Below are 72,089 nucleotides of genomic sequence, written 5' to 3' on the forward strand. Positions count from 1 at the left end.
AACGCTTTAAGGAAGAAAAGAAAAAAAGCTCACTTTTTTTACTTGAGTTTTCAGTCAGCAAGGAACAGCTTTCTGCCCATGCTTATTTCACCAGTTCTGAATTAGTACACTACTGAAATTCCTGCCATATTACAACTGTCCCTACTGAAAAAATTCCCCCTTGTTTACCCCTAAATTTCTCCCATTCAACAGTCCAGGCAGAGATGCTTAAAAAAAAAACAAACATCTAATAAAGAAGAAATTACAGAGCATACTATTTTATTCTAACTTATACAATTTTAACACATGGTATTTTATTCTTTTCCAAGGGGGCTACTTAATACAGAAATAAAACAGCAACTATCTTCCTCAAGTGTATTCAAGTATTTTTGTAGGTAAACTTTTGCACTGCATATTAAGATACGACTGCAGAAAAAGAGGGGAAACGCTTTTTAAATACTATTTTCTGTGAAATCCAAGTTGCACTGCTCATTCATGATCTACTGAAATAAAGATAACCATTCTTTAATACTGTTTAATACTGTGACAAAACAGTGTTGCCAAGAGGTCCAAATGCTTTTTAAGTGAACCTTCCACTTTAATTAGTTTGGTAGCCCACAGGGCACAATTATGTATTGTGATGAAACTACAATGAATATGGCTTTCCTATGCTGATAACATCATTAAAGATTCACACGGGCAATCTGACAACTAAATGGGTGACAGTCCTGCAGATATATCGAGTAATACAACTTTGCACACACAAATTACATATAAAATTATTGCCATAGTAAGATCTTGTTCCATTATGTATCTTATATAGGACAATTAGGAAATACCTGTGCTGCATTATGAAACAGCTACCCAAACCAAGTAAACATTTCACTTAATAGCACTAAACTTGTAGGCAGCCTCTCTCAAACACACCTAATAATATCTAACTCAGATTTGAGTTTATACTGACTAGGAATGCATTACGGTATTCATGTAATAAACAGGACAGAGCTAAATACTGATCAATACAAAGATTTTCTGTACCTTTTCACAGAAGCTGAACTGCAGTGCTGGAATGATAATTTGCTGTTGTCACAGATCATTCAGTCATCAGCAAAATTACATCAAAAGACTTACATAAAATTCACAGTCAAGATGATAGAGGAAGTTTTTCCAAAAGTACTAATTTTGGTTTTAAGTTTAAAGTAAAAGGAGGTAGTGCAGTAAAGTTCAACCCAATTTTACTGATGCCAGGTATATTTGCCAGTGGCCTGTGGGTCGTCTTGTAATGTGATATCTGAAGAGGGTTTGTTTCCATCAGTATATGTGTATAAGAAAACATCAGTTGGTCTCCTGGTTTAACATCTTCTCTTTTGTCATACCTGTAGAGAACACAGAAGGTTTAGTTACATTCCTCTTTATGCATCACAAGGCACATTCCAAGATAAAACAAATGCAAAACATTCTCATTTATACGACTGTTTTAAAATTATTTGGAGAACAAAACACTACTTTTGAAGAGGATAGAGAGGTAGTCGTTCCATGCAAGTCTTTCTTCTTTTACTATCATCTAACTCAGGACTTGTAGAAAATTGCTCATCTAGCCCTCTCAGTTCAGTGGAAAAAGCAGCAAAGCTGATGACTATAGAAAATGACAGTCATTCTAAGTACTACCTACAAAAACTGATGTTTGGATGACAGCCTTGCCTTTTTCTTTTGAAATTAAGGAAATCTGTTAGGAAACACTTCATCAGAAACCTTTCTTTTCTGGTAGTGAAATGTTAAAAGTATGAGCCTCAGGAAGCAGCAGGGAAAATGCTGCTCTAAACACCACAGGAAAGAAATAACAGCCTGGAAATTGAAGTGTTACCTGGCATTTGTTCAATTTCCTGATCTACTGCATGTTTGGCCAAGTCACTTTAGGTCAGCTTTTATAAACTTGTTATAGAATACCTACATACACGTTATTATCTCTATGTAATTAATATATAAAAGGCAACTAGTTAGTTTCAAAATTATTAACATGTCTACTTACAGTTATTTGTTAAGAAGGCTTATGTTCAATCTAGCTGCAGATGGCATTTAAGAGATGAGAAACCAAATGGCTGAAGTATTTGACAGGGATACTAAAGATTTAGGTACAAGTTCTCTGTCTGATCTGAGCCCAGAACTGAACACTTGAGTTCAGTTCATCCCTCACACAGCACAGAGATGCACAAACCTAATTTTCTAGACACTGAGGTATCTCTGTTAGTGTCTCATGAAGATGCTGTACTATTTTTGCAATAGTTATTCTTCAATTAAAAGAGGAAGGTGGAATTTGTAGCCCAAGGGTTAGGATGCTCATACTGGACATGGCAGCCTAATTGAGTCCTCAACCCAACCACTTCAGAAGGGGAAGGATAAGTTAAGTCCAGCCCTCAATATTCCATAAAACACTGTTTCCCATATTTCTGAAATTGGCTTCAGTTCTTTCCTCTGTATTCCAGAAAAAATAACCCACACTTACTAATGATTGAAAACAGTACAGAAGACAAAGGTTAAAAGCAAAGTTACTTACCTTTAGTTTGTTGAGGACAGAACAATCGTAAGTATCTAACTAACATTAAGAGCATTAAATATATATATATATATATATATATATATATATATATATATATCCATAAGCCAACTGAAGAGTGAAACAGCTCTCCACTTTCTGATGCCCACTTCTGCAAGCTACAAAAACTGGTGGATTATAACTTAGGCCCCTGATTCCTTCCACACATTTCACAATTAACTTACTCAAGTCTGTGGCTGTTGTTATAGAAGTGGACGCTGGTACTGAAGTTGTGCAATCCCAACCCTGTAACTACTCTTGCATGTACCTATGAGCATTTTTTACTATGTGTAGCTTCGCAGACCTGGCTTCTCATCTCCCTGAATTCTCTGTGAAAAACTGGAAGCAATAATCTCATTTACAGCCAAGTCACTAACATTTAAGGTATCTGAAGCAATAGGAACTCTACAGCAAACTCAAGGATTTGTGCTCATGGTTAACCAAATGCAGAACTGGACTTTTCATAACAAGTGCTTTCTAAAAAGAAAACAAACAAACAAACAAAAAAAAACAACCCAGACTTTAACTTCATCTGCTACTTCCTGAAAGATCATTTGCGATGCCACATAGATGTGTTAAAACTGGCAGAAAGAATGATGTATACTTTGTAGTAGCTTTACCAACTACTATTTTTGCATTTTCCTCATCAGCAAATAAAAGGCCTTTCATCTGGCTGCAAGCGTTTCTGAATTACATTACTTTTAAATACCTGAAGCTTACACAGCATATTTATTCCTGGTTCAAAGAGACTACACTAATTGAAGACAAGACTGTTACACCTGTTTTGTGTAAGAATCTGCATCAAGCTTCTTTCAGTCAACCTTTGAAGAAAAATAATGGATCACCTGCATTTTTCTTGAGGCACATAGATCTAATCTAAGCACACCACTGAAAGCTGTTAACTTCTAAGAGACTTTTATTTGTGGATTGTAGTTATCCTGAAGAATCATCAGTCCTCATAGCTGCTCCATCCATAAATCTGTCTATGAAGATGGTAGGTTAGTGTTCACCCATCTGAAACTGTCACGTTCTTGAATAAACAGAAAATGGACAGCTGATGTCACTAAACTTTGCACTACTCTGCTGTCAGACAACATGGTAGCCCTTTGTATGTGAAACTTGATGAATCAGTCCTCCCCCTAGAGGTCTTTTTATGAAGAGGAAAGATAAAAGTGATAGACACAAACTACCCTATAGCTCCAACACTATGAACTATCCACCAGTGACATGGATATCATTATTCATTCACTTTCCAATCCCACTGCACCACATCGTTGCAAACAAAAGCCTCAATCAAACAACAAGAAATAACCAAACTCTACCATTTAAAAAAGCCCAATGAACTTAAGCACTGTACTTGGAGAGTATATTTAAGAGTAGTTTAAACGTGTACTTATATGCCTTCAAAAAACAAAGACTGGAGCATTTTAGCTATCATGTGTGTTCTATCACTCATGCTCTACTGGAGTAATGTCTCCCCCTAACTATTCATGTAAGAATTCTGAACAAACACTGGATTGGTAAGCATGACAGGAATTCTGCCTTTAACTGTCAGTACCATCATGATACCACAGAAGAACGCAGAAGAAAAAAATAAGGCATAGCAATCTCAATGATTCCTATAGCCCCCCCAGAAGCATACTGTTCCCTTCATTCTCTTTACTCCAGAATACTATTTCTCCTCAAACAATGCCAATAAATCAATTATGTTTCTTCATCTTATCCTGAACACCTTAAGTTGGGAAAAACAACTCGACATTCAGACTAAAACCACAATCTGTTTGTGCAAGTAAGGAATTATAATTTAAACCAGAAATCCCGACTCTGGTTGACAAGGTAGGCCTATGAATCATAAAGATGCCTTTTTTTTTTTTACATACATTCTGAAAAGCAAGCAATGGAATCCCACAAATATCCTCTACTATTTGCCTAAATATTATGATTCTTAATATACTGCGTATCGTTTCCACTCATGGTAACAAAGCTCTCAACTGTTATCTACCACTGAGAATGAATATGACCAATAGCCTATGTGACAGCAGCTTTAATATCATCTACCTGAAGAATGTTCCACATAAAAACAGACTTTGAATATTAATATGTAGATAAGCTTCACTTCACAACAAACCATTTAAAAACAGATAAAATGAGATTCCCCCCTAATTATTATATTACTATTAATTTACTTTATTAATAATTGTATTATGTTCTACCAAGAACAGAAAAACATTCATCCACAACTGTATTTTACAAAACCTAGTGAAATAGCAAACAGCTATTTTGCCTTCGCAAAATAACACTGTTCTTTTTTCCTCTCATGTATTTAAAGATTATATGGTACTATTGGCAGCACTGCATGTACCCAAATTCCCTGCAGATTCATATATAAAAAAATTAAATCAAGCGCTTATTTTATTAATAGTTACATATATATTGCTTTTAAAATCTGAACATACCTCCAATCTGAATTGATTTCCAGAAACCGAGAGACTCCTGTTTGTGCTGCAGCGACATCAATGTGAACAGAGACCTCTGCAGAAACAAAAAGTTCCAAAATTCCAAAAATAAGATCACTGATACTAACTGAAAAGATTCACATAAGCAATATGAAGTAGCAAAATTCAATACACGTAAAAATGTACTAACAGCAAACAAACTACAACCGAGTTAGATGAACATACCTCAAAGCCAGCTTGACATACCTGCTGTTGAAGGTACCAACTCATGCAACTTCTGAATTGCTACTCCTCCAGGATAATTGAAATGCGACACGTACAGAGAAGTTCCGGAATAAACAGCATTAACTAGAAGATGCATTACAACAAATAAAGATCCAAGTTTGTACAGCCAGGATTTCCGGTAGCTATTCAGACTATTGAGAAGGGAGAAAAAAGTAAGACTTATTTTTGTTTCCTAATAGTTATTGATTATTGTGATCTCTCACCAAAAATAAATAAATAAATAAAATCCCAGCTAGATAATAAAAAAACAGTGCAAACTTTATTACAATCATGTAAGGATTCTGTGATGATTCTATAGTGTGACCAGCAGGAAATCATCCCCCTGTATTCAGCCCTGGTGAGGCTGCATCTCAAGTATTGTGTTTGGGCTCCTCACTACAAGAAAGACACTGAGGTCCTGGACCATGCCCAGAGAAGGGCAATGAAACTGGTGAGGGGTCTGGAGCACAAGTCTTATGAGGAACAGCTCAGGGGGCTAGGATTGTTTAGTCTGAAGGAGAAGAGGCTCAGGGGAGACCTCACTGCACTCTACAACTTCCTGAAGGGAGGTTGTGATGAGGAGGGGCTTGGCCTCTTCTGCCAGGCAACAAACAGGACCTGAGGAAATGGCCGCAATTTGTACCAGAAGAGATTTAGATTAGACATAAGAAAAAATTTTTTCTCACAGAGAGTGGTCAGGCACTGGGATGGCTGCCCAGGGAGGTGGTGGAGTAGCCATTCCTAGCAGTGTTTAAGAGGTGTCTGGATGAGGAGCTATGAGATATGGTTTAGTGGCTTGTGGTAGCAACGGTAACGGGAGGACAATTGGACTAGATGATCTTGTAAGTCCTCTCCAACCTTGTGATTCTATGATGATTCTATGAATACATTTATTATTACTAGGAGACTAGATTCTTACAAGAAATGTTTAAGTTTGAATAACCTTATTAAGAAAAATGGCCAAGGTCTATCATTACAGTTAAGTACTTCTGCGTTCATAACTCTGAGCTATGGATATACCCTTCTTCAGATAAGTTCAGAATTTGTTTTCCCAAGATACTCAAGTGTAGTCATTTAATACAAACTCCAAGTTTCATGTGCTCCACCTGTATATTAACCAATTTCATGAGGAAAACTTATGTTAACAACATACTAGTAACTTTTTCTCTTGTGGACAGACTGAATTGCAATAGCATGATGCTACTGCAATTCAGAACTCTAAATCAGAACTCTATTTTTTGTCTCTAACACAGATCTACCAGATCACTACTTCAAATCCTATCACTTTTGTCTTCATTTCTCTCACTAGTAGAATAGGCAGAATGATACATTCTTTCTAGAGCTTCTCTTCATCTTAATATAACCATGACTCCAAGAGAGAAGTGTATAAGAACAATAAGTTTTCCTTTTTACATTTCAAAAAAAGAAAAAAAAAAGAAAAAAGCATTTTCAAACTTACATTCGTGAGCACACTTTAGCAGCTACTATGTTGAAGACGGGGAAAGTGTATATGATAAAGCGCAACTCTTTATGTGGAAGAAACGAATACAAGAAAATAAAACCCAGTGCTGGCAAAAGTAATATCCGAGTTCTCTTCTCTGCTGCACCTAAAGGTACAAATATAATGCTGCATCCCAAAGCACGAGGCAGAGCTGAATAGAAATACCAAAAAAAGGGGGATGTCTTCAAGGTGAAAAGGAGAGTTAAGGACGGTTTTACTGCTAATGAGTACCTATTGTTAACAGTAGCATACAAAAATTGCAAATACACAGTAGAATTTTTGTATATCACGTTATTCCAGGGATTTGGTTTTCTGCCTTACTCTTGAAAAACAAGAGCAGTTGCCTAATCATCCAATAGAAGTACATCAAATGGTGTTAATGATGAGGAAAATCACAGGGGAAGAACCTGGATTTACACTGGGACACCATGAAGAAGGAAAATAAATAAATAAAAATCAGCAGAAGAAAGTTAAAATCTTAAGAAAAGATCTAAGGTACAGACACAGCCTTCACATACTTAACACACATTCTTGCTTTTCATTAAGTGTTTCAGCAACACCAAAACTGAGTCTCAGGAACAGGTCTTCACTTTAGCTGACAATGTTACAGCTCTTTTTTCCTGGATGTTTCAAAGGATACTCCCCAGTTGGAACTTTTGTTTAAAATTGTATTATACCAGAGTACTTTCCCTTCAGGCCATACAAGTTGCCTCCAAAACAGAGAGTCCACAGCCACTGTTAGCCCTGAAAGAATTAAATACACATCTGGATGAATTAAAACGAAGGTAAACCAAACAAGCATATCCATGCTGCACATTTACTGATGACAGCAACACAAACTTGAATATACACTAAGTTTGACCTAAAGCCACAGAAAAGACCGAATTTGTCTATAATGCAAGGGAAATGCAGGAGGAGGAGCCACTTCCTAATGTAAAGTGACATGCTTCTTAATTGAAGCATGCCACCTAGCAATCTATTTTGAGACTTGCTTAACTCCAACCCCAGGTGTGAAATACAATGACTTAATTAAACTTGGTTTTAAAAAGAATAGTGGAGGATAATGAATGCATAATTCTTTCAAGCATAATGAATGGTACATTTTCAACTTTGAGCAACACTGAATTTTTATTGTAAAGCTGCTAAGAAGTTTCTTACTATTTACTAGGCAGGAGCAAAAAAGAATGATAAAGGATCAAAGACAAACAGAAAGAGCAGCAAATCCATTAGTCCCATCTCTTCCACTCAGCTCTCCAAGAACTCCTCTGGTATTTATGAAGTTTGCCAGGGAGGGAATGGAAGTATCAGTGAAATTCCTGTTGCAACCCTGGACTCTTTCAGTATGAGGTGCTTCCAAATGCACATGCAATGATCCTTCGTTGTTTCTGCAGTCCATACTGCAGAAAATTAAGCACACTACCAGAGCTCATCACTGGTCATCTGACAATAGCATTTGTATCAGTCAGGCTGGCAGAAAAACATAGTGTTTACATGCATGTGCGTGAGCTGTCCGTGAATAAATAGAAACACAATTGTTCAGCCTCTCTAACATGGAAAATCATATCTGTTCAAATTAGTGTAATAAAGAGACAAAAGGGAGAATTTTCTTAAACCCCAAGCATCTAAAACACCGAACTGTTACCCTCCACAATCCTCTTGTTTAGTATCCCTGTCTGTCGCACTTTTGTTTCATCCTCTGTTTCAGCTTGTCACTATGGCAATAGATAATACAGCTGACAATGTACCAGGAACTACAGCCTGGTACTAGTTAACTTTAATATAATTTGTACATCTAAGATTTTTTCAAGACCAGGACACCATACAGGACATCTGAAAGTAGAGGTCACAGTACCTTCCTGTGGCTCTGTGCATACTTCCTTGCACACAAACATTCAGATGAATAAATATTCTGTTTACCAGTAATACCACAAGCACGAAACAAAACAAAACCCTAAGGGCCTGGACAACAGAAACAAATAAACAAACAAACAAACAGGAAAATCTCCACATTTCCATTGAATTTAATACATTGCTTTCCTCCCCACCACCCCAGCAAATACTTACCCAACCAAAAAAATCCAGCAGGAACAGCATGGGAGAGTATCTTTAAAATGGAGATCCTTTTGGTTAAAAACGTCACTAGAAGCATGAGGCCTAAGAATATGGCAAGCTCTGATCTGAAGACTATAATTGCCAAAGCTGAGAACCAAATGAACGGCCTCTGCTTTTGCTGTATCCAAAATGTCAATGCCAACAGCACTGTAAAGATAAAATACACTGTCTCACCTATTTGTTTCTACAGGACAATGCTTTTATTAAGACAAGTACCCTGTTACTCAAACTTCCCAACCCATCCCATCTCAGTCTTCCTAGCAGTTTTGGTCCAGAAATTCTCCTTCTGTCACAAAAACACAATTTGTAAAATCATGCAGCATACCATAACTGATGCTTAAGCAATGAGGAAAAGCATATTGCAGGAGGAACATGTGGCAGCTCTTCCAGACAGTGCATTTGATAGCTTTTGAACCCCACCCCCTTCAAACTTCAGTACTAATTGCCTTTCAAACTAAGACTCTGTTTCCCACCATCTACTGAAACGGTTTCTTTTCACTTGGATGAGTATGTCTTGTATTAATGACAACAGCACTCCATTCCAAATATGAAAAAGAGACTACAGACTATAGGTGAGGTAAAAGCAACAATGAATCCATCTGTAATGTCAGCTGGAGATAAACTGTATCTCCACAAAGTTACCTCTACTATTACAGAGTCCAAATCACATCATAACACTGACTACATTGTAAAGTAGTCTTGACCCTAAACAAAATGCAAAAAAAACAAACAAACAAAAAAAACAACAATAACAATTGACTGCACGTAAAATACTAAAAGTATAAGCACTTAAAACAACTGGTATTTTTAATATCCAGAGAAACGTCCTGGAAAGTTTACTACTACACAGTGTTTGATGACTCAGTTCTCTTTGTTTTGTTTTTCAGTTCCGATCTATGCAGCCAACCTCATGACTTTATTAACTGAACAAATTCCACTGAAGCATTAAGTGACTATGCTAATATCTACCCTATGCGGTTAACTTTTCCTCTCACCATCTCTGGGGAAAAACTGTGTATGTAGCATATGATTTTGACATTGATTATTTTTTTCCAGTTCTTTAAGTCTACAATCTGCTGCATTTATGGATGATTCTAGAAAACTAAGATGGAGAGGTTGCTGTGGGAGTTAGTTCCACAGCCTCATAAGAAAACTGTTTCCTGTGTAGAGTAAGCCCTATAGATTTGTGGGTTGTTTTTTGAACAGAAAGTATGCCTACTGCCTTTTCAACACCTCTATGTTTTATACATTAGATAAGTGTACTCAAATCTCTGACAAACTCCAACTCATTGTATATTCAGATGTTGTATTAGATTTAACAGCCACTGTAAGCTTCTGAGAAAAAATGCCTCAAAATTGCTTAAGTTTTCTCATCTCGTTATCACACAACATAACCAAGTTTAAATATTAATTTGAGCCGACTATATTTTTTCTATAGTTTAATTATCCACACACTTGAGAATGATTTTTACATTTGTGAATTATCCATATGCAAATACTTACCAAAAGGAAGTGCAAATACATTGGGAAGCGTTCGCGTACAGTAAAACATCAAGTGAAACTGAGTAACAGTTATCAGACAGAAGACTGTTGATGTAGTTGCTCCAAACTGCTTCCTAACTTCTTTTTGCAACTTCCATAGTGTGTAAATGACACTGAGCCCCAAGCTTCCTCGGACTATTAGAAGAATAAAAGCAAGAAATAAGAACAGTATCAGACTGATCACTGATAAACGTGTAATTATGCAAAGGGAAGAAGTTACTAAGAGCAATACAGAAGAGCTTATAAAACAAGCCCCTTTAAAGAAATGAGCCAAATCCTTTCCGTATTAGTTTCTTTTAACTCTCCTTTAACTTGCAAGATACTTTTGCACAGAGGTCAGCGATTCTGCACCCAAGTCAAACAACATTCTCCAAGGTGTAAGTGAAAGTATATACTGGAATGTTTTCTCTGAATATGCTTTCTGTAGATTTTTGCTAAGAAATACTTTCTCTGTGTTGTTAATTGCTACACTGGCTCCAAGTAACTACAGTTTGTAAAATCCTTTATTAGCAAAAAGAATATCACATCTTAACCTCTGAGTCAAACACTGAATATTACAGCATTACATTAAGTCAAGTTTGAATTCAAAGTTCACATACCAATCAGCTGGGAGTAAAACTTGGACATTTTTAACAGGGAAAGTATGTATATAGCTGGGCTGGAAAGAGCAGCAATAAAGATCGGTCCGAGAAACGTTCTTGGGACAACTCCGGGAAATTCATGGTGGTCATACTGCAAAAAGGAAAGTTTAAGATAGGCAAATCAGAAACAAAAGAAAACCAGGATAAATTATATTCACATTGTATTTACCCTACTCATATAGAAAGGAACAGCATGCTTGAACAGTATGCAAAAACAGAACACCTATTTTCAATTTACCTTATCCAAGTCCAGCCGGTGATACACAACATCATGGATAGCCTGTAGGTTAAAGCTTTCTTCCACTTTTGTAAATGGGCAGACAGTTAAATGAATGAAAGCCACAACAATAATCAACAATAACAACGGGAATGACCGCCCACTTGAGCTCCTCTTCTGAGCCATCTTGTGTCCAAAATTTGTGTATATTTAACCTATCAAGACCAGGAGTTAAAAGAACATACATTAGTAACATGGCATGAGGTGTAGAAACAAAAAGAGAGAAATTGGACAGGCTGATTCACACAGAAAGAAAAGGTTCTATAATACAAAACAAAGAAAAATAAACTGAATAATCTACAGCTATGGATTAGATGGACAAAATCATATTCAGACTACATTTCAAGATTTGTGCCATCCCGTGCAAGTGCAAAGGCTTTCATTTTCAATCTATAAAATCTCAGTTAACACAGACCATACTTCAGATGTTTCACTCTGTGCCACATACCATCACCACTGCTGAGAGCACCATCTCAATTATGCCTGTGTTTTATGGAAGAGCTCTGTAATTTATTCTCACTTTAATCTCACACTGGATTTACACATGATCTTCAGAACATACTATCTCTTTTGTCTGGGACTCTGAAGCTCATGGGAGAGGAAGCTAGAAGATGATTAATTGCTCGGAACAGAGTACTTTGAACTTCTGAGTTTACTAGCTTGCCAGTGGCTAGGTATGATCTTGGCAAGCAACAAAGGAATCCCGCTTGGCAGCCACACCACACATCATTACTGGGTAAGCATTGTCAAAACCCAAACCTTCACACTCCTGCATAGAAGGAAAGGCCATCTGTCCATAGTGCTTTGTTTCACAATACTGTGCTGACCCATGGCATAACCTGCCAAGTACTTCAGCTGATGTCGAGGGCATAAAAAACAAAGTTATTCTAATGCTATTCTTAAGTAATTTAAAATTATAAATTAGTTTAAAAAAAAAGTTAACTTCCATTATCACTTCCAGCAGAAAACATGGCGGTCTCATTCTATTAATCAAATTTAAGCTTCCCACTTTTCTAAGTTAAATTTCATAAAAGTCAAAAGTATTTTGCTTATTGTTATTCTTGCCATTCTCACAGATGCGAAACTTTAAAAATGGCACTTCTTAGGTACAATTGGGTTTTTCGGGTTGGAAAAGTTTTCTCCCATGTTTTGGTCTAAATCTGTCCATCAAATATATCAGACAACTGGCAGATTTATTAGCATCACTCAACAACTGCCTCCTACAGTCACCTTTTCCTCAGTTGATTTGTCCTTCTTAACAGTAAGGATAAACAGATAATATAATATAAACAATGACAAAGATCCTTTATTCCAAAACTAACAACAATTAATCCAGAAAATTACACAATTCCTGTAAATAGTATGTATCTATATACTGCACAATATACACAGACTGCTCTGAAACAAATACTTCTTATTTCCATGAAAACTACAACAGGCACAAGGAACACAATAACACTAATTGACAGAGGAAATTCTAAGCTCCAAAACTATCTTTTTGAGCATTAACTATGTATTTTTGACAGCAATGAACCGTAGCCTGCATGCTACGGTTGTGAAAATCTGCACTAGCAGAGGTGATCCACCACCACTGTCACCACTGCTGAAACTCACCAACCATCGCCTCAATGTGCTCATATCCACTGCTTGGTCCCCATAACCATTCAGCAAGTCTCAATGAATGTCAATGGGCGCCATTTCTTCCACATGGAGGAATTCAATGACACACTTTTGTTTCACATGCACTTCCGTGTCATATGTCATTTTGTCAGACTGCCCCTCTGCTGCCATCTATTTCATAGCAACAGGATGTAATAATGTTGGTGCAAAGGTTCAGCTTCTACTGTAATACCACCTACATCCAACCTAATCACAGTATCACAGTATCATGCGAGTTGGAAGGGACCTTAGAGATCATCGAGTCCAACTCCCGGGATTCGAGCCCTCTGTGTAGCGAAGCAGCACTTCTACCCCCTGCGCCACAGGGGGGATTCAAACCGCGGGCCTCCAGTGTTGCAATCAGCAATTCTACCACTGAGCCACTGGGGCACACAATGGGCCAATATAATAAATAGGAGGCAGTATGCTCAAGAGCAGCCCTCATATATACACTCACAAATCCATATGTACATGTACATATATATTCCTACACATAACAGTAGAAATTACTAGAAAACAGTACTAGAAATCTTCTATTTTGTGTAATTCCTACTACTACAGACTCCAACACAAGCTCTGACCTGGGGCTTAGAGGAAGAGTTCTGCAGTAGGTCTTCACCATTTTTTTTGACTTGTTTTGCAATGTAAAGAGCCCAGGTAAACACATCCCATGAAGTGGAGAATGTTCTTAACCCATGCCTAGTACTATTTTTCTACACAGGTGGAGAAAAACAAACTCTGTCACAGCATAATCCTTTTTCCACAGCAGCAGTAAATGAGGTATTGGACTACCACTTCGAGGTGTGCGGGATAGGAATTAAGTATCTGTATGGTGCAGTCTATCTCATACAAACCCTTGCCTTCAGAAAGACCCCTGGCTGAATTCTTCCATTAAATACAGAGATATCTCACATTTCTGACAAATTTACCCAAAGAAAAATGGACACTGAAGGATCAAGCCACATAACAGCAAAGATATTTGAACAACTTATACTTGACATAGAGCAACACGTACTACAGCAGCAAGCTGAGTTTCCCTCATTCACAAACTTCAGCTATTTCAGGACTCAATGAATCCTTGTAAAAGTGCCAAGCAGCTTTATCAACCTCCAACTTCATAATCTGAGTAACACTGAAGCTACACATCCCATACACTGTCTATGACAAAGCTTTCTTTCTTCATTCTATTCTAAGATCTTGAAGACTCCAATCCTAGCGCATGCCTGAAGGAAGAAAGTTTTTGCCAGGGCACTCAGAGCTTGAAGATAATTGTATGCATTGTAAATCCTTAAATTCCCTGAAGGGAAACAAGCTAAGAGATTAAAAAGTAAGCAGGAAGACAACCCCTAGTCTTCTGAGATCAAGTTTAATAAATTTAGTGATCTTGTCAAGCTTCAAGATAACCTCTCTATCGAAAACTGATGTTGACAAGTCTCAACATTCAAGTGCCATTTATCATGACAGGTAGGCAGGTAGACACTGAATTTGATGTTTAAAATGAATTTGCTATAAAAAAAGCAATAATAATGAGGGTTAGAGGAATATAGTAACCAAATACAGTCTTATTCATCACCAGCATTCTAGCAACTTTTAAAGAATCTTTATCAGAGCCATGTGACATAACAGTGCTTAGTCCCTCACAGAAACTAAGCCACAAAGAGATTTTCATCAACAGGAGTTCATCCCTTCCTAGAATTTAACAGGGTGAAAATAATAATTATTATTTTTTTTTTTTAAACATTAAAGAATCAGTTCTTTTATAAATAGTTTATTCTTTTCTTAATGCTTCTTCCATGGAAGCATCAGAAGTTTCAAGAATTAACTTTTTAGTCTTCCCCAGTTGGCTCAGATGTGTTCTACAGACACACGTCAGGATAAATACCTGAAGAATTTTGTAGTCAATCTGCATGTTGAATCACAGAATCATTAAGGTTAGAAAAGATCACTAAGATCAACTAGTCCAACTACCAGCCCATTATCACCATGCCCTCTAAACTGTATCCCCGAGTACCACATCTACATGTTTCGTGAACACTTCCAGAGATGGTGACCCCATCACTTCCCTGGGCAGCCAGCTCCAATGCTTCACCACTCTAAGATTTTTTTTCCAAATATCCAACCTCCCCTGGTACAACTTAAGGCCACTGACTCTTATCACTACGCAGAAGAGGCCGACCTCCCACCTTGCTAGGATCTCCTTTCAAGCAGGACAGAAGAGCAATAAGGTCTCTCCTAAGCCTCCTCTGGGCCAGCCTGAACAACCCCAGTTCTCTCTGCTGCTCCCTTTAAGACTTGCATTCCAGACCCTTCGCAGCTTCGTCACCCTTCTTAGGGCACATTCCAAGGCCTCAGCACCTTTCTCAGCAAGGGGCCCAAACTGAACACAGCACTCAAGGTGCAACCTCACCAGCACTGAGTACAGAAGGACAACCACCTCCCTGCTGCTGCTGACCACGCTATTTCTGAAGCAAGACAGGATGCCACTAGCCCTTCTTGGCCATCTGGCAGATGTTCAGACAGCTGTCAACAACAGCCCTAGATCCATTTCTTCCCCAAAGCTTGCCAGCCACTCTGCCCCAAGCATGCAGCAATGCATGGGTTGTGCCTGAATCTTTCCAGAGATGGCACTTCACCCCCCCCCACATGCTGTCTGGAAGCATCCAAGGAAAGCCATCAAAAGCATGCCAAAATATCATCCTCCCTCGTTGGCTTGATCTAGCTTATATAAAACTTCTCTTGTATTATCTTCCATTTTTGTGTTATTGCTGTGCTTTAATAGCTTGTCCAACTCTGTTCTAGAGATAACCTCTGAGATCAGATTTAATCACTGTAGGTGTCAAGATTTTTTTTTTCGCCCATCTTCATTCATAAGATGGAACACGATAGTTGCAATTTTAAGATATGTTTCCTCATTAGTTTGGGAACTTAAAGTAGAAAAAAGCAAAGGGGAATAGAAACTTGAGCCAGTAAACAAAGCTTAAGACAGTACCGGCTACAAAGGGACTGCATAGCTACGTAGAACATGCCTACTGGGGAGTGAAAAAGCACTTTCTCCCCTTCATACAACACACTTAGAGAGGAGACACACAGGACGCTCCCGACTAACCAACCCGCCCCACTCACACACACCGCCACCCTGGGCTGCTCAACCAGCCCTTAAGGATCATCGGACTCCGCTCCGCGCGGGCACAGCTCCCTCTGGCGGTCAATTTATGCGGGGCCGCCACCTACCTGGGCAGCGCCGCCAGCCGGGCACGGGGTTGGGGGACCCGCAGCCGCTCCGTTCCTCCGGGCACTCTTCCGTGCTCCCGACGTCAGCTATCGGTGCAACAGTGCCGAAGCGACTGAGTTCAACACCTGAAATACACCGTTATGGTCAATGCCAAATGAATCAAGTACGCGAGGCATCTTACATGCTGTATCCCGCACCGGGTATCGTAGGAGCTAAGGTGACACTGCAGCTTCATAGGTGAGGAACTGAGGAATTACAACGGCTTAACACCAGGTTATAGGGCCAGCTTTTAGGATGCAGCGACCTGCGTACTGACCGATACGCACTTCCCTGATTACTACAAAGGTATTTCGGGATAAAGAGCCACCGTCGCAGAGGCGAGCGGCTTCCCGACGTGGTGCCGAGCCTGACGGGGCGGGCGGAGCGGGGTGACCCCGACCCGCGGGGTGGCCGTGACCTCAGGGCGCACAGCCCTCAGGCCGTTCCCCGCTCCCACACCCCGCCAGGCCACGGCAGCACTCCGCGACGGGAACCAGAAAGCGCCGGGGGGAAACAGAACTCGGGCATCGCGGCTGCGCGGGATACAACGCTCAGACGGAGCAGCCATCCCTTCCAGCCACACAGCGCCAGCCCAGCCGCCGCTCCCCACCGACGGGCCGATGGCCGCAGGGATGGGCTCTCTCGAGGATGCCGGGCGGCAGCAGCTCCCCGCCCGCAGTTTCTCTGCCCCCGTTACCTCCCGCCTCATCCCTCAAGGAGCCGCCATCGCGCCCCTCTGTCTCACCTCTACCCGCGGCGCCGCGCCCCGTCCCGCTTTGTCCCGTCCAGCCCCGCGCTCACCCCCCGGGTCTCCACGTGGCCGCCCCGCAGAGGGCGCAGAGAGGAGTCGGGGGGGGGGCGAAGAAGCACCGAGATCACGTGACCACCTCCCCGCCGGCCATGTTAAGTGAGGGCAGAGCGCGCCGCCAGCCACCCTGAGCTGTGAGGCAGCCATCAAATAAAGATGGCGGCCACAGCTGCCCGCACTCACGATGGCGGCGGAGCCCGGCGTTACACTCGCCGCAACCCTCCATCCCGCCCCGCCCGGCTCTCTGTGCACGCGGGGGGCTCCGATTGGCTCGGAGCGTGGCGGCCGCTGATTGGACCACGTTCCTCCTCTCCCCCCGCCTCCACCAATGGCCGCCGGCAGTCGGAGCGTGCGTGGGGCTGACGCGGAAATCTGAATGGGGCTCGCGGGCCGGTGTCGCTCTGGTTGCTACGGGGCCCGGGGCGGGGCGAGGCGGTGCTGCGGGGCCGCGCTGCGGCGGGCTGGGAGCGCGGCCGGGCCGCCTCGCGCCTTGTCCTTTCGCGCCGCGCTCGCCATGGGGCCCGGCCTCGCGCCTCGCTCGCCGTTGCCCGCACTGTACGCCGCGCTGCTCCTCCTGCTGTTGCTGCCGCCTCCCCCCGCTATGGGTGCCGGTGAGCGGCGGCGCCTGGCGTGCTCCACCTGCCGGGGCATCGTGGACAGGTTTAACCAGGTGGGCGGCGGGGACGCGGGGTGTCGGGTGTAGCGTGCGGGGTGTCGGGTGTGGGCGAGACTGCCCGCGGAGCCCCGCGGCCTTTGTGAGCTGCGTGCCTACGGCTGCGCGACCCTCGTCAGCCCTCGCGAGGCAGCGGCTCTTTCCGCGCTCGGGAGCCGCTGGAAGCACCAGCTCAGGGCCTGGGCGGGCTCGGGCCGCGCTGCCGGGGCTCCGCTGGTGCTGTAATGCCGGTGCGTGTCCGCAGGTTCTGACAGGTGAGTGGGAAGCACCGCCCCCCGCCGCTCCGTGCTGTCACCTGCGGCCTCGAGTGGTGCCGTCACCTCTGCGCCTTCACTTGTTGTTGCTTGTCGGTTTTGTGCTTATCGATTTGATCAGCAGCTTCAGAGCTTTGCTGAAGTGTCTGTGACATCACGTAAGCAGATATTGCTGCCCCAAACTCCTGCTGGGAACACGAACTGCTGCTTAGATTGTGTTGGTGCTGTTAATTTGCCAGGGGTTAGCAGATACGGCGAAGAAGAATTTTGGTGGTGGAAACACTGCTTGGGAGGAGAAGACTCTGTCGAAGTACGAGTCCAGGTGAGCTCCTCGGCACTGCTTCGGTTGGGTTTTGTATCCCTGTGCATGACTTTACAGAACCAGTGCTAATCTGGCAGAGCTAAAGCCTCATAAAGACTGACATCCCTTATTTGTGACTGATGATGCTTTATTGATTGTCCTAAGCAGCGTGGACTTCATCTTGGTGTAGTGCCAGTCTTGTTTTGCAATTAAAGCAGTAACCGCTCCCTGGAATTCACTGTTTGCCTTTTCAGTACCAAGTGGCAAACTGGAAGAGTGGCAGGTTGCTGCACTGTTTTGTGTATGTGTTTGATTATGGAGCAAAACGATCTGGCATCTTTCTTCCAAATTTCAAACTGGGTTTTTAATTTTAATTGGAACACTGATGAGCAAGGGTAGATTTTCTGATCTTTGTGAGCTTGTGTCAGGTATTGGCAATATCTGAGAATTACTGTTGAATGTGGTAGGAAAATCTGGTAAGCTTTAAGTCTGGATACATAGTAAATGCAGTCTTCATAGTTACAGTGATGTGAACTAGGTCTTTATTCTAATATTTACTCTGTCTTCGAGCTGGTTCAGAACACACTTTCAACTGATAAAATATTCCAGGCTGCAGTCTTGCTTCTGCATTTTGTGTGGTGCCAAACTAAACTGAAATTAAACAGCAAATTAAACTCATGACTTTCCTTCTCGTAGTGAAATTCGTCTTGTAGAGATCACGGAGAATCTCTGCGACAGCAGTAACTTTGAATGTAACAACATGGTAGAAGAGCATGAGGAACATATAGAGAAATGGTGGTTCAAACTGTAAGTATCTTTTTTGAGTGTAGATCTTTGTGCTGATAAATATCTAAGAGGGCAAAATACTAATGCTGTGCCTGATCAGTAGGAGTATGTCAGTTGTAGCACAGAGATGAAAAGTGTGTAAGTCCCTTTAATTCTCCTGACAGTAGGGAAATGTAGTTAGCTATGAAGATTCCAAGAGGTATCATGAGGTGACCCTGTACTATATGTTCCAAATTAAGTTTATTCAGGGCTGCTAATTGCAGCCACCTCTGAATGGAAGTAGGGTTTTGCTGTACAACAGCAAGAAGTAGACAAAGCGTCTAAATACAATTTGGATGAAAAGAAAACCTCATAGGATTTTATTTTATTTTTTTTACTCAACAATTAATAATAATTTCTCTATTCAGTGATTTTAAATTCATTAAGTCAGTGTTGTTTGTTTTGTGTTAGTTTTGTAGCTTAAGTTTGCAAGATGTTAGACCAGGATTTTTCCAGTCCCCAGCTAGTTTTCATCCTTCTGTTTAGTATAGGAATGCATGTTTGTCAGGAAGTGGTACTGAAAGACTTGTGCTGGGGATCACCCTGTGTGGATTAAGAAGCTGGGCATTTGTGTTAGAGAGTAGCTCATCTACTACTTCTGTGTCCCATGTGCAGGCAAACTGGGTCAGATCAAGTGAAATTCAGTAGGGTGAACTACTGTTACAACACTTTATCACTGAAAAAGAATTTTTGATTGTCCATTTTGTTCTTAATGATTCTTTTATTGTTTCATACTTCCACTGTGCAGGGCTGAGTAGACTTCAAACTGGAGGAAAATCTTCAGGGTCTGAGCCTTGGAGTAGATGTGATCAGGTGTAATAGTTTATAAGAAGCTGTATGTGCCTCAGGAGTTGCTGAAGGCATATTTCACTGCAGACTACAGAATTTCTAGGCATTTTATAGGGCTTTCCTCTATTAAAATTTTTGAAACTTCAGTGTATACATGATACTGAGATCTTTGAATTGTCATTTGAGGTGGATTGAGAACCAGCTGATTAGCAGAGCTCAGATGGTTGTGATCAGCATCATAGAGTCTTGGAGGACTGTAAGTAGTGGTGTTACCCAGGGGTTGGTACTGTGTCCAGTCTCTTTCAGCATCTTCTTCAGTGACCTGGATGAAGGGATGGAGTGCACCCTCAGTAAATCCACTGATGATCCAAAGCTGGGAGGAGTGACTGACACAGTGAAACCTGGACAGGCTAGAGAGTTGGGTGGAGAGGAGCCTGATGAATTTCAGCAAGGACAATTGTAGAGTCTGCCACATAGGAGGAATAACTATGTGTGTCTGTACAGGTTAGGGGCTGATCTGCTGGAAAGGAGCTCTAAACGGAAGGACCCAGGTATTCTGGTAGACATCAGGTTGACCATAAGCCTGCACTGTGCCCTTGTGGCCAAGAAGGCCAATGATATCCTGGGGTGCATTAGAAAGAGTGTGGTCAGCAGGTCAATGGAAATGATCCTCCCCCTCTACTCTGCCCTGGTGAGGCCACATCTGGAGTTCTGTGTCCCATTCTGGGATCTACATTTCAGGAAAGATGGGGAACTACTGGAGAGAGAAGGGCCACAAAGATGATGAGGGGCCTGGAGAAGAGAAGACTGAGAGGGGATCTTATTGTATCGATGTATATAATTATCTAAGGCCAGGTGTTAGTGTGTGCAGCCAAGTTCTTTTTGGTGATGCTCAGTGACAGGACAAAGGACAATGGGCAGAGGAAACTGAAGACTCTTTACTGTGAGCATGACAGAACTACCCAGAGAGGTTGTGGAGTTGTCTTCTGCAGGCATATTCAAGACCAGTCTAGATACTTTTCCTTTGCAACCTACTGCAGGGATCCTACTTAAGCAGAGGAGTTGGTCTAGGTGGTTTTTAGGGGTCATGTTTAACCTCTACAGTGTTGTAAGTCGGAAGTGTAAATGTAGCAGATACTGTGCCTGCTTGTAGAGTAATACTTAGTGCTTATATTGTTTATTGAGGATATATTCTAGTGCTGAAGTAATGCATAACTATTACTTCTTAATACATTAAAAAAAAAAATCCTTCCTAAATATTCATTTATTTGTGGCAAAAAAGAACAGGAATTTTTATTTGCATCTTACCAAGAAGTCAGGTTCACAGTAATTTGAGCAAATGTTAATATCTGCTTGGGGTTCTCTTCTTTCTAAGGTAAATAGAATAGTTGTCTTTAAGACAGCTATTGTATTTAAGAGAAATACGTAAATGCATGTCTGAATTTTATATAAACATACCCGAAGGAAAATAAGAAAAAAGTGGAAGGAGATATCAAGACTGCACTGAAGTCATTTTGTTGATTACTCTTATTCCACTTTTCTTGTAAATAAAAACTTGTGGAATCATGTAATAGTATTGCAGTTTAGAAGGTTATTTTTTTAACAGTCCCTCAAGTTGGAAGACTTCAAGGAATTGGTTCCTGAAATAAGGTCACTTCAGAGGAGAAGCTCCTAATCTTGTATAACATGTAATAGATTTTGGTTGTCAGTGTGGATGTTCAGTTGTATAAGTTAACTGTTAAAAATCTTTATTCTTTTTACTGATAAATAACTGTCTTTCATATACAGAAAGAAGAAATATCCCGATTTGTTTAAGTGGTTTTGCATAGAAACATTAGAAGTTTGTTGCCCACCTGGAACTTATGGACCTGATTGCCTTGGTAATTCTTCTTTTGAAGCACTTTTTCACTTGCTTAATAGTATGGACATATGAAGTATGATATTTGGCTTTAGACAGCAGCTGCTGAGTAGTAAGTCTGTTGTTTAGATACCGTTTCAGAAGGTACCAGTTCTCAGCTGAGTTCAAGAAAGACAAATTATACAGAACATTTTTGGGGCTTAAACAAAAATAGTCATAAATAAAGATGAGTTAAAAAAGGGAGTGGCAGAAATAGGTGGGAACATGATTGGTTAAAAGTGAGGTCTGTGATAGAAGAGAAAGAAAGGGTTTTGGCTACTGAAATTTGTTTGGATTATAAATCTGTAGAACTTTTCGTGTTGTTTAGCTTTGGTGTCTTATTTGGCAATTGATAAAAATGTAGTGTTATTTCTTGATGTTGATCTATGAGATCACTGGTAGGTTCTTCCAGCTGCAGTATAAGCATTCTTAGGTAAGTGGAATAAATAAAGACACCAACTTTATCCCACAAGCTAGAAAAATAGATAACATTCTAAGTCATGAAATTTATAGCTATATTTCCCTAGAGACTGTTCTGAGTTTTTTCTATATACTTAGATATCTTAGTTTTTTGGTTGCTCTCAAGGGAAAAAGATTTGGAAATTGCATGCTGTTATAGGTATATATTTTTATGTTGTACTCTCTATGTAGAGGGGGGCGCGTTGTGGCTAGGAATAAGAAGTTATTTCCTTTTACACCTGATTTCAAAAATATTTTGATCCTTTTGAGCTTGTCGTGGCGGATCAGAAAGACCTTGTCATGGAAATGGCCGCTGTGATGGTGATGGTACCCGAGGTGGAGATGGCACATGTAGCTGCAACAGGGAATACACAGGAGAATTTTGTATGGACTGTTCTAATGGTTACTACAGTAGTTTGAGAAATGACACGCATTCAGTTTGTACAGGTAACAAAATCTTTGGCAACTGCTAAGATCTTTGTCTTCCATCTTCTCTTTATTTTTTGGCAAACAAGGTAGAAACAGTTTAAGCAGGTAAGTGTAATAACCTAAAGTAGTTATGGGAAAATAGTCTTTGATTACTCAGCTTTAATCATGGAGGACTTGTCAGTCATGTTTATGGAATTCTGAGAATTCTGTAAGTCACTTACCTAGACTAATTTTGATTTTTCCCCGTGTGCTATTCCTTCCTCTCTTTCCTTTTTTTTTTTTTCTCCTTAAGAAGCAGAATTCATTTCTGTTGTGAGAAAAGAGAGAGCCAAGGACCAATTTGGTGCTTTTTCTTTAATCCCTAAAGGTATTGGACAAAAATCTTGGACAGAAGTGGCTGTTATCTCACTCCAATTTATAGGAGGGAGAAGAGGTTGTTTGGTATATGTATACCCGGTGTGACATTAGGAAACAACAAGTGTTGATCCTACCCATTTATTACAAAGCTTAATCAGGGAGATGGGGAAGGGAAGGACGGATGATTTAGGGTGATGGGAAAGGGAAGGCAGGAGATAGAAAAGATAGAAAAAGGCAAGAATTGCGTAAAGCAGGGATAGTCACCACCAGGATCCAGCAGTGGTCCCATTGCAAGGTGTTTAAATGGTCCGAGGCAAAAGTGCAGGGAGGGAGAGCAGCAGCAGCGTGGCCAGCCTTGGGCAAGTGGGTAGCAGGAAGGAGCTGCAGGGTAAGTCCAGGAGCAGGTAGCAGGTCCAGGAGAGTCCATTAGTGAGCTGGACTTCCATAGTAAGGGATCTAATGGCAGACACCTTCTTCACAATGCAGACATCTTCAGTGTGCAGGTCTCAGTTCGTGAGGAATCTGATGTCCGAAAACCTCCCCTGTCCTTCTCTATCTGTGTCCCTCAGACAAAGGATTTCTCAACCCTTGACCAGGACTTGCTTGGACTTGTTCATCTGTGTCCTTCAGCAAGCTTTGAGTCAATGGTATAAAAGAATAATCTCTTACAGCTGTGTTGTGAACTATTTTAATGGCTGGTTTCACCTCATGTCTCAAATACACATAGCTGGAGTAAACAGGCATGGAAACAGCACATCAGTATTATAGATTATGTTGATTTCAATTAAATACATTTTAGCTCAATTATGAAACAGTCCATCAGGCTGTACATATCATATGTTACCTATTTTCAGCTATTTTTATGTTTTCAATAAGATTCTGTAGCAACTAAATCCTGATGGTGAGATTTATTTTTTTATATTATTTCTTCATCTAGTAATTCTTCCATTTACATTGTTTTATATTATGACATAACATGCAGTCAGTCAGCCAGATTTATGGTGTGTTTCATTGTTTTCTGAAGAGTAGTATTGCTTCACGCATTGGCTTAATAGGCAGCTGCAAATGAAATTATTTGAGGACTCAGTATGAATGGGTGCTGGCTTGTTCTTGATCTTCCCAGATATTTCAGAAACTGAACGTACTTTTTGTCAGTATAACTGCTTGACACTCCATTTTAAATGATGAAGGAATCTGTAGTAGCCAGGTTTGGCTTCCTGTACTTTTGGTAGGACAGAGCTGTCCTTTTGTGAATTATAACTCTACAAAGTCAAGTTTTAATCTTGTGAATCCAAGGCTCAGACTACTAAAACAGGATGGTTTCTAGTAAATCCTAAATAAGATTTTCTTTGAGAATGCGTAAGCATTAACTCATATTGGAATCTCTCAACATAGCTCACATTGTGGTTTTCTGTCACCTCAGCCTGTCACACTGCTTGTAAAACTTGTACTGGTTCAAGTAACAAGGATTGCCAAGACTGTAAAGAAGGCTGGATCAAAAATGAAGAAGCAGCTTGTGTGGGTGAGTAATGCTTACTACACTTAGAGTAGGTTTTGCAGCAACACTGACTGATAAAATTAGATTGCATGAAGTTTTATAGTATTTTTATGAGCGTGTTATATAAAATCAATGGGTTTAGATTTCTACAGTTGTAGTTTCTCGTTTCCAAACTTGTTTCACGTGGGAGCAATGTGGTATTTCTTCCCCACTGATCATCAGTTTCTAGCTCAGTATTTCTATCTTGGGAGATATATACGGAACATTTAAGGAAAATTGCAGGACTGCAGTAATGTGAGAGTAACACATTCACTCAAGTAAAAGTCATGAGTATATGAAATATGCCATAGCAAACTGATCAAATCAGACTTGCAGAATACATTTACAATAGTGTCTGGAAGCATTATCTTAGAAGTTATGTAAATATAGCTTCTTTTGAAATGTGTTAATGTGAATTAAGATTTGAATTGCTGCTAATGCAACACCTCCCTAGACAATGGTAGAACACAGTAAGAAGTTCATAAGGTACTCTATTGCTGTCTTCTGTACAGCTGTTTTTTTTCCACATTGCAGCTGATAAAGTACAAGCTAGTTAATGAGTTAGTAGGAATGATGTTGGCAGCAACTAAGACTGCAGTAGCCTTTTTTAATCAAAATCTTTTTCAGTAATGAATACCATTGTGCTCTTTCTTTGAATTTACAAGACCAAAATATTTTAACTTGCTGGGTAAAACTGTTTTGGCTTGGCTGGTTTGGACCATAACTTTGTTTTATTTTTCAGTTTGCTCTTTGTGGAAAACGATGAGCTTTAGTTGTGTGAATTTCTTGTTGTCTTTTTTTTGTTTTTTTTCTTAGTAAATACTTCTGAAAGTTCCATAGTTTGGTAAGACAGGATAGAGTAATCAAAGTATTTCAGAAGAGTACTCAGTCTATTTTGCCTGCATTTATGCTTTTTATGCAAATAGCATAACACTGACTTGAAAATGACAAGGATGGCAGGTATCCTGGATGCTTTGTTTAACTCCATCTCTTGAATTTCTAATACATCTGTTGTTGTCATCACAGAACAGCTTCTGCAGATCACAGCTTTCATTTGTTAATGCAACTTTATACTGAAGAAAACAGTAACTAAATTATCATGTTACTTTATTTGCAACTTGCATTACCTAAAGATAAGCTCATTGTAATGACTGTTCTCAATTCTGTTCAAGTTTATAGCTTTTGTGGGCCAGTTATTACATGATCTCTTAAGTATAGCATTTGAATATTACTCTGTCTATTTAATCGCGACTACTATTTCAGGTAACTTTTCGCTCTTTATATTACAGATTTAGATGAATGTGCCTCTTCTCCTTGCAAAGATGAGCAGTATTGTTTGAACACAGATGGATCTTTCTCATGCAAAGGTTTCATTTTGATCTGCTTGTATAGTAAACTGTCCAGAATCTTAATGGTATGCTAGAGAAGGCATTTAGTACCATGTGGTCTGATTCTGTCTGGGCTTAGGGAGGATGAGACTTTAGACCTTTCATGTGAGTAAGGTGAGATGTTTCTGGCTCTTTCTTGTCTGGGTAATCTGACTGATTTTGAGAGTGTTATTTTAAGACTGAGATAGTTGAATTTTTATATTTAATGATTTTATCTTAAGTGTGGGTAAACTGGCTGACTTTAAGGAGGGGTTATTTTAAAACTGAAGTATAATAACATAATTTTTATGCTTGAAATATTTTCTTTAGCATGTGATGCTAGCTGTGTAGGTTGCACAGGAGAAGGTTCTGACAAGTGTAAGACCTGCGCATCTGGATACATGAAGGAAGATGAGAAGTGTGCAGGTTGGTGGATTTAACAGGATATGGCTAGATGCCAGTCAGCTCACTATTAAGTCACACTGAGGAGCTGTTAAAGCACTTTCACTTCAGTCTGATTCAGGTTTCAGACCTATCAGAATAATTCTAGTTGTTGTGATATTAGCAGAAAAGATTCTATAATGTTTATTTTTTATTTTGTTAAGCTAATATGCACAATAAAGTTTAAAGCTGAAACTTTCCAACAAAAAGATAAAATTCTTTTGTAGCCGATTCCAGAAACAAATGCACAAATACTGTCAGTTACATATCACTTCACTAGAAGTGTGTTTGTAGTCATTTATTTTACAGAAAAGAGTATGCAGTACAGTCTGTCTTTTGGATCCATTAATGTCCAAATTCCAATGATAATAATTTGCAGTGAATTGTAACACATGAATTAAGAGCGCAATCAGAGCTTCTCAGTGTGGGAGAGAATAGAGTACACAATCTGAAATAGCTTTTAACTGTGACAGTGAAGTGTTTACAAGATCTCTTCCCTTTTGTTGCACCTTGGTGGCATGGAGACAAAGTGACAATGGGAGATCTGCAGTAGGTTAAGATGAATGCTGTAGTTTAATTGATTTCCTGATGTAGGACCTGCAAAACATAAAATGCTTCTGTCTGAATAAGTTTGAAACAGTCTGAAATATGGCAAATTGTAACAGCTTATTTTAGTAGGAGTCAAATCTGTTGCAGCAGCATTCTGCTTTTCAGTGTCTTTAGTAAGCAATTAACTGATATGTTGTAAGTGGCCTGAGATGGAATTTTGTTTGAGCATAACTGATTTATATAACAAAACCACAGCAATGGACTTGTTAATTGCTTTTCCTCTCTCTATCCTGTCTCTAGATATAGATGAGTGTAACCTTTCAGAAAAGGTATGCACGAAGGAGAATGAAGACTGTGTTAATACTCCAGGTAGTTATAAGTGTGTATGTTCAGAAGGGTTTGAAGATAAAGATGGAACATGTGTTCAAACTGTAAAAACAGGCAAGTGACTTTCTAATGACAGATTTTTAAATATATACATATATGGAGGTGTGTTTCTGACTAATGATCTTGCCACTTGTAAATTATTCTGTATAACTTACTATCTTTCTAAAGCTCTAATCTGTCTCAGGTTATTGCAGTTGGCCTTGTATTCTGGCATACATGTTTTCTTGCTCAAAAATGGGTGCTTTTTAAACGTCATATTCCCATGTTGTATTTTGTGTTTAAATCAAGGTTGTGTTTGTAAGTCACTAGGTTTCATTAATGTGAACTAATAGATCACTGCTACCACAAAAGCAAGGTTGTCTTCCTCGTTACTTTTTTCTTCATTATTAATTATGACTTAGAGGCTTATCTGATAGTACACAGAACTCAGGAGAATCAGAACTGGTGAATCTTGCATTAATGAAGTTGTGAAGATCTGTGCAGTACTATGCAGTATTGCTCATTAAGGTCTTTCAGTTAACTACACTCGGTACTTACTGTTCTTATTAATCCTTTTTCAAAAACAAATGAAAAAACCCACAAATGCATGGTTACATCTCCTGAATATTTGCACGCATGAAAGCTGCATAACTATGATTTTAATGTGGCCTGATATTTTATGAAAGTAAAAGCAAAATGAACAGTTTACAGTGTGACCTAACGTTTTCTTGTAGTGATGCTGTTAACAACATGATAAAGCTGCTCTGCTTTTTAAGGGCTGTTTTAACATCTGAACCAGGCGGGCTGCAATATAGAACATGATTCTGAGTAATTGTTGCTTTTTATGTTGAAATATCTGAATGTCTTATGGGAGGTCCTGTGGAAAGGAGAAAGTTCCGTGTGAATAGCTGAAAACAAAAGTTTGAATAGGAAATAGCTGTACTGCTTTTATCTTTCACTACCACTGTGAAACCAGTATGCTTGAATCTTTTGTTTGCTTCTGGTATAAATTTCATTAGTTTGGGCTTGCTGGTGCAAATAACCCTTTTATATGACTTTATGTCTTGTTTGGTCTTGTAGAATATATTGATTTGGGGTTTCCCTTTTAAAAATTCCTCATTTAAAAAGCTGTGACATAGTTAATAATACATACTCATTTTTGTGTTCTAATGATACTTAATTTCACAGGAGAGGAAATGGAGACTGAAGCAACTGATCCTTCACATACGGGACATGACGACTTATGATCTGCATTCAGAACCAAAAGACATTCCTATTCTCAGTTCTAAATTATTGGACTAAGCCTGTGCTAGCTGACATACTGTGGGAATGGTATTAAACATGCAGGCTACCATTAAGGTGTTTTTTGTTTTTTTTTTTTTAAGGTGATAAACTGCTCTCTAAGCTGCATTTCTTTATTCTTAAATGCCACTTTTTATATAGTTCTCTAAGAACAACTGTCTAGATGGGTAAGTATAACATTTGAATTAACATAAATTGCACCCAACAGTAGTAATCAAATTGAAGGTTTCTCATTCTAGTGCCTACTGGTAATTAACGTCTTCTTTTGGAAGGACTTTAGTTGCACTTCATAATTCAAGAAAAAAAATCTGAACTGAATCATCTTTTTGGACATGAGAAATATTTCTGTAACTGAAATACAGCATTTATAAATTGTGAAAGAGAAGATCTCTTTGAGGGGAGGAAAAACACTGTTCCCTTAACTTAGAATGCTTACTACTGCATTCAATAAAAGTTTATTTTGTTGGAATGTGCCTTAAAATTTTTTAAATGTCACTACTTTGCTGTGTGGTCACGTCTGCTTTTCGTTTGGACAGTGGAAGAGGTTAAGAAAAATACAGAACTGTATAAGCTCTGTATTTCTGTTCAGCGCTGGACGCCTTTTGTAAGTTGTGCCAGAGTGTAGATTTTTGGGGGGAAATGTAATTCTTAGAGGAAAGTAATGTCAGACAGCTTTCCAAAGGCAGGTGGGCATTTCTTTCTTCCAGATACTCTCATTAAGTGTATAAAATTATAAAGAGATGAGAAGTAAGCTTGGCTAATACTGGCACTCCATATCTCAGAGCTGTTATATGAGTGATCTCTGGAAGTGATGAAATCTTAGTTTCCACTACCACCTACTGCTGCAGGTAATATTTTCTTGTCTTTTTCAGAGCAAGCATATTACAAACAATTTATTTTGTTGTCTCTTTTGCCATTTTGGAAATAAAGCTAATAAGTATAGCATAAAATACATTCCCACATTGTCCCTAGGCAAGTATTAGAGCTAAAATTATTGCACTGTTCTGCAGGACCATCAAAGCTGTAAATAAAGCAAGGACCAGACTGCTGCAGCATTTAATGTTTGGATAGAAGTGAGTAAAGTCTGGAAGTGGTAGATACTGGGAGCAGGAAGAGGTAGTATAGAATACTGATAAAAAGAACATAGTATAAGCTTGACAGTGAAGGAGTTATTGTCCAGAAACCATCAACAGAACCCTCAGGTAAATGGAAGTACAAAGGTCCTACCATACAATGAGACCTGGAAAGGCTGGAGGTTTGGACAGGGAGGAACCTGATGAGGTTTAACAAGATTAAGTGTAGAGTCTTGCACGTGGGGAGGAATAACTGCATACATCAGGACTGGTTAGGGAATGACCTATTGGAGAAGAGCTCTGAAGAGAAGGACCTGAGGGTCCTGGTGGACAACAAGTTGTCCTTAAACCAGCAGTGTGCCCTTATGGCCGTGTTTACTGAGCTACATATTTCATAGACATATTACAGTAAGTATGCTGCTGCCTCATACCATTCTCACAGCTGAGTTTCTAGAGTCAGTCTTGTTTTGTTCTGTATCCTTGCTTCACTGCTTCAGACCATAATTGCACTTCATTTTAAAAGTGAGAACTAAGAATTGTTCTGACTGAACATTGTTTTATTGGCTCTCCAGTGTGAATATAATGAGAAGTGGGCTCTTAATTTTTATTCATTTATTTATTTCTCATCGTCCTCAAAATAAGCATGGAAGATGGGAGGTAGGGCAGGATTTAAAATGTCTTTAGCTGGTAATGAAGGTCATGTTCTTTGTTTTAAACAAGCTAGTCCTACCAGCTAGGCAGTCTAGCTTCCTACTCTATATTTTTAGAAAAAAACTCTTAAAATGGAACAGGAACAACTCGCTTTTTTCCTTATGTTGCAAGGAGGTAGGGTTAGGTAGTACAAAACTTTAGTCTTATGGTTGCCCGGAATTTAAGGTCTCATGCCAAACTACATGAACATGTTGATAAATACTACAGGCTAAAATTACTGGTGAACCCCCATTTTAAAGAATCATAGAATGTTTTGGGTTGGAAGAGACCTTAAAAATCATCTTGTTCCAACCCCCTGCCTTGGACAGGGTTGGCACCCACCTGATCAGGCTGCCCAGAACCCCATCCAACCTGGCCTTGAATGCCTCCAGTGATGGGGCATACAGTTTCCCTGGGCAACCTGTTATAGTGCCTTATTTCCCCTTAGTGTCTAATCTAATTCTCCCCTCTTAGTTTAAAACTATTTCCACTTATCCTATCACTATTAGACTGTGTAAAAAGTCGGTTTCCCTCCTGATGGATAAGCCCCTTAATAACCTAAGTTTCCAGATTCTTGTTTATTATCTAGTAAATGTCATACTATGGTATCAAACTAAAAACTATTCTTTTTGCTAGTTTGTCTTGCTACTTCTCTGGGGTTTCTTGACTTAAAACTAAGCACTTTTATCAATGGGAAATACATATAAGTATCCAAGCACTGTACAGAAAGGTTCTCTGTTAGGTTATAATTGAACCCTACAGAAGATTTATATTGGACTCAGATGGAGACACCTTCCAGGAACAATAAATTTGTCAAGATAGTGGTCATGGTAAAATGAGGGCTGCTCTGAAAGTAATGCCTCCTATTTTATTATGTTGGCCCACAACATCAGAGGTGGGTGTTGGTGCTATGGCAGTAGAGGTTGCACCAACGTGCTGTTATGTTTTGTTGTCATATAACGGATGGCAGCAGAGGGACAGTTTGACAGAGTGGTATCTAACATGGAAGTGCATGTGAAGCAAAGGTGCGTCATTGAATTCCTCCATGCAGAAACTGCAATGTACCACAAAAATACTACATGTATTACTCAAATTTTTGGTTTTTAAAATTTATTTCATGTCCAAATGTGAAGTTTTTCTGCCTGTCACTCTTCAGCATTTAACTGACCATGAAGTAATGTCATGATTATGAAAGTAATGAGGGTCAAACTGCAGTCGTTGCACAGGGCAGTGCACCCAAGTCTTGTACCTTTTTAATTTTTTAATGAACTAGTAGTCTCCATGCTTGAAAAAGTCTTTGCCCTTATCCTGTCAGTTTAGCTATAATAACAGAAGTGAAACAGATTCTCTTATTTTTCTTAGTATATTGTCCAAAATTGATGTTCTATCTTAGTTTATGAGATCTGGAAATTCAGAGAGACCATTATTAGTATGTTGAGAAATCCATGCACTGAAAACCTTAGTGTTGTTCACAGAATCATGGAATGGGTGCATTAAAAGGAACTACCGAAAGAAAAAAGAGCTGTGAGAAAACCACCATCAACAACATGCAGTCCTGGATTGTATTTAGCAATAAGATAAATGACAATACTCTGTTGTTATCCTAGCTGGCTTATTGATATCATTCTATCAGTCTGCCATGGATTATTTTTTACAATTACATCATATGTATTCTGAAAGAAAACACCTAGACATATTTAGAGGAGCTGCCTATCCTTTGTACCTTCTTCCGGTCAAAATGGAATTCTCCCCATCTCTTTCAGCTACACCATGACTAGCTTTCTGATTTCAGTTATAATGCTAATCCGTATCATGCCTGCAGAGATACTGGGTTTTTGTTGTCATTGTTATGTTTTTGTTTTGTTCTTTCTGATTTTTAGAAGCTAGATTTTAATAGGTGCTAGGGTAGTAGCACTGGTGTATTAGATTTTCTTTCTCAATAGAAAGTACCTTTGAAGTTGTATTCCCATTATATCAGATTTTTTTTCCCCTAATTGTTATTATTTATCTTTTATCTTCCACATCTATCCTAGCTACAGCCAGAATTCTGTCACTTGAACAGAACTGAACAGCTTTTCCACTGCCAAGAGTGGAAGCCAAATGAATTTCTGAGATGACAAAATCAAAGAATGGTTTAGGGTAGAATATACATGTATAGGATGCTTGTAGAGGATGTCTAGTCCAACAGCCACGCTCGAAACAAGATCAGTCTACAGCAGGTTCATCGGGGCCCTTCTAGCTCATAGTCAACTTAGTATCCATTGGGTCCCTCAGTTTGTTAGAAAAGCCATCAGTGAAGATGTCAAGGGACAGTGTGAAAGACTTTGCTTAAAGTCAAGATAAACAACATCCAGTGCTCTACTACATCCATCAAGCTTGTTTTGTTGTAGAATACTGTCAGCTTTTTCAAGCATTATGTAAATTTGTGCTGACCCAAGCTCAGACAACTTCATGTTGCTGACATGTCTGGAAAAGGCTTCCTGGAGTATTTTCTCCATCATTTTCTTACAGACTGAGGTGTATCTGACTGCATAATAATTCCTCAGTTCTTCTCAAAGATAGTACGACATTTGCTTTCTGCAGGTCTTTAGGAACCATTTCCAATTATGACTTTTCAAAGATGATCAAGAGTAGCTTTGCAGTAACATTGGCTAGCCTCGTGTGCATCCCATCAAACCCAATGGACTAGTGTATGACTGTTTGTTGAAATGCTTCCTAATCTGATCCTCTTTCAGGTGTCTTCCTTATTCCAGATACTGACATGGGCTTGGGAATCTTGAAAACAAATATTGCCAGTAAAGACCAAAGCAAAGAAGTCACTGACTACTTTGGCCTTTTCTGTGTCCTGTCACCCAATGCTCAATTGTTCAGCAGAAGGCCATTTTCTGTCACCTTTCACTTTCTGCATACATATTTGCTGCAGATAGGCCTGTAGTAGCCCTTGTTCTTCAAATTCCTTACCTGGTTCTACTGCCAAATAGTCTTTGGCTTTCTTGACCCCAACTCTTCATGTTTAGACAGTATCTCTGTATTCCTCTAGGGTCACCGGGTCACCTGCCCTATTTCCACACCTCATTCACCCCTATGTATACGTGGTGGGGGGGAAGGGAGGCAGACCTTAAACTGAATAGTTTCACATTAATTTTTAGGTATTTTCTAAGACTCCAATTTGGGTCCTGTTATTCTTGCCTGTTGTGCGTGGCTCTAAGAAAGAAGTTATTTCAAGTTCCATTTTTTTAATGTTTCTCTTCAACGTTTCAAAGTTAAAAAATAAAAAAAATAAAAAAATTAAAAAATTAAAATTAGTGGTGAGATCAGGAGGAGGAACATATACCCAACCAAATAAATAAGATGGTCTGTATGTATTTTTTCTAGAGTAAGAAAGACCACTCAAAAGAGGATATGTGAATAGACTATTTGATCTTCTAACAGGAGGGACCTTGTGGGTCATCTTATTTTTGCCCGACAAAGCCAACTGGGATTGTTGTTTGTGACATTTGAAAACATACCAAATTACAAAATTGATGCAATATCTTTTCAATCATTCCCTATGGTTTTATGTATCAAAACATATTGTCAGGTACTTACTTTATAGTAGTTATTTTTAATGACTGGCAAAATAAAAGCCATCCTGCATGCAGCTGTGATTATAGCCTCATTTGTTTAAGGTAACATGCAAACACTGAAGATGGTACTCTGCAAGATCTTTGCCTTGCAAAAGGTGGAGGAGGAAGTGTTTCAAAGAACTGAGACTTTTTCAGTATATAACATAAATAATAAGTGGGTTTTTTTTGTTGGTGGTGGTGTTTTGTTTTGTTGTTTTTTTTTGTTTTGTTTTTTTGTTTTTTTTTTGCTTTTAAAAAATTATTTATTTATTTTAGCTTACTTTAATTTTTATTTATTTTTTATTTATTTTTAGTTTTAGGTTCTGGGCTGGATAATAACACATTTTCATGTTTTCAAGCACTGAAGCGAAGAATGCTAAAACCTATCGTTTAGAAAACAACAACTGAGACTTTAACATAAAATGTTTCCCAAAGAAAATGGCCAACCATAAACCTTGACAATAGTGAAGGATGTGCTTTCAGTCCACTTTAGCTTGGGCTTGGGAAAATCATTCAATATTCTTTCTGTACAAGTGTGCTTCCTGTGGTCTTTATGGTAGAAAGCTTAGCTTTGGCTGCCCAGCTTTAGTAAATAGATCTCACACCACTGGGGAAAGTGAGAAGTGATCAAGTGTACAAAGCCACTCTCAGACTAGTGTGGCTTAGTATCCACATCAATGGCAATATTTTGGTACACTTTAATGCTTTAGTCTAGGAGTATTAAGCCTCAGTTTCCTTTATGTATCTATTTTTGTGACTATAAATCTAAATGGTTGTGTATTTGAAAAGGTACTGTCACAGTTAGTTATATACAGATGTACTTCTTGAGCCATATAAATTAATAATCACCTTTCTGTTGCAGTACTTCATAGCTTTCTTTTATACATTGTGGTGTATATATAGTTCTCATTTTTTCTTCAGCAGTTAACATAAATTCTTCCTACCTCATTTCAAAGTTGCAACAAAAAATTAAATTGCTGTGTGAACTGGAAAAGTTGGAAAAACTTCCTGTTGGCTTACAAGAGAGACAGATGAGTCATTAGGACACAAGCTGTTCTATCATTTAGGACATAATTCTCTTATCAGTTCATTACACATTGTTCATACAAAATAAACAGTGTCCCCAGAATAAGTCTTATTTTATGTTAAAGCTCTTCACGCAGATGGTGTTTGACAGGCTGTTTGACAAGACAGCCATCCTAATGGGATGACAGCTCTGGAATTCCCGTTGCTTGGGAAAGAGAGCTCTGTAATAATCACAGTTCAATGTTGCTCCAGGCATTCTCTTTGTAGATGATAAATGTTGCTACACAGCTGTTTGCCTCATGCAGAGATGCACAGCTGTGCTGCACCAGGAAAGGAGCCTATCTCTACCGTGCTATTTCAGTAGCTTGTGCCACACACTTTCACAACTTCCAAGTAAAGCCAGCAGAGGGTACTCTTAAGCTTCCCAGAAGATGCTACATTGTTTCATGAGGCCTTCATTGCAAACCGAGTTATTGTACCGAGTGTAGGGGATAGAAATGTCCTTTCTTTAGTGACGATATATGGACCTGATTGCAGATAAGTAAAACTAATGAATAGTTCATATACTTAATGTATTTTCTACACCATGTTCTTTCCAAAACCACAAACAACTGAGATCTTCTCAACCATATTAAAGTAACATGAACTTAAAAACGGGAAATTTCCCCTTGGAAATCCCCTCAGGTCCTCCTGTCCAACCAGCTATGAGTTGTTAACATCTGTCTCATCTGCTCTTGAAAAATCTTCAAGGATGGAGGTTGCACAGTATTTTTGACAACTGTCTTCGTGATCAAAATGTTTTTCTATATGCTTAGTCTCAGCCAGTGTTGTTCTAGTTTATGTCTGTTGTCTCTTGCACTGATGCCATACACTGTACTAAATCCTTGACCTCCTGGCTCTCTTGTTAATACAGCCCAGGAGATTGGTGGCTTTCTCTTCTCCCAAGACACTGCTGGCTAATGGTCATCTTGTTGCCCACTAGCACCCTCAGGCCATTTTCCACAGAGCTTCTTCCCAGCCTGCAGTCCCCAGCCTAACTGCGAGGAGTTCTTTACTAAGTGCAGGAATGTACAATAGAGATTTATACATAAATTCACTGCAAACAAAACTGCAAAATTAGATTGTGATGTTTTATCTTTTATCCTATCTTTCTAACAGTATTGGGACCACGTTTTTGATCAATTTGCAACCTGGTACCTCCTGAAACAGATGTGCTATAATGGAAGCTGGTTACTTATTAACAACATAATAACATCATTTTGTAGACTCTTGACATTACAGCCAATTAAATTCTACCTCTTTATTCTGAAAAACCTTGTGGAAATATACTGGGACACCAGCAAAAGCCTGGGTGAATGTTGTTGTTTAGTATACCACCCCTTGTATTTAATTTTTTACGAGCAGACCATTAGGGGAAAGAAAGAGATAGCAAGGAGGGAATGAGGCACTGGAATGTGTATAGACCAGACAGTTAACATTTTTGTTCCTGAAGGAAGGTGAGATCAATCTTTTTCACCTTAAAGTTGGTTTAGCTTTCCAGCCATCACCACTTTAAATAAGCAACATTAAAACTTTAATTCTTATTTGTCACTGCTGTGATGACCAAAGATTATGATAAAAATGCTAAAGATAACAATTACCAACATGATTTCAGGTTGGCATGAGGGATATGCATTGCTTCAAACATAAATTCCTTTATATGTATTTTATATATGTATACATGCTTATGCCTTCTTATTTCACCTGGTTTAGGTACTCTTCAGAAAAAAAAAAAAAAAGTAAATTCACACAAACAAATTCATCTATTTTTATACAGGAATGTGTATGGCACAATTAGAAAGTATTAAGTGCCAAACTTATATACAACTCTTCCCATAAAACCTGTAGTATTTAAGCATAAGTGTAACCAATTTGCTGAATCGTGGATTTATGCTTGAGGCTCTGCTAGCAATAAAATGTTATTTTAAGGCTGTGGATAACCTCCAGTGTGACTAATGCAATTAGAATTTAATAAATGTTTAAGAGGATTCTGCACTGGCATGTAAAATTTAAGTAGCACATTGCAATATTGGAGAGAGATCTGCATGATGGTTGAAATGTTTCAATCTGTAGCAAAGATCAACAAGATGGCATAAGTGCCAAAGGTGGAAAAGAGATCACTTGAGTAATACTCAGTTATATAGAGTTCGAGCTACTGAGCTCTGCCAATTGCAGATTGGTGGCTCCCCTGACTTTCTGACTTCAGAGCTTGGAGGTTTCACATATCATAGTATCATAGTATCGTGCAAGTTGGAAGGGACCTTAGAGATCATCGCGTCCAACTCCCGGGATTCGAGCCCTCTAGTGTAGCATAGCAGCACTTGTACCACTTGCGCCACAGGGGGGATTTGAACCCGGGCCCTCCAGTGTTGCAAGCGGCAGTTCTAACACCGTGCGCCACCGGTGAAAACGATTGGTTCATCCTTCTTTCCACAACCATATTTCCTAGCTCCCACTGAGCTTCTTCCAGTGCATTATCTTCTTGCTAGTGAAAAGAGTATTCTGGCACTCTGCACTTGAAAAGGTGCTGACCCACGGTCTACATCTCACACTTTCATGGGAAACATCCATGGCTGTTGAATTTAGCAATATCGGAGCATGTATTCCAAATCCTGTGAACTTATGTGTCCGTTAACAGCAATTTTTAAAACTGCCAGTTTTCAGGGTATTCAATAAACAAGAAAATGTAGTACTTCTGAACAGTTATCTATACAAAAATAGTATAATATTTACCAGGAAAGCCATCACCAGTCGCAGTACAAATCCCCATTGGCCTGCATTCTTTATTGTAACAATGTTTGAACTTCCTGTAATATGAAGAACACAGCGTTTTCATGAGTAAAAATTGCAGTGCTGGAAAGAAGCAACAACATGAGTTAATGTTCTGTGAATAGCAGGCAAATAAACTTCCAAGGGAAATTTGTTTATTTCAGAACTTTAAAATGGTTCCAAGAAACATTCATGCTGTGACAGAATTTCTCTATTCTCTGGAATAGAAGACGGATTTTATCATGGAATCGTGGCTTTCTGAGTTTGTCAGTAAAGAAATAGAAATGCTGTGCTTTTTATCCAAAGTTCGTTTGTTTACAAATACCAAGAAAAAGAAAAAAGATATATATATTGGTTATGCAAACTAAGCTTGGCAGTTGTATTTAAAGTCTCTGGAAAGTCTTAAAAGCCTTACAATTCCTAGTAGCAGGTTGAGGGAGGAGGTGATTGGGATTCATAAAAACAGTTTTGTAAAGTGTTGAGCCTTGCAATCTTCTAATGCATTTCTCCTCTAAATACACAGTAAATGTAAAATTTTTACTAAAGCATCCAAACTTCAGGTAAATTACACCCCAACATTATTATTTTTAAATGAGTACGAGGACAAAAAGAAAAGATAGATGTGATAACATGTAGAGCACAACATAGAATCTAACAAAAACTAGAAAAACTCTAAATTTACAGGGAAGACAAAGTCAGTGAGATGGAATGAGAAGACCCTTGCCACAGAAATTGTTTCAGTGACACACTAACATTTTGCTTTGGTTCTTCTGCGGCAGGAGCCCTGGAACGTATCTCCAATGCTTTTTGGTTTGTGCCTGTTTAACAGTCAGCAAGGACACGTGACTAATGAATTAAAGTGCAGTGCTAGCACACCAAGGCATAAATCAGCTGCATCCTGCAAGAAAACAGAGATGGCTGTGAGTTTTTCCAGGCACTCCCTTGCGGTGCCTTCTTGGAATTGCAGGATGTTCAGATAGTATGCCCATAGACAAATCATCATAAAGTCATAGAATGGGTTGGGTTGGAAAAGATCTTATAGCCCCTCTAGTTCCAACCCCCTGCCATGGTCAGGCTGCCACCCGCCAGATCAGGCTTCCCAGGGCCACATCCAACCTGGCCTTGACTACCTCCAGAAATGGGGTCTCTAAGAAAAAAAAACCCCGGACTAGGAGAGTCTTGCAGAGTGCTGTCAGGAGGAGATTTTTATATCTAGTACTGTTGTAAACTACACCTGTGATTCTGGGATCATTTACTTCATTATTATGTGCTTTATTCTTGGGACAGTCTTATACTTGATTGGCTCTGTGACCTGGAAGGCTTGGGGAATGTTATCGTCACATAAAGAAGGAAGGTGTCTCTGTTAACATACATGGAATATACAACGCCTTCATTGAATTTGGAAGCCAGACTCAGAAATTGAAAGATTTAACCTTGACCACATATGATGACAAAACTAAGATTGCATAATGGACATGCATAGCTAGTGTCATTCAGCATCCTTGTGGTTTCCTGACTTGCTGTGAAGAAACTGATAGGCCAGTGGAAGCCTGGGCCTGAGACAAAGACAGGGGCATCTGGTGCAAACCAAACACCTCTGGTCAAGGCAGGGATGAGTAAGCGTGCCTTGTAGTGGTTCTGTGAAATTCATGTTGCCATCAAAGTGGGGGAGGAACACTCAAATGCTTCAAGATGATGAAATAACTACAGGCTTTGAACTGTATCTCATGGCAATTCAAACACAACTGAGGATTTATGTAGACTTTTGTGCAGACAAGCTGTTGCAAATTTTGGCAAAAACTCAGTTTAACATAGAAACACAGAAAAGAAGTTTCTTTTGATTACATGAGGTTTGGTCATGTGTTCTGAAGTGGAATTGTCTCGTTTAGGGCATCTGCATTTTGCTGTGTTCTCACAGCAACAATGAAATGGATGTACAGCAGAAGTGACAAAACATAACATGACATATTGTTCCCAGTTCTTCTCTTTTCAAAATGGAGATTCCTGATTCTGCTTCCCCCCACCACCACCACCACCACCATGCCTCCCTTTTAATTTTTTCCTTAAAGAGGAACAGCTTTAATGAAAAAATCTTATTAGAAGATGTTATTAGCAGCAGGGCAAAGTGTTCTTTCTTCTCATCAAAACCAACTTTCCCTTAAGAGGAAATGTGTCGAGAAATGCTAGACTTCATGAAAATTCTTTAACCTCTCATACCTCCATAGCAAGTGATGGATGTCTTGGTGACAAATGATGAATGATTTTGTTGAATACTTGTTTCTGCTAGCAGGAGTCTGAACATACCAGAGTAAGGTTCTTAGATACAATTATTCAAGATTAAAGTGAAAAATGATTGAGAGTCTGCTGTAGTGGAAGTTACTGAAACTGAACAAAAGCAGTTATTTTCCAGCTGCAAATGTATGTTGAGTTATTTTACTTGAATGGCCCTCTCCAGCTTCAAAGCTAGGCACAAATAGTTAAGTAATTAGTAAAGTCAAACATGCACACAGGCAGAAGAAAGCTCAAGAATGCTTTCCAACTCCAAACTGACTTTAAAAATGACTGCTGATAGTGATTAAGCAATGCTAGGGCTCATTTTTCTGACTAATTCTTTGGCTTTCCCTACCCCTCCCGTCCCCACCTGCCGCATTCCTCCCCACTCCATCCTTGCTTTTATCTCAGCCTCTCTCTTTCCTCTCAGACCACAGCTGTCGTCTTCTTGCTGCTTACATTTTTTCCATTCCTGGTCTCATCTTACCTCACTTCTGTCAACATCTAAAGAGATATATCAGCTGCTTTTCTCTAGTAAAACCCTTGATGATTCCCAGAGATTTGATACTGCAGCAGGGATGGGACTAATCAGCACATAACTAGCCTGAATTGTGCAGCCACCCCTGTCATGTTAAGATAGAACTGTGAGTGAGGTCTGACCATCCTTTGATCAGAGGGAGTTTTGCCAAGAGCTTCTAAGATGTTTGAGACAGCAGAACATTGAAAATGAATGGGAAATAAAACTGTAGTTTTTCTGCCAGTGTTTTGAAGAGAATACCCAGTCACTGGGGATTCCTCTGTATTGGAGTGGCTTTCAGGAGAGAAAAATAAATAAAATAAAATAAAATAAAATAAAACAAAATAAAATAAAATAAAATAAAATAAAAAGGAGAGAAGAAAAGTAGATTTTATCTGAATACTCTAATTAGAGTGTTACAAAATGATTGTGACTGCTTTACTTAGTCACCACACAAAGAATCTCAAGTTCCAAAGAAATGTAAGAAACAAAGGAACAGACATTAGCTATGAGGTAAAGAACGGCTTTGCTAGCTCGCGTTAAGAAAAATCATAATATCTTTATACACCAAGCTTTCACAGGGGAGTTCTTGCGAACTACAAGGACCAAATGTGAACAATGCCAGGAATCTGGATAATGCTGATGAATGCATCTAAGGGCCTGCAGGTGCCAAATGCCTGAGAAGCGCTCTTCACCAAAGGGCAGGGCTGGGGGAGCCAAGATCCACTGGTGTGGAGGTATGACAAGCTGTTTATTATGACTGCAGACTCTCTATGAGAGCGCAGTGGCAATGAAGAGGGTTGGCAGCATGTTTATATGTCTTAACGAAAGTCTGATAGTCTGTTGCATAAAATTGCAAATAAAAATATTTATGAAACTTTTCTCCAAGTAAAACATAGATAATCATTTTGAACACAAAGACTATTACCCATCAGTGAATAAAATGTTGCTGTCTTGATGATGAATTGCTTATTTTGGATGTAGTGGTGGCTTAATATGAAACCCAACTGTTATATCCTGATGAAGCTGAGAAAACAGAGTAAGTAGTGCTTAGCAAACAAAATCAGTCCCTCCCTTTTTAGAAATGTATTGTCTTTTGCCTTGCAGGGAAGCTTAATTTGGCCTGAATTAGCAGAAATATCACTGAAATGGGCATACAGTGATGGAAATCAAGTCCAGCTGTGCAGTACTGCACATTTTGAATGCACGCTATTACACACTAAAGGTATGAATGAGGCTAAGATGCAAAAGAACTAGACTCCAGAATCAGCATTATTTTTCCAGGTAGATCTGCATTGCAGTCTCATCAAGCAAAAGAACAGAAAAATATGTCTTTTTTATTGGAAGGCAGAACACCCACAGTCAACAGTCATATATTTTAAAAATTGTATTTTTTCAAATTGGTAAGAAGTTATGCCTGCAGAAGTGTCATGGAACAGAACAATGATAATAAATCCTAAATCCCATCAGTTGTATATTAGTTTAAGTTACCATTAAATAGAATGCTGTTTTTCTGAGGGTGAGGCTTACCATGCAAGGAGTATATTTTCAATGCAAGATTCTACTATTATGCTGCTTAAGTATATTTATCAATTCAGTAAACTGTATTTCCTGCCTAATTATTCATTATCATTCATAAAATAATTTGCTATTCAGTTGTGTAATTCAGTTGATAATGTTGGTCATTGTGACCAACAGTGGCAGATTTTAGGATTGCTGAAAGAATTCTTTGCCCCTTTATCAAATCTCATTTTTTATTTTTTTTTTCCCAGATATTCATATCATATATATTCTACAAAAATCTCTATAATACTTATTTTATCCCATAGTTTATTCCCTAAACTAATTGTATAACACTTAGAGTACGCTTTGCCATAGTTTGCCCACATAGAGCTATCCGTACTGCAAGGGCTGCTTAAAAGAGTCAACAGATGCTTAGCATAAGGTGCTCAGGGATCCTCAGCATTGATGTGTTGGCTCTAAGGCCATGCTCGTGCCCAGCACCGAGCTATGCATTTTGTCTGTGGGCTCCCTTAGGAGCAGGAGAAACGGAATCCCAAGTCAGCTTTGTCTGTGGGTAGCAGCTGAATTTGAGAAATTTTCATCCAGATGTTCAAGAAAATAACAAATTCAGAATCTGTAGGCAGAGAACTTTGTGCACTCAGCTCCTGTCTCCTCTCGCATGCTGTCATGTTGTGCAATGTACGATGATCTGCCCAGTGGTCAGCCAATGATTCTCTTGGCCCGGGGCTGCAAAAATGGTTTTAAACAAAGTAACTGCAGGAGAAATTTATTCCTTAATTAGAAACACAGTTCTCAGTAGCAGAGATTAGTATGCTAAATTTGAAGTGACCTACTTGGTATTGTAAACCCATGTAGAACTGACTTTGGCCTTCAGTTGAAGCTTATCAGATCAGAAAAACGTATTCCTATTTCTGAGGAACTGGGCTTGATGATGCTTATGGGTCGCCTCCCAACTCAGGTTATTTTATGATTCTACATTTTCCCTCCCCAGTGTGGGGAGTTTGGCCTGCTCATTGACTCATGGCAAGCTTGATTTTTCATTGTGAGGTTTCTGATGATAAATATGTCAAAGTCCATAAATGGCCAGTACACACAACTTGCATGAGCGTCTTCAATCAGAAATAGATCTATATTATAGAATTGTTTTATTGGTTATGGTTACGAATACTTAAAGTAATGAAACCCACCAGTGAAATACTAGACACTCATTGCTTATACCCAATCAGAACAGGAAATTACTTTCTTCTTAGGGTATATTCTTTCCCTGAACTTACAACTAAGCAAAGTTATGACCTAAACACCAGGCAGCACTTCTGTGCTGCGCAGGTGACAGAGCAGTGACACAGGCTGCCCAGAGGATGCAGAGTCTCCGCCATGGAGATCTTTGGAAGCTGCCTGGCTGTGATCTTGGGCACCCTGTTCTGTGTGTCCCCACTCAGACAAGGGGTTGGGCCAGGCAGTCCCTGCCAAACTCAGCCATTCTGTGGTTCTCTGATATAAGGTGTCCTGTCAGCAAGGCAAGAACTTGGTGAAACCTGGAGACAGAAAAAGAGATACTCATTTCTCTCAGACTTTAGAGTTATTAAGCTATGCTGGGAAAGAGCTGTCCATATTCATATAACTCAGTACCTGACAAGCGTTCATTAAGCATAAAAATATAAATAAATAAATAAGACAATTTCTTACAGAATATAGCAGTTCATCAAACATAGCCCACATAACTGAAGCCACCTGCTTCTGTTTCTTCCCTAGAAAAAAACATTGCCACAGCACATGAAGCACAAAGTAGTGAATGTAACAGATTTTGGTTAACAATGAAATGGTGTATCCTCTACTTTTCCACTTTAGATTCAAGCATTTGTATTTGGTGTCTTTTGTATGGTTTCTGCTTACTAGACACCTCGCCTACCAGGAACTGGCCTTCTACTATCTGAACTGTTGAAGTTGTATAGATTTAGGCTTTATATTAATAGAGTTGCACGTTGTTTGTTTCATCTAATGATGAAAAACATCACTTTCTTACTGCAGTGCACAAAATACACTTTTTTCTCACTCCTACTGAGGAGTGGTGAAAGCTACCATAGCAATAGCTTCCATTTCTCAGGGTCTCCAGCTTAGGTACAAATGTAACACTGATGTTAAGTGTTGCCTTACCCTCTGAGTGCCCTTCCAGTTCACGCTGACTTCATCTGCGTACTTGCTGAGTAGTCAGTAACTCTGGCCTGCAGATGTTGCATCCTTCTGTGTGGCCTCTTCTGTTGCTAAAGCTGAGGAAATGTTTTTGAACTCTACTGTCCTTGCATCCTTCAGAACACTATAAAGAACATTTTTTATTATGAAATAGGCAGCTCTCACTAACACTATGGTCTCTATCAAGACAGCCCAAACACCTGTTTGCAGAAACACCAGGTGCTGTTGTTTCACATCATATACATCCCTTGCTTTATATACTTTTTAATAGTGTACTCCTAACTGCAACTATTTGTTTTACTAATATTTGAAGCCTCTGTCTCTCTAAATATCAAGACCTCATTGCTAAGACTCATTGTCTTTTATTTTTGTTATTTTAATTTAATAAAATAAGTAAAAGAGAAAGAGTAAACTGTCATTGTAATTGACCATTATCTTCAGCTGGCAAAACTGCATAATTGTAGCAGTTTATAAGATGAGGCATTCAGACTCTTGAGAAATGACCTCTGAAACTGTGCTGTGCTATATGTGTTGTACAAAATCACTTGTACAGTGGCTACTAACTCATCAGTAAAAAAAGCACTGATAGCAACTATAACATTAAGTACATTACACATTTGAGCTTCTTTCCCTTAGCAGAGCTAAGACCTACGATAGCTGCTGTGCTTCCTATTTTATGATGTTGGCCCGTGACATCAGAGGGAGATGTTGGCAGTCCTTCCCACCAATGTTCTGTCACATTTTATTGCTCTGTGACAGATGGCAGCAGAGGAGCACTCTGACAGAATGGCATCTGACATGGAAGTATGTCTGACATGGAAGTATGCATGAAGCAATGGTGTGTTACTGAATTCCTCCATTTGAAAAACAACAGCAACAACAACAACAACAACAAACAAAACAAAAAAGAAACCAAGCAACCAAACAAAAAAACTCTGCACCAACTGGCATTTATTGATACTTGCTGAACATTTAGCCACTTGAACGAACTGGGGTTGTTTAGTCTGAGGAAAAGGAGGCTGAGGGGAGACCTTATTGCTCTCTTCTGATGTCTGAAAGGCGCTTACAGAGAGCAGGGTTGGTCTCTTCTCACTGCTGACAGGTGACAGGACAAGAAGAAATGGCCTCAAGTTGCAAAAGGGTAAGTTTAGGTTGGATATCAGGAAAAACTTACTTACAGAAAGGGTTGTTAAGCACTGGAATAGGCTGTCCAGGGAGGTGGTTGAGTCAGCATCCCTGGATGTGTTTAAAAACCATTTGATGTGTGCTCAGGGAAATGATTTAGCAGAGAGTTGTTAGAGTTAGGGTAGTATGGTTAGGTTGTGGTTGGACTCAATGATCTTTAAGGTCTTCTCCAATCTGAGTGATTCTATGATTCTATGGTTTATGGAGACCAGAGAGTATATGTGATCACAGTGAGGCAGTAGGTGGGGAAACACTGTGAAACAGTGGGTCACTTCTGCTGATGAAGATTTCTACCAGTGTGACTTTCGGGCTCTTGTTCAACACTTGCAAAATTTCATAGCTAACCTTGATAAAGTGTAGCTGAGATTTTTCTCCATCAGATAGTGTTACTGTATTCTTTGTAACTCTTGTAGTTTCCATGGAAACAAACAAGAGGCATGGCTTTCAGAGCAGCATTTTTATGACATTCCTGACATTAACATTTATATTGTCAATACTCACTCTGCAGGTTAAACAAGTATTAGTGTTGCATATTATAGTTTTGCTATCTGGATGAAAGCCACAGTTATCCAGCCTGCCTCACTGCTGCATCCCTGGCCAGGAGTGAAGATGCATGAGCTTGTTGTGCTAGATCGTGGAATCACTGCATGATTTGTTTCCATAGAGCTGGTTTTCCTTCACTTCTTCAGTAATATAAAGGTGGCACCTTGGTGCAGACAGTCAGTGCAGCTATCAGAAAATCAAATTTGCTCTCTCATCAGAGTTCTGTTCAGGTTTCTCGGGTTTCTGAGCAAAATGGTTCAGGAGCAATAGTGGCTTGAATTAAGAGCACATGGCATCTGTATAACTTCTGTCCTTAATGGCTTGGCAGTGGATCATTTAGGAATTAGGAATGAAAGAACAGATGTTATGCATTCAAGCACCTGGATAAAGATATGAAACCCCTAAAATACATGTATTATTTTGACAAAGCAAAACAGTGAAACTTGTACTTATCTGTGATATCCCAACCAATTCAGATAAGGGGCTGTTTGTTTTTAAATGGAAATATGACATGGCATAACTTGACAAAATCATAAAGGCCCTTGTGGCCACGTTACATCTGGGCCAGATATATTTGATGTTCTTACTTTGATCTCCCGTGTAATCAGCGTGTTTTCAGCTTAGATCTTGAATCTAAATCTCTTGTAAACAAGAACAATTCCCAGACCTTTTGATCTGCAAAATGACTCATCCTTCCACAACTCTACTCCAGGACATTGCAAAGAGTGATTTCTGTTCCTAGGGCTTTCTTTGGCATGCTCTTCCGAGACATATAAATCTCATTCCTAAAACTTTAAAGGGACAAAACAAGGTCCCTACTGAATCTCTTTGAGCTTTTTCTGTGACATTCTTTCCATAACTTTTCTTGGGACCTTAAATGGTTGAGTAAAGTTCTCTATGACATCTGAATTTCTTGACAGCACTGCTTGAGGCTTCTAAGATAAGGAAACTGGGACTGTGAAGTAAGAAAGGAAATAGTGGATGATATAAAAACTGATGGATCGTGAAGGAAGAAAAGAAACTGAAGAAAGGGTCTGGAAAAGTGCACAATAAGACTGGAAAGAGGGAGAGACTGGAGATGGCAGAGCCAGCAATGAGCTTGTTGATATTAGAATGCCATCTGGACATGGTCTTTTGTACCCTGCTCTGAGTGTACTTGCTTGAGCAGCAGTTGGTGCAGATAGACACACAGGTCCCTACCAGCCTCGGACATCCTGGTATTCTCTGGTGAGAGATGGAGTTTTGAGGAAAAAGAACTGAGATGTCCAGGACAAGAACACTGCACTGGCTGAGGAGTTTGAAGGAAAAATTAAAAATCTGAACACCTGAAACCAAGATCTGAAGGTAGAGATGGGTGAGATGGGATCCAGGCTGCATGAGTGGTCCAGGGCATGGGGAAAAGGTCCAGCACAGGGAGGAGTATAGCAGCAGGCTTTTGAAATGTGTGGAAAAGTTTGAAGCCAGTCTGAAGGGAAAGGGAATCTTGGAGAATGGGTGAAAAGTAATGATATAAATAAAAATACTCTTCACCATATGACCACACTCCCGACCTTTCCTGTTCATCTATTCTTATTACTTTTTATGGAACAAACTGACAACTGAGATAATGGAAATCTTTCTCTGTCTTCTATGAATTTAAGTGATTAGGGTTGTTTTGTTTTGTCTGTTTGTTTGGCTTTGTTAAACAAATAAACCAACATGAAAACAATTAACCTTAATAACATTTTAGGATTCAATTCAGTTCAGAAACAGATTTTTTTTTCTTTGAAAGCTTACAACCATTTTGGAATAGCACACTTTTCCCTACCTTTCTCTATCCCAGTGACCTGAAAGCATTAAATGGAATATAAATCTTGCTAAAAATAGGGTGAGATCATGTAAGGAAAGACAATGCCAATACTTCTACAGAAGTCTTAATGAAAGTAATCCTTTACACTGTTGCATTATGATGTTTCAAATCACCCCTAATTGTACTCTTCCAAAATGCACTTTCCCACAATGAAATAGAAACATTTCTACTTAATACCCTAAGACATTACCTATGATTTCTATTTCTGTCTGCCTCCTCTATTGTTCCTCTTTTGTATGATTTACTCAGAATGTGGGTAGTAGCTGTAAGCTATATTTTTGGTGTGTAACGCAATAGAGATGAGCAATGGATCCTATTATAGAGAAGAATTCTGCAGAACATATCTCATTTGGTAGTATTGTAAGTGTATATTTCATAAATGTGAAATGGAGCAGCTTCCTAGGTTTTACACAACAAGGCATGAAGGGCATTGAAGTGTAAGGAAACACAAACACAAAACACTGGCACATTTTTCTACTTGATGGAGACATCCACCATCTAAACCTGTTATTTTGGTGCAAATTCACCACATACACACAAATCATATTTTCGACTTCTCAGTTTCCCGGTTTAATTTCCCACCACTTCTTTTCTTTACTCAGCTATGAGGACAGCAAGCATGTGTGTGCCCATTCTCCATTCCTTTAAACTGATGTGGTTTTTACCTGAAAACCACTTACTGAGAGCAGTGTTGGAAAACTAGCAGTGACTTACTGTCCTTGAGCATTTCGGCAGCTGCATATGGGGAGCAGACAGCATCCAGGAAAGGTGCAGATTCTAGGTCAGTAAGTTCCCCTGGCATTGCACTGTATACAAACACATGCTTAAAATACCTTTTGTGGGCCACCCCGGTGCCCTTTTCTTTGCTAAGCGTACCACTGGCTCAGCAGGTCATTTTTATCTTTTGGCTGGAAAACTGCACTGAGAAAACGTTACTGAGAGAAGCTGGGAGTTTCCCTGGTATTTCCCGTTGAGAGAAAACTATATCCTGTTATTGGAGTGCTTTTCCTTTCCTGTCACAAAAAAAAAAAAAAAAAAAAAAAAAAAAAAAAAAAAAAAAAAAAAAAAAAAAAAAAAGTTAGGGAATATGATGTTTATCTTTTCTAAACTCTTTCTGGCTCCTGCTTGTCTATGAGCAGCAAGTGCCTACATTAAAAGGGAGAAGCTGTCTAGCACTGTGTAAAAGTAAAACACAAAGCAAGCAACAATATCATATCAGATCAGATCAGATCATATATGTATGTGAGTATATCTGCCTATGTATCTGCCTATGTATAAAGGTATAAAATGTGGTGGGTTTTGTCTTAAGAAGCCTGAACTTCTGGCCTAAAATGCTTATATTCATAGCTGAATATTTCTTGTGTATATATATGTTAATCTATTTCTGTACAATGTATACTTATGTGTTGTATATCTGTTGATTTTCTGAGTTGTGCATATCTTTGAAGATCTTCCCCCTGGTCCTGCTGAAATGCTGGTGTGGTTTCCATGATGTCATACAGCCACTAGAGGGGACTATAACCCTGTGCTGGAGAAGCTGTGTTTTGGGGCTTTTAAGCATGGACTTTCTGTTCCTAATACTCATTTGTTTATTGCTTTGTTGCCAGGTCTGGCCTGTGTCTGAAGAAGTCTAAAACAGCAGTGAGCAGGTTGTGCCTGTGCTTTCCCTTTCACCCAGTTAGAAACTGTAGGAGGGAAGAGGGACAGTGTTGCTGGAGGCCTCAGTGTGTGTGAGAGGCTGATTGAGGGAAAGCTGCCACAGTCACACTGACTACCTGACCAAACCTTCAGCAGGCAACAGTAGCCCCAAGACTCCCACCAGCCCTTGTGAATCTTATTCTAGATATTCACAATTGCTTGAGTGGTGCTTGGAATGAGACAACTGATTTCACCAGCAATCCTGATAGGAATTCACATTAAAAAATGAAATCTAGTCAGAGAACAATTTAATCTAAATGTATCTCCAGCCTCCAGTCAGTAAAATCAAAATAGATGCATATACATGTTTGGCTGCACAAGAAGCCCATTTATTGATACTTCTTTAGATCATAAAAATGTCATTATTGTAATCATTTTGCTTTTTAAGTTAAAACAACAACAACAAAAAAAGCTTAAAATATGCGTATATTATCTAGGCATTTTTAGGATATAGCAATCCCTTGTACAAGGATAAGCAACTCCTGATATTTATTCACAAACAGTTGTTGATAAAGTGCGAACAATAGGTATTCCAATAGATTTGACATATGCCTGATTGAAGCTACCCAAAGCTCTAAAATGCCTTGAAAATTCCTTTTTTATTTCCTTTAGTAGTCCAGTTTGTAGAATAAGTACATTCACTTAGGAATGTTTCACTGACCATTTAATTTGAATAAAGCTCCCTCTTGCTCTGAAAATTGTAATCATTGTTTGTGTGTGTTTTTGTGTGTGTGTGTGTTTTTCAAGTGTAAACGATACAGAGAAACATGCTGATTAGCTTGGAATACGCTTTCAGCTCTGTGAACCATCATGCATCTTTACTGGAATGTCTTTAATTTATATAACCACCAGAGCTTGTGGCAGTTGACTCTCCAACTCTCAGTTAGCAAAGAGTTTTACTTCTAAAGCATCTTCCGTGCTCCCAGAGCATACTGGAGATTTGTTTTTTCATAAAAATTAACCTGAGGTCTTCTTTATCTGAGCTTCTTTTGAGTTTGGTTGACAGTGTCAGACCCTGAAGCTTTCAAAGGGTCTGATGGTAACATGGAGTATAATGCAGTACTGAGTCAGAAGTTGGCCTGTAGCTGGCCTGGAGAAATCATCAAGCTGATTTAGTGGTTTCTCAGAAACCAGATGATATAAGAAAATGAGCTGGAAATCCCTTTACGCAAAAGAAAAAAAATCATAGAAAAAAAAAGCAAAACATCATAGAGTCATTACAGATAGCAACAAGTCCAGGAAGAGGAAAATGAGGACAGCCTGGAAACAGTTCTCTTAAAAGAAATGGGAGAGTGAATCCCTTGAGTTCCAATTTCTAAGGATTTGTCAGGAGAAAGGAAGCAAGTGCTGCAGTTCAACCACAGTAAGAAACAGACAGGGTTTTTGTGGCTTCCTGTGCTAACCCTGCATGTCTGAGAGGTGGCTTGACACCTTAAATACTGGTTGTTATTTAAGTTTATCACCCCAGGTAGGAAGAGAGTGAAAACTCCAGTCATGCAGACCATGCTTGGGGCTCTCAAAGCCAGCTGGAAACGCATTACCCATTTTGGTTTTAGAGAGTCCCAGGTAGTGCCCTTTTCTTTAACAGTGAAAGGCATCAAGTGTGGTGGTTGCTTTAAGCTTGTGACAACCTACACAACACAAAGGCTCCTGAGTAGCCAGGATATGGTAAAGATAGTTTCAGCCACAGGCCTTGAACAAGTGATTAAGTGCTTTATGGTCTGTGCTATACACATTCTATCAGAGTCATATCAACACGAAGCAACATGTACCACTTCTCATTTTTCACTTCTTTATATTTTTAAGTTTTTATTGATGTGTTTTGTCTGCTGTTTGGTTACAGATTTGTTCTGGGCTGTGAATGTTGTTTTGGATGTCTTCTTGCTTGTGGGGCCTGACTGATCTCATTGATTTAAAATAGAAATAAAAAAATAAAATAACCAAATAAATCTATAGAAGAACCAAAGTGACTGCTGGGCAGGTTGGTTTCAATATCCTCATTTTCACTGTAGGACTTCGGTCTGCCACTAAAGGACAGTCAGTGTTTGTACCTGCACAGACACACATCTGCACATGGTCAGATTCTACCAATTAATGGAGATTAATGCTGAGTGCCTGCTGCTGTCCTGCTCATAGGATTTGTTTGAATTTGACTGTGCTTCTTTTTGGTTGCTGCCTGTAAGGTTTTGTGATCTTGTGTCTCACACAAAACTCCTCCCCCATCTGTCAGTGAAGTACCAAGCTGCTAAAAAACATCTGGATTGAAGTGGATTTCAAAGACACCAGAAAGGACATTTTTGTTAAGGCATTCTTCATAAGTATGCTCCAGTCTGTGTGGCCTTTGGTTTAGGCAAAGGTATGAAATACTTCACAGCCTTAGTGAGGCCTCAGCAAAAGGAAAAGTGTAGGAACCTAGGAATTTATTTACAACAAGGCTTCTTACAGGTTGAAAGTCAAAAGTATAAAGAATATCAGAGTATATAAATTCTCCCGCATGCACTTTTTATAGTGCAATAGTTCAATAATGATCAACACAAATTTTCTCTTTAGGTATAAATGTCATTTTGTGAGCAATATTGCAGTGTTGCAGTCAGATCAGATAACTGTTGAAAGACAAGAGATCACTTGGTTCCCATGCCTCTCTAAATCAGCTATGATGAGTTGTGTGGATGCAGATAGACAAACCCCATATTAGTAATTTACTAGGTACACTTCAAAGACCAATTACTATGGCTGGTAATTATGATGGGCTCGGCTGGGGGGGTAAGGGCTGAACCAAGTACAGAGTCAGGTGAGAACATAAATGTCAGACACAAAATCGTTCTACCAGAATGTGTGTATGGAATAGAATGAATTGTTTTTGCATATCTGGCACTGCCTAAAACATCAAGTATAGCTATATCAGCCAAATCTGATAAAACTGGCATGCTGTAAAACATGTATTTTAAGTCCCAGCAGCAGTCTCCCTTCTGCTCCATAAATACGGTGCCAGCTGCCACTGGTCGACTTGGTCCTACACATTCATGGGGTGGTCAGTGATTAGGAGGAAGGCCATAATGTTGGAGAGCAGCTGGGATGAGTTCAGAGCTAAGAGAGCCTTCCTGTCCTTTTTTCAAAGCACAGTGGCTGATCTGAATAAAGCTATCTGGGGCTTGTATATGCACCTCCTATTAATGCTGAAGGCACAAATGGGGTGTGTATGTTTAATGGCTGTGAATCTAAGAGCTGTGATCTTGTACTCTCTCTAAACATTTGGGAAAAGGAGATCACTGATAGTTAAAAACAGATAAGTGGTTGCTCCAAAAGTAACACCTCTTATTTATTTCCATGGAAGCTACAACAGATACAAAGACCACAAAAGAATGATTTGATAGAGCAAATTCTAAGCTACAAAATGCTCTTTTTCAACACAGTTGCCACCATTAACTATTTTCACCAGCAGTAAAAAAGAACCTTTGTACTGGAGTACTAAATATCTGTACCAGTGGAATTGTCACTGTCACTACACCTGGAGTGCAACACCAATTGCCTCAGTGTGCTCATATTCACTGTTTGGTCTGTTCAGCAAGCATCAATTAATGTCAGTGGATGCAATTTTTTCCACATACAGGTATTCAATGACTGACTTTTACTTCTTATGCACTTCCATACCAGACACCGTTTTATCAGACTGTGTCTCTGCTGCCATCTGTCACATGACAACAAAATGTAACAGAATATTGGTGGGATGATTCAGCCTCTACTGCCCTACCTCTAACATCCACCTCTGATGTCATGGGCCAATGTTATAAAATAGGAGGCATTTCTTTCAGAGCAGTCCTTCTATGTGTAGTGACTGCAAAGTGATAAGAAAATCTGGAAAAAAGCATCCAAAAGTGGTAGAAATGAAGTTCATCTTACAGAATTTCTTCAAAAAGTTAGTTACTTAGAAAGTTTAATTTTGCATCATCTGACATTAGAACCACATGGATTCTGCTATATAAAAGTAAATGTCTAAGTGCCATTTTATAGGCTGTTGGACACTACACCTGGTTTCTAACTGCTGTTCCAAAAACATTCCAAGTCTTTTGCAAATTCAATATCAAATGCTTGGCCTTTGAGGATACCTCATTGATTTAGAATACCTAAGTGTCTAAAGTAGCACAAGGCACCTACAAATATTTTCTGAATACTTCAGTCACTTTCACAATAAAGCCTAGTTGTCTCAATCTGGTGTTAAATACCACTTGTAAAATTAATTGACATCATTTTCAACTCAGAATGTCAGCTTTGCGAAAGTAGCTAGATAATCAGTATCACACAGATCTAATAATGACGAAGGCTTTGGAGAGGATTAACAAGCTTCAACTAAGACAAGAGACAGCAGATCTAATTATTATTCTTTGAAAATATGAAGGAATCAGATCTGTCCTTCCCTGAATGGCTCAGAGGGAAAAGAGCATCACAACTCCTCAAATGTGGAAAGTAAAGAATATTGCTTTATGAATAATGACAAATGGAACAACATTCATGTATATTCTTACATATAATATGCTGATGTCAATCACTGAATCTAGTTCAGAACTGGGAATGTTACTGTGGATCTTTCTGGAACCTCTTTTATTTATGTAATACAATATTTCATGCTTCTGTGCTGTAAAGTCTCCTTGAGCCTTGAGTTTGTTCCGAAAAATGGCAATCTGTGATTGCTTGTAAAATTAAGTTTCTTGTTTGTGGATATGGGGCAAACATTTGGCCAGAAATTTTAAACCCTACCTTTAAAAACCTACTGGCTACTCTGATCTGATTTGCCATGATGGGAAGTTCTTATTCAAGACATTCAACATGGATATCTCTAGGAGACTGTATGGAAGAAGGAAACCACAACATCACAGACAGACTGAGGTTGAAAGGGATCTTGGGAAATTGTCTAACTCACCTCCCTTGCTCTAAACAGAGTTCCCTAAAGAAAAGTGCTTGGGATCAGTTCAAGTGCATTTTGAATATCTCCAGGAGGTAATACAGTTTCTCTAGGCAACATGTTTCAGCATTTGAAAACTCTCACAGCAAATAAGTTTTTCATTATATTCAGATGGAAATTCCAGTTTATTGAGCACCACCCAAAAGCACCTGGCTCCATTTACTTTGCTTCTTCCTTTTCAGTATTTTTACACAGTGATAAGATTGTCACTGAGTCTTTTCTTCTCTGGAAAAAAATTGCAGCTCTCTCTGCCTCTTCACACTTGTCAGGACAGATTCTAATCTCTCAGTTATCCCAGTTGCCCTTTGCTAGGCTCATTTCTAATATTCTCATGTCTTTCTTGTACTGGGAAGTCCAGTTAAATTCTCAGTAAATGCTGTGCTCCTTCTCACCTCTGTATCACCACTATCTGTCATAATGTCTGTTCTGGGCAATGTTCATGAAATATACTTTCTAGTATCAATTAAACCATAACTTTTTTCTTCTACTGCATCATTTGGACACTGAAAACTCGGAAGACTTTGACATGAGAACAGTTTTCTATCTCTGTCACTCATCCCTCCTGCTGTCTTGGGTTTCATCTGGATAGCATGAGGTAACTAAATACAGTTTTGGTACAGTGATTGGATTCTGATGATGGGCCTCACTTGTATACAAGTCATATGGAATTAAATGCATACTTTGATTGTTTCTTTACACATGCTTTCTTAAGTAGGTAATTGTAAAAAATAATTACAGTTCACAATTTGCAAATGCCTCAGTGCAAAGAAGCATTTAATTTCTTTCTAGAATATTACCTTGGTTTTCAAAGCTTACAAGGAATTTGGGCTTCAGTATCTACTTTTATTTCTCCCTATAGAAAAAATCGTCTAAGTACAGAAATAATGTAGAACTTAAAAAGAAAAATGCTATGATAATAGCAAAGCAAGTATTTGTACAGTAGATCTGGTAGGGAACAGCAAGTAGATGAAGCAGTGTTAAACATCAGTAGCCAGCATTTTGTTTCTGATTCTTGGGTTTTAGTCTACCACCTCTGAAGCATGGGCACATTTTGCAATAGTATTTGTTCAAGAGAGCCCTAAAGGTGGCTTAGTTTGAAAGTTGTGTATGCAAAACAAAATGCAGTACTAATCACAGATGTTGACTTGGTGATACAGACAGTATATTTTTGTGAGCACTGCTCTGATTCCAAAGGAATTCTGCTTCTAGCTTGGGTCCAGAGCTGTTCAACCATCAGTGAATAACTTGGGCACTCCTGGCTACTTGGATCAGCTACATGGCAGCTCTGCCTCTGAGTGCCTCAATAAACTGCCAGGCCATCCAGGATACTGTGTTGCACTCAGGTACTGCTGCTGCAGAACAGCACAGCTCCTCTTATTCTTGGTTACATGCCACAGAATGGACAAGAAGGAGAGATTTGTTGTCCTGCCAATGCTATTTGATGGTTTTATGGACAATTCAGTCCCAGCTTATATTGGACAGTGGTGAAGGTCATCTTTGTGTCTCACTGGATGTATGTTGGTACATTCTAATATAATTATGCAGTGGTCACTCATTAGCTGTTCTTCCTTGCTTCACAATTTGACTTATCAGAATTTTTTAGAAATAGATCATCTTCATAACCACCATGCATCAGAGGAGAATAGCTACCTTCCTTATTTCACCTTTGAATGAATCATGGAGATATCCATGGAGACTTAAAAAGCTGTATTTCCAAATATCAGGCAGCTATTTAAAACCTGTGATCAGCTGTCATTGTGTCCTGATGGAGGTTGGATAGCTCTGAAATGTTGACAAATGCACTATTTGAAAATAAAAGCAAGTTATAACACACCAGACTGCAAGCATCTGTACTGTGAAGGCTGGAGTGGAACTGCATACTGACAGTTCTCAGGCATTTTTATTCAAATGTTTCATTTAGGATGATTTAAGACCTCTATGAGCAATGTTAACATAATAAATAAATAAATACAGACAGGCTACAAGTACACATTTTTCATGGGAGTATGTCAAATGCCCACATAGGATGCTTTACTGGTTCCCAACTTGTCATAGCCTTCAGACAGTCTTTATGTGTTTGTGAAGGGGTATTGTCATGGGTTAACCGAAAATCTACTTGTACCCATGACAGGGTTATAGACGGCCTGCAGGGCAACTATCCCGAAAGGAAAGGGAAAAAGGGAAAAGGAAAATAAATACAGCGGCAACGATCTAAGGAGGCACACTTATTTACTAAATACTATATCGGAATACAGAATAACACAATATAATACAATATAATTGGAATTAAGGCTAATGAATCAAGTAAAATAAGAGAGAGTGAGTCCCGAAACCGAGAGGCCTACTGTAACTTTAGGCGAAACAGCTGGAATGCTCCCACACACTCCCCCTTGGCTGGCAGGATCCAAGAGAGCGAGTCCAGCACCGAAGTGAGATTATATAGAGTCCGTGTCATATGACTGACCGTGGTGTTCTCTGGGACATTCAGTCTTCTTTTGTGAGCAGCACATTCGTCAAAATTATACATGCTTTATCATGATGTTATGATGTGGAATACTGATAGCAAAATTACAAAATTGCAAAACCATGACAGGTATGAAAGCAGCACACTGACTCCTGATGGTGTGCAGATGTTACATCCCTAAACACAAGCGTGCACCTGTGTTCTCACATGCAAATGTGTACATTCCCATGACTCTGATTCTGTTTGTGAGGACAATGCATTACAGGGTGAATAAACAACATGGGAAACTACCTGGAGTGCTGAGGTGTCAGAGAAGAGGTAAAGCAGAAGACACAGGCATTTCAGGATGCCTTCTGTTCTGTCTCCTGCCCCGCAAACTCCTCTTTGATACAGCCTTATGTGTCCATTTCCCTTCCTGTGAGGTCACATTTAGTTTTACAGCAGCTAAGAGCTTTGGAGGCTCTCCTCTCTCCCTCCTTCAAAGCATAGCTCAGATTCCTGAATGATGATCAGCTGGTGATCTGAAGATGGTACCAGCTCTCTTTGACACAGACTTTTAGGAGATCTCACAGAACATTAAGCTGATAGCCAGTCCCACTGATCCTGCTGTTATAATGCTTGAAGGTCTTCATTTCACCTTAACAGCATTCCTTCATCCCAGCAGTGTCACAGAAATGTCTGAGGAAAAGCATAGGAACAAGATAGATATTCAGTAATAAATTTCAGTATGTTCTACCAGTCAGACAGAGGCATCTAGAGGTGAACATGTTGTTTTAGTAATAACTTTTTTATGGATTATTGTTCCACAAATTTGTTTAAATAATTTTGATCCTATGACAGCATATAGGAGCCACTGTAATCTGAGTCAAAGCAAAAACCACCAACACTAAAACATCCACAAAACAACACAAGCAATGAAGTGGTTTAATTTTGTGCTGACTGGAAGCATAGCTTCTTTTACATGTTTTAGACTGTGTTTGCTAACACTGTGCCCTACAATCATGGATCACCATCATTATAGCCTTTCTAGCCAAGAGCATGACCAGCATACTTTGTTCCTGACAGCATAGTTTTGTGTATGTTTCTGTTAATAAATGTTTTCTGATAGAGGACACTGTTCTACAGCATCTAACAGTGGTATTACAGCAGCTTTGAAGGCAAGGCTGTGGTGCATACTGTACATGTATGTACACATCTGTATACATGCACACGTATACATAAATACATATACAGAACTTTGATACAGAGGCCCTTTGGGAAGAACTCTTCTCACTTAAGGCAAACACAAGAGTTTCTAAAGCTAAGAGGAATTTATATTTCTATATAAATATTTCTTTGTATTTAGATGTTGAAATATGACTGAAATCTCTAGAAAGGGTGGAGAAACAAAACACTGATGAGTACATGAATTTCCTGGAATTACCCAGGAAATTTCTGTGCTTCTGCTGATCTGTGTCTCTTGATAAGATGAATGTTTTTTGGAGCACTTTCAGTCTGGTCAGCTCCTGAATAGGTGTGTCAGAACATCTGAGGACATAGGAGGATGGGCAATCACCACTAGGAGTGAGGGTCTGCTGACCTTGTCTGACCCAGCAGCACATGACATGAGGGAGATGATAGCTTTCAGATCTACGCAGAGATAGAGACAATAGCTAAAACCTGACAAAATCAAGGGAGGATAAGCAGATGAGTGTGTCAGTGGTAGATACTTTAAGAGGTTCATGATACCTCCCTTTTTTTCATAGAATTGTAGGGCCACCAAAGTTGGAAAAGGCCTCTAAGATCAATTAGTCCTACCAACAACCCATCACCACTGTGCCTGCTCCACCATGTCCTTGAGTGCCTCATCCACACTTTTCTTGAACACTTCCAAGGTCTGTGATGCCACCACTTCCCTGGGCAGCCTTTTCTGAGGCCTTCTCCCATTTGAAGCCAAATCTCTGATCCCATAACTATGAACAGTTATCAGATTTCTTCCTACAGATGAGTTAAAAATTCCAACATTTTACACTGTTAGTTCTAATCTTTGATTTTTTGTTGTTTTTGTTTTTGTTGTTGTTAGCTGAATTTGGAGTGTGTCTGTATGACATGTTCCTCTAGAATCTTACCCTCTTTATTTTGGCTTCTTATTGTGTGTTCTCACTGGTCTAAAACCTAAAATCATACTGAAACTTGCTGTGTCAGGAGAACATCTTCACTTTGGTGTGCAGTATGGTGACAACTATGAGACACACATTCCAAAGTATAATTGTAATAACAGTTGAAATGCCAGAAAGGAGTCAACCATATTTATTTTCCATACATTTTCCTCTTCTCCCTGTTTTTGCATTTTGAAGTATTTGAGACAACCCCTGACACGATGCATAAATAATATTCTCACTTTATAAGGAAAACAGATTCTTGATTTGTGAGAAAGTTGTGCAGTAATTTGTAGGAAAATTTTCAGCAAAGTCCTCACCATAGTACTTCTTCTTGGCACTGTGTGAACATAGAAGGTGTTTGATTTATCTACAGTAACCAGGGCTATGTGACTGTAGCTGTTTCAGTCAATACAGCTATACAAGAAAAAAGGCAACATTTGTCATTCTCAGTTCCAGTGTGAAAATAGAAAGATTTTCAATCAACTTGTAAATTGATTTATATCAACTGGGACTTGCTCCCATTTGTAAGAACTCATCAATCTTCCCCAGTGCCTAAAATTAATACACATCCAATTGAATACTGTTATTTCTGAAAGAAGCACAAGGAATTATGCTGATTTTAACTGAATCAGTTCAAAATGTTTTGGTTAAGTTGGCATTATCTCTGCACATAGCCTGTCTTTGGACATAGAGGTAATCTAGATGATTTTTATGGGAACTTTTTCACTTTTTATCTTTCTACTGAGACAGTAGAAATTAGCAGTTTCATTGGGATATGCAACTCAGCAAAAATAGAACAGTGGGTCCTCTTCACTTCCATAACTGTAAACATGTTTCCTGTAATAGTAAAACAAAGCTAGCTTGTTGCTCCCACATCAACAGGTTGGAGACCCAGGCTTCTCACCAATGTGACAGTCTTCCCGGTGACTTTCTGTAACTCCACATCTTCTCATCAGAGCTTTCTTCAAGAAACCCGCATAGGAAGGCAAAGAGAAGAAAACATTAGAACCTAGCTGTAAGCAAACTTGCAAGTATCTGTGTCCCTGATTCAAGCATGGTAGATCAGTACTTTATTAGATGGTGATTGTCATGTTACCTTGAGTGCTGTAGCTGTACAGCTGAGTACTAAGTAAGGCACCTCATGGCATTACACAAATACTCTCTGCTATACTGGAGAGTGATAGCAGGCCTCTTGGTTTTGGGACATCTGATCCTAGTGTTTAGTTACAGTAGGATTTTTTTATGAGTATTTGTGGAAGAAAAGTTTCCACTGGAAATGAGAAAAAACTTAGATCTACCCTGAAATGTTACCTCCCATTTGACATATTATAGATCCTAATTTCCAGAATATCACCTTCTGAAAGCCAAGCAACTGAAGGAAGACAGGGCTAAAGTAGTCACAGGAAGGAATGTAAAACTGGAGAAGGTTCCATAGCCAGTCAGCAGCCAATTATGGACACTTTCTTCTGAAAATAATTTAGTGCCTTACCCTAAAGAAGGGTAGACATATTTTAGATGGCAGGGACAATAGGAAGACCAAATAAAATCCGTGGTGGATTTTCTTCTGTTGTCTTTGGTGGCGTTCTGTGAGAATTCCCTGATTCTTGGGACAAAAAGGTCTTTTTTATATATTTATATATTTTATTTATATATTTTATTTTATATATTTATATTTGAATTTGCATTTGAAGTCACTATTATATGCACAGAAAGTGTAGAAAATAGTAGCAAAACTCGCAACAGAGTCCATTTATGCAGTATCATTGTAAAGGGCCTTGCACATTGGTGAGACTTTGATCTGCCTTGTAAACAAAATAAATGACAGAGGTTGAGAATATTTCTGCCTAAATACTTTGGAGATGATTTCAGGCTGAGTTCAGGCCTGGATTCATCTACTGTGTTTGAAAGTGGTATTACATCCAGCTGGGCTTTCCCATCTTCTTCCTTGTCTAAAGGTGAAGCATCAGAGTTCAAGTTGTGACAGGATGCTATTGCCTGTGTACAGGAGCAGCAGCTTTTGAGGGAAGGAAGGTGGCAGTGGAAATCTTCTCATGGTGAACAGTCTAATTCAACTCAGGACATTCAAACACTTATTTCAGAGTTCTAAATCAAATATGCTTTGAAGAAGGTATATGGAAAAGTGTAATGATCTGTAATGTACAGATCTAGACTTTTCTATAGAATTACTGAAATTAAAAATTCTGCATATTCAGTAACCACTACTGTTACTGTTTTGAGTGAATGGTTTAGATTTTTTCCACTCACTGCTTCTGATTCCCAAAGATGCATATATCCGTTGTGGGAGAGTGGTGTGGTAGAGTTTAGATTGTGTGCAGCTGGAAAGTAGATACTATACTTATAATGTACAGCTGGGATGAAGAATTTTCATATATTTCATACAAGAGTTGACCAGGTAGAAATAAAGAATTGGCTGGAATAAAATGTCTTTTCTTTCTTTTTTTTTTTTTTTTTTTTTTTTTTTTTTTTTTTAGGTAACATGTTTCAGGTCAGTTTAATCCTTTTGAATCTCAATCTTGGTTTACTGTCTTTTATTCTTTTCAACATTTAAATAAACCTTTGTTTTATTTATCCCTATTATGCAGACTTTCCCTTGATGAAGATAATAATAAGGCCCAAAATCATAGCCTTCCTGAAATCAATTTTAATTCAAAATGTAAATGAAAAATAATGAAAAATATTATTTCTGAAACTCTTGGGTGGTGATCTTCTCTTGAAATGAACTGAGACCACTTAACTTCTGACCTGGGACAATGAATGCCAGTCAAGCCCATTCTGTAAGTCATCATTTCAGGATGACTGATCTCACATTTTAACAGACATATAGTAACTGGTTTTGAATGTGTGGGAAAGCCTTGTTTGTATAACCTTCTTCAACAGCAACCTCCTTTACAATTTATACAAATGCTGTGCAATGACGAGTCCCAGTGCTTCATTGCATTTTAGACTTACATTTGTTACTTAACAGAGTTTTGAATAACTGGTAGAAAGATGCATTAGTGTTTTGCTGGATCGGGCTTTGTTGGACACCGAAAGAAAGGCTTCAGTGGTCACTAGCCAGAAAGAAAAGGGTTTAAATTTTATTTGCCCAATTAGTTGCAGATTGGAGATAGGAGCAATTTAGTCATCATACACATCCCTTCCCTTAGTCCCTAGATTTCAAAATCCTGCACCCATTTGCTATAGTATCTCTCATTCAACTTAAACATCTTTCTGAAGTCCTCTGAAAATGTTTAGAAATCTAAGATATTGTGTCATGCCACTATGTTAGTAGATAATATATGACAGCTGACTCAGACTTTCCACCACCATGTCATGGTGACTATTGATAAACACTGCTCTGCTCTACGCTTCACCACAACTGCATTATATAATGTAAAACCTTTGCCCCGTTATACCAAAATTAGTTCATAAATGGACATTGGATCAAATGCATAGAATCAGAAAACAATAGGGGTTTTCTCCTTGCCAAGGAGCAGATAGTAGCCTACAGAGTAAAACTCTTTTATGCTTGCTGTGCTCCCATAGGTCTTGCATACTGCCTGTAGGGTAGATGGCCATCACCACACATTTGTCTGTAGGGTGTCAAAGAATACAATCTCTTGGGGAAAAAAGCCCTGAATCTCCTCCGTTTTTATTAAAAATTCTAATCTTAATAGAAAATGTTGTGCAGTATGTACCACTTTCTTCATTAGTTGTAATTTGGAAATGACTACTTTGCCATGTAGTGAACACAACACCAACAGTCATTACTAGTCAGGCCTAATTTGCACCTGTGTTGACCTAGACTGAAGACACATGCAGACAGTGTATCAGAAAGCTCTGCTATTTATGACTCTTTCCTTTCTTTCTTTCTTTCTTTCTTTCTTTCTTTCTTTCTTTCTTTCTTTCTTTCTTTCTTTCTTTCTTTCTTTCTTTCTTTCTTTCTTTCTTTCTTTCTTTCTTTCTTTCTTTCTTTCTTTCTTTCTTTCTTTCTTTCTTTCTTTCTTTCTTTCTTTCTTTCTTTCTTTCTTTCTTTCTTTCTTTCTTTCTTTCTTTCTCTCTTTCTTTCTTTCTTTCTCTCTTTCTTTCTCTCTTTCTTTCTCTCTTTCTTTCTCTCTTTCTTTCTCTCTTTCTTTCTTTCTCTCTTCTGCCTTGCTATGCCAACATTAAAATGGACAGTTTTCTTTTAAACACAAAGTTTAATGTGATCTTTGATCTTTGCACTTCAAAAATTTTGTGCCTGGAACAGGCTTCCAGATACAAGCTATAAACCCCTGAAAACAGATATTTAAAATGGAAAAGCTGTCACTACACTAATTATGGAAATTAAGTGTGCTGCTGCTTCTATACATAGTCATGATTTGAAGATAAAGAAATGTAGGTGTGCTCATATGAAGTGAGTCTTGACAGTGCTCGGTGTCAAATGGTCAATATTCAGTTGATTGTGTAATTTTAAAAAGATGTTAGCTAGTATGCATTCCTTCTGAATTTTCTTCCAGATTTTTTTTTTTTTTTCTTGGCATGGGGAAGATTACACTTCTACTGACTGACTTACTTTACCGTAAAGTAAGATTAAATATATAAAAAGGCTCATTGCGTGATAAAAAATATCTTGGATATTTACTTAGAAAAGCCATTAGCTGGTTTTTAGGATTTTTTACTGCAGTCCTTGTCAGCAGTTTAGGTTCAAAGTCTTGAAATTTGAAATTTTTCTGTCAATCTTCTGTAGGCTTTGGCTTCCTGCAGATTGCTTCTGGACTTGGGCTGCCTCTTTCAGCTTCAAAGGCATTTGAATGAGAGGAGTCAATTAAACATAACATAAATGATCTAATACGGTAAGCTTTGGAGGAATTTAATAGATTGTGTGTTTGTGTTTGGTTTTAAACACTATACTGAAAGCATATGCTGAGGAATATTACTATGTATCTATTCAGTAAAGAGAAAAAGCATAAATCATTGAACAGCAGAAATTTTATGATGACAATCTTCCAAAGAAAATTTGAAGGGAAAAATTGTCTGGAGATACACCATACTGTGCTGAATGGTTTTCTGGACTTCAAAAGACATGTAAAATGCATGACAAATAAAAAATGCTTATGAAATGAAAATAGATACTTTTTTGTGCTACAAACTACTATCGCAAAACTGATGCTGCAATCAAAAAATTACGGCTTTAGTTGCAATGTTTGTGATCTAGTGAATTTTAACCATTCACTGCATATATATTTAACCCTTTCATTGCACCAGAATGTGACAGAAGTAACTCCTGACTGATGCTCAACTAAAGTAGAACAGCTAGATCTAGCAGGTCCATTGAGATATCTACTGTGATGCCATTTCTATCTGTCTTTCTGTCTGCCTGCCTATCTATCTACTTGTTTTGAGTTCTCCCAGACTCCTCTCAGTGAAGTTTTCTGTGACATTCCTTAAACTAGAGTTCTTTTTTCTGCATAATGGCATCACGATCATTTCTTCTGCTTCCAACTCCATTTTAAAACATGCCTCTTCCTCAAAGGCTACCAATTGTTAAGCCTTCAGTGGAAGGACATAATTGTAAGGATGTTTGGTGAGAACAGTCCTTTTCAGTCCTTTTCAGCCCTGGTCCTAGGCAGTGTTATGTGCTCTGGCAGAATTGCAAAACATGTTCTTGTTCCAAGCATTTCTGGGCTCAGAAAAACTGTTAAGAGCATGTTGAAATTAAAGTGTTTTCTTCATTATCATCTCATTAATGCTACATTTTGTCTGGTCTTCATTTTCCCTTACTTATGTCATAATACACAGACCAGCCAAAAATAATAGTGTGAAAAAATGTTCTTACTACTGGCCCTGGCTGCAAATCAGCATAGACAAAAAGAAGTGCTTTCCCTTCAGGCATGCCAAAGGGCCAAATACAGAATCTTCTGCAGAACTCCTTCCTTCTCCCCCAGGCATAGGAGGTCCAAGTGATATCAGTCACCCTGTTGTCCTGCCTCTGACAGTGTGCTGTGTGCTGGCAGCTAAACCACATGATAAGTGGAACATGCCATTAACTCAGAGCTATTGATGCACAATAGTATTCCACTGAAGACAGGGCAATTTATAGGTTTCAAACAAATTAAACTGAAGACCTCAAGGAAGCCAAATTTCAGTGACGGGTTCCTTTGCCTTTGCTAGGCTTTTACCTTGTTAACTAAGTATTTTTTTTCCCTCCCTTTCTTTTGTGAAGACAAGACCTTACATCCAACATATCAAAGCAAAAGAACATTTAATTCAGGATCCAGATTTTACAGTTTGGGTCCATCTGTGATAAGAACAGAGTGTGAACTCATGGAAACGCTTGTGTGCATTTTTAATAAATGATTACCATTATGATACAAACTAGAAAACTGCACATAAATGCAATAAGAAAGCACTGTGCAGAACACAGTGCTTCCCTCAAGCAGAAGATCTTGCTGTCTCCAGCATGATGAGAGTGGTGCTGGAGTGCTGTGTGCTCCCAGCAGCAGCACTGACTCCATCTCCCAAAGCTGCAGCAGTGTTGGTAATGGGGCTATGGGCAGAAGTGCCAAGTTCCTTACGGATGGGACACATAACAAGAAACACTGCTAGAAGCTCTTCTGTTTTATCTGGTAGCCGTATTTAAACTAGTTGTCATATTTTAGCACATTAACAAATGCAAGTATCTGCAGTAGGTTAAATGTTAAAAAATCCATAACATCTAAAAAAAATGCTTTTTCTTTGGTTTTTGTTCCTTACATTTTTTACACTGCTGATCTTCCAAAGAAATAAGAAAAGTTTATTTTGGGTCAAGATGTTCTTTAAACTTTATTATTTGATCATTTTTGGCAAACAAACCATAGAAACAGATCTTCACATAGCTCCAGTTTGTAGTTCTGGCAATGGCAGTTTTCCAAGATGTGTTTGGGAATCAGTTAGGCTCCCACAAGTCCACTTGTTAGGGAGGAAAGCATGCTTGGGATTTTGTAATTCTTTGTTACGTTCCATTTGTGTTCAGTTTCCAGAATTACAAGGAGGGGGGAAAAAAAAGCATCTCTTTAAGTTGAAGCACACGAATGTGAAACTCATACACAATGTGAGAAATGAAAATTTGTTTTCTGGGAAGCGTTTGGACACTCAAGTAAATTCTGTGGAAGTACAGTAATAATCTGAATTATGTTAAGATATGCAAATTGTTCTCTATGGAAACTAGAAAAAGCTGTAAACTTTGAATCCCAGATGGAGTTCTTATTAAGGAAACTTTGTATTTTTGAAAACCCTATTTCTCCATCTGCTTGTAATATCTTTAAAGTACAACTCTGTGTAATTGTAATGATGGTTACTTCAGATCATATGCTTTATTGTTTATTACATATTTCTGCATCTTCCTTCAAAATGCAAATACTCACCTTAGCAGTTGGTGAGAACTAAATTCACTTCCATGCTGATCCAGACAGGGAGAGCAGCATCCCTGTGATGTCTCAGTAAGATGTCCACAAAGGAGTTGGTGGTGTACAAATGTCATCCACTTCAAACCCTATGCAGAGAGAAGTTTCATGTTCCTCTCCTGTCCTTGTGTCTGACTCAATCTGACTCACTGGGACAAAAATGCAAAGAAGGAGCAAGCTATCTCCAAATAAATGCAAATAAGTAACTCATAAGAATCTGGGAGAAAGCAGTTAGAGAAGTGAGAAATGATTTGCTGTCATCCAGCATTCAGTTGAAATTTTCTTTTGGTTGTTGTCTTATTTTTCTTTCACGACTGAGGGAGTTAATTTCTTAAGTTGTAAATCCAAGCTCAATATGTGCTTCAGGCAAATATTAGTAAATATTTGGTTAAACTTCTATTTCAAACTGTTGGTCAGAATCCAGACACTTCAGTTTAGGAAAGCAAGCAACTTCATTGACTTCAGAACACTGTTCAAGTGCGTTAGTTTAAGACTATGTCTTTACTTGAAGAAAAGTTGGGGTTTCTTCAGAGAGTGTTCTTGCCACCAACACTAATTGTTTTCAGACTCCTGCAAAGATAATACGAATATTAGTAGTTCACCATGCAGACACAAAAATTCAAACTGATATTTGAAAGAAATGGATTATTCTGTGTGATGACTTCTAGTTGGTAATACTTCAGTGCTGTTGTAATAAAATAAGATCTCCTGCCCTGGGATCAGCAGTACTAAGGAGACTTTGGCTCCTCCAGGTGCAGCCGGCTGCATCCCTGACTGTTCATCAATACACCAAACTGGAACCAGGGCCTGAAATGCTCCATTTCCCCAGTGATAAAAGTGGAATTTCATACAAACCTTGTGAAACCTGCAAATTCTGTAGTAGCCAGATGGTGTCAGTCTTGTATTGAGACTTTATAATTATTCTTTCCCCATATCCACCCCCACCCGGAGCTCCAACAGAACAAAATGAATTCTGCTGTTCACATTATTATTATTATTATTTTTTTTTTCACCTGCACTAGTCTAATAAAAAAGGCAAAAGAGTGACTTGCCAAAATCTACTGTGAGCAGGTCACACTCGCTGTCCTTGAAATGCAATGGGCATTTGCGGACCAGAGTGTAAAATCTGTATTTCCTTAATTCTAAGATGTCCTCTCTGAAAAAAAATTCCTGACACATCTTCCTTGATTTTATTGTCATGATGACCAACTTTTCCCTAAATTCTTGTTATTGAGAGAGATGCAGGAAATAAATAATGCTTGCAAGAATTTAAATGGACTAAAACTGCTCAGACTTGTGAAAAACAAAATTAAAAAGCCAAAGCAACAGTGACTGGCAGTCTATTTTAAAAGTGGATACCATTAACAATAAAAACCCTCATATTATGCAGAGCTGCAATACATCTCTAAAAAGGTAATTATTATATAATCCATTAGTTAATGCAAAAATTATGGGCTTTTGGATGAGCTGTAAAATGGAGTACTTGCCCACTTTCAGCCTTCAGAAGTGCCTTGGTGCTTTGGCCAAGAGCTGGAGTGTTAAAACAAGGGATCTGTCCAAATATCATTTGGGTAATGTTATTTTGCCTAACTGACATTCGCATGTAATTTAGTTAGAAACATTATTATTCCCCACTTGTCTCGTACTGTAGCACAAAGCTGCTGCGTTAAGAGCTGCTGTTGCCTTGGCAGAGGCTTAACAACCCAGGGACCAGCAAAGGGATTCCTGTCAGTACCAGAACAGCATTTGTAGTTGGTGTTTTGGGAGTTTGGAATGAACGTGCTCTATAAATAAATGTCCACAACCAAAGCCCTGTTTCAAATATGGCAGACACCTTGGAAGCTGTGGTATTTGCTAATGATGCTGCATCCCTGAGACTGCTGGCAGTACTGTGGGAATTAGTTAACATCCCTGCCAGGCCCTGAATGAATAAAAAGGAAAACTTGTAAGAAGCCTCAAGAAATACATAGTGTGTCTTTTCCTAAGCTCAATTTATACTATTTCTTTAAAAAGCAGAAGAACAAAGAACAAACAATTTAGCAGTCCTCCAAAGTCTTTATACTGTTTCAAATAGCTTATGTCCCTCGAAACAGACTTGACAGGGTCACATGTCTGTTCTTTAGGGACTGGGTAGAGGTTTGTATTGTGGCTGTATTGTTTTTTAGACAGGATGTTTTGGAAGATGAATTTAGGAAAATTTCCCCATCTCCTCTGGAAGTTTACTCCCTTAGCTACATTCCCTGGAACTGGAGCATTTTGTTTTCTATTCTTCATGTTCATCATAATAAATATTGTGACTGCTGCTGCTTCGGGGAAAAGCCATCAGCTCAGAGCATTTCTGTGCAGGACTTCTGTTTTGGCTTTCTGGTCTACAGTGCAGAGCTGAGATGGAAGAGGCCCTGACCCACAGCAACCAGCAGAGAGTGATACCAAATAATGCACAGTCCCAACTGGCTTCTTGGTCTTCTGAAGGACCATGTATCCATAATATTATGGCCATGGCCCCAGGATGAACCACCAACCTGTGCATGCTCTTGAGTGTACTGGGAGCTTTGCACTGTTCTCCTTGTCAGGAAGGATGGAACTACTCTGCTCTGGTGGGGCAGAAATTTAAGCTGCATGGGCAGAATTCATTCGGAACTGCTTATGTTATTCTCCATGCTGCTCTGGAGGGGCAGAAAGAAAATTGGTGATAAATAGAAACTGTAAATATCATAGCCTTATGGTTTAATCCCATGGCTCAGGGTTGTACTTGGTTCAACTCACAATAAGCTAATTCAGACCTGGAAAACCAAGACAAGTTCCCCAGTTCTCCCTCTTGTGTCTTGCCACAATGAAATAAGTTTCTCTCTTCCAACAACAACTTCCATTCCACCCCTTCTGTGCCATCCTTGCACCCTTAAAATTGTTATACCAGGCTTGGCATTCAGTTAGTCTTCTGCCTCATAAACATATGAAAAATCAGTGAATGCTGTTGCTGTATGTCATACAGATAAAAAGTGTCACTTTGAAAATAAGAGTATACAGAGCTTCATTTCTAGCGAGTAGCTCCCAGTTCATCATGCATGTTGCTATATAGAACCAGAGAAAATCCTGACTCACAGGCTATTGAGTTTATGATGCACTTTACATGCTATAAACTAAAAAGTACAACTTGTTTCCAAGTGAAAATAAATACAAAGAAAATCTATTATGCAGAATTGCAACTAGATGACTCTGAGTTTCCCTTTGCTGTGTTGGAGCTTGATTTCTTCTCCCAGGGGTGCTACTCTCAGAGTTATAATTGAGTAGTATTCTGTTTATGGTTTTGGTGGCTACATAGGAGTTCTAAGAAACCTTCATCTTTCTGTGTCATTTTTTCCATTCAGTTCATATACCTAAAAAGGGTTCTTCTGAACTCATTTGCACACTTGAAACTATGAGGAATTTAAACAAAGTAGTGTATTCTTTTTCTTACTTGCTGTGACACAATTCCACAATAAATCTCTTCATTTCCATGCAATTTATCTGGATCTACATGAGTGCAAACTGAAGAAGAATTTGTCCCATAAAGATGCAGCTGATTTAGATGTAGGTTTAGCATTAATGACTCCACTGTACTCAGAGATCCAGCCAGATATCTTCCAATTTATTTTCCTTTTTTAAAACGTTTATTTTTATATCCCTTGGTGTTAATATGGGTTGAAATAATGGGTTACCTTAGCTAGCAATGAGGGATGTATGATGACAGAAACCACTGGAAATGGGAGAGTGCTGGCTAGCACCGAGAGTAGGAATACCATCCACACCCTGCAAGCGCCTGAATCAATGAAGACATAAAACATTTTCCAAAAGCACAGAACAAATTAGAAAAAGTTCTTTTATGCCCTTGTTTTTCCCAATGCTGTATAAAAAGGAACTTAGTAAATTGAAACGGCAGGCCCTTCCCAGAACAGGCTTTTTCTTATCACCAAAACATGCCACACTCAGACATTGTTACATCTCAATTCACTTTTGGCTGTTGTGAGTCAGAATTAGCTTATCTGTGAAATTTTCATGTTTACTCAAGCTTTCAGCTTGATAGTGATGCACAGCTAGTACTTGGATGGTGTTGCATTTCAGGAGATTTGTAAAGCAAATGAGAGAGAGAGAGCGACTTTTAATTATATAAAGTTAGTTTTGGAACTTTACTTTCCACAGCTATTTCTATAAAATCTGCAAGCAGCAACTTCAGCTCCTCTCAGAGCTCTTTGTGCTCTGCTGGCAAAGCAGAGGGCCCCAGAGGCTTCCATAAGCAGCTAAGTGGGGATTTTGTTCTGCGTGCATGTTGCTGTCTAGCTAGATCCTTTGGTGGACTGAGGAAGGAGACAGCAGATCTCCTGTATATTCTGGGATAGTTTCAATGGAGAAATCAGTGAGGCAGCCCTGAGACTCACCCAAATGACACAGGGGATGGGGTTGGTAGTAAACAGCCCCTTCAACAAGAATGTTTTAGAAAGTTTTTTGCCCTTTGCTACCACATGGCTCCATTCTGTGCCTTCTGGAAAAAGTTAGGCAAGGAAATTCACACCTTCTATTAGAGAATTCTAAAGTACTTCCAAGGAAATGTAGTATGATTTTCCTACCTAATGACCTTGGATGACCACATGTTTTAGTTTATTTGTTAGTATTTAAAGAAATAAATCTTGTGAAAATTAATGGCTTCTCTAGAAAGACACGCCTCCAATGTCTTTTGTTTTTATAAATTCCCTTTTTATGGTTTAATTCTGATGACCTTGGAATTTCCAGGTGAACCTTCGGTTCCAAGTTGACTGGATGTTTATAAAGATACAGGGGAGAGATATTTACTTTGAAATGATGGGGATGTATTTGCACCAAATTGCTTAGTGGTCTTGATTATTTTATTTTATTTTAGCAAAGTATAATGGGTATGAATTTTGCTTGGTACATACAGAAAAAGCAAAAATAAGAGTGCCCTTTATTAAATGTTTGTCGTGGTAATGGTGCAAACCATTTTGGAGATATTTTTCAGTGTTTCTACATATGTCCTGTAATGGACTTGTTTTCCCAACTTCTAGGCATGGCTGAGCAATGAAGGCACAAAAGAATAGGTTCACTATTTTATTTTTCATGAGATCTGAAAAGAATAAAGTAAATCAAAGAGACCTCCTTTCCCATTCTCAAGATGGGACATGCATTCAAAGTAAACTCAGATGGTAATCCTGGGGCTGTTTACTTGCTGACTATGAAATCTTTATTTGGCTTGTTCTATCACAGTATTTCTAGTGGCATACCAGGCACAAATTCATTAATACATTAACTCTACAAATGGTAACATCTGGAGTTTCCTCTGGGTGACTTGGTACATATTGTTGTTCTGTTTAGCTTGCACCCATAAGTATGATGATGTTCTCCAAAAATTCTGTTGCATGATCATATGACTTTCATTTTTTACATAACACCTTCAAGACAGACCTACCAGTATCAGCTGCT

At 38.9% G+C, this 72,089-nt stretch overlaps 2 protein-coding genes across 4 annotated transcripts; one reads left to right on the plus strand and one right to left on the minus strand.

Annotated features, from left to right (window-relative positions):
• Window positions 1–243: 243 nt before the first annotated feature.
• ALG12 (ALG12 alpha-1,6-mannosyltransferase) lies at window positions 244–17,319 on the minus strand. Of its 2 annotated transcripts, none has more exons than XM_072333732.1 (11): window positions 17,041–17,319; window positions 16,256–16,381; window positions 11,327–11,520; window positions 11,047–11,179; window positions 10,409–10,582; window positions 8,858–9,052; window positions 7,434–7,537; window positions 6,752–6,975; window positions 5,275–5,444; window positions 5,029–5,104; window positions 244–1,355 (listed from the first exon to the last, which is right to left on the minus strand). In XM_072333732.1, the coding sequence occupies exons 3-11, from the start codon at window positions 11,489–11,491 to the stop codon at window positions 1,124–1,126; spliced, it is 1,473 nt and encodes a 490-aa protein (XP_072189833.1). In that variant the 5' UTR covers window positions 11,492–11,520; window positions 16,256–16,381; window positions 17,041–17,319; the 3' UTR covers window positions 244–1,123. The 2 variants fall into 2 exon arrangements, with proteins under 2 accessions (XP_072189833.1, XP_072189842.1); XM_072333741.1 differs by having other exon boundaries at window positions 17,097–17,258.
• A 115-nt stretch (window positions 17,320–17,434) lies between these two features.
• CRELD2 (cysteine rich with EGF like domains 2) lies at window positions 17,435–29,126 on the plus strand. Of its 2 annotated transcripts, XM_072333757.1 has the most exons (10): window positions 17,435–17,773; window positions 18,270–18,352; window positions 19,028–19,138; window positions 21,734–21,825; window positions 22,572–22,748; window positions 24,511–24,609; window positions 25,914–25,991; window positions 26,322–26,417; window positions 27,282–27,422; window positions 28,536–29,126. In XM_072333757.1, exons 1-10 carry the CDS (start codon window positions 17,480–17,482, stop codon window positions 28,592–28,594), a joined length of 1,230 nt encoding a protein of 409 aa, XP_072189858.1. In that variant the 5' UTR covers window positions 17,435–17,479; the 3' UTR covers window positions 28,595–29,126. The 2 variants fall into 2 exon arrangements, with proteins under 2 accessions (XP_072189858.1, XP_072189869.1); XM_072333768.1 differs by lacking the exon at window positions 24,511–24,609.
• The last annotated feature ends 42,963 nt before the right edge of the window (window positions 29,127–72,089 follow it).

The sequence above is a fragment of the Excalfactoria chinensis genome, chromosome 1, assembly GCF_039878825.1.
Source record: "Excalfactoria chinensis isolate bCotChi1 chromosome 1, bCotChi1.hap2, whole genome shotgun sequence".
NCBI lineage: Eukaryota > Metazoa > Chordata > Aves > Galliformes > Phasianidae > Excalfactoria > Excalfactoria chinensis.

Excerpts from the sequence above, each read along its gene's own strand:
- ALG12 (XM_072333732.1), bottom strand. The coding sequence starts at position 11,491 with ATGGCTCAGAAGAGGAGCTCAAGTGGGCGGTCATTCCCGTTGTTATTG. Across the intron at positions 9,053-10,408 it reads TGTATTTGCACTTCCTTTTG|TGCTGTTGGCATTGACATTT; the intron begins GTAAGTATTTGC and ends TTATCTTTACAG. Across the intron at positions 1,356-5,028 it reads GAAATCAATTCAGATTGGAG|GTATGACAAAAGAGAAGATG; the intron begins GTATGTTCAGAT and ends TGTTCTCTACAG.
- CRELD2 (XM_072333757.1), top strand. The coding sequence starts at position 17,480 with ATGGGGCTCGCGGGCCGGTGTCGCTCTGGTTGCTACGGGGCCCGGGGC. Across the intron at positions 17,774-18,269 it reads TCGTGGACAGGTTTAACCAG|GGGTTAGCAGATACGGCGAA; the intron begins GTGGGCGGCGGG and ends TTAATTTGCCAG. Across the intron at positions 21,826-22,571 it reads TTATGGACCTGATTGCCTTG|CTTGTCGTGGCGGATCAGAA; the intron begins GTAATTCTTCTT and ends GATCCTTTTGAG.